At 39.8% G+C, this 72,089-nt stretch overlaps 4 protein-coding genes across 7 annotated transcripts in view; 2 read left to right on the top strand and 2 right to left on the bottom strand.

Annotated features, from left to right (window-relative positions):
• Positions 1-6,803, bottom strand: part of LOC137272620 (leucine-rich repeat-containing protein 74B-like) — a 13,286-nt gene extending 6,483 nt beyond the window's left edge. The window contains exons 1-7 of the mRNA XM_067805014.1: positions 6,590-6,803; positions 5,040-5,239; positions 3,821-3,928; positions 3,332-3,425; positions 1,857-1,906; positions 1,133-1,214; positions 615-700 (exon numbers count right to left, since the gene is read on the bottom strand). Of these exons, the coding sequence (XP_067661115.1) occupies positions 615-700; positions 1,133-1,214; positions 1,857-1,906; positions 3,332-3,425; positions 3,821-3,928; positions 5,040-5,239; positions 6,590-6,803 (834 nt within the window). The remainder of the gene's footprint in view (positions 1-614; positions 701-1,132; positions 1,215-1,856; positions 1,907-3,331; positions 3,426-3,820; positions 3,929-5,039; positions 5,240-6,589) is intronic.
• Positions 6,804-23,154: 16,351 nt separating this feature from the next.
• Positions 23,155-26,746, bottom strand: LOC137273868 (heat shock protein 68-like). Its single transcript, XM_067806762.1, has one exon. The coding sequence runs from the start codon at positions 26,552-26,554 to the stop codon at positions 24,653-24,655; it is 1,902 nt and encodes a 633-aa protein (XP_067662863.1). The 5' UTR covers positions 26,555-26,746; the 3' UTR covers positions 23,155-24,652.
• Positions 26,724-36,930, top strand: LOC137273870 (dynein axonemal assembly factor 6-like). Of its 3 annotated transcripts, none has more exons than XM_067806765.1 (7): positions 26,724-26,814; positions 30,804-30,881; positions 31,238-31,313; positions 31,978-32,074; positions 32,739-32,835; positions 34,275-34,360; positions 36,026-36,930. In XM_067806765.1, exons 2-7 carry the CDS (start codon positions 30,804-30,806, stop codon positions 36,150-36,152), a joined length of 561 nt encoding a protein of 186 aa, XP_067662866.1. In that variant the 5' UTR covers positions 26,724-26,814; the 3' UTR covers positions 36,153-36,930. The 3 variants fall into 3 exon arrangements, with proteins under 3 accessions (XP_067662866.1, XP_067662867.1, XP_067662865.1); XM_067806766.1 differs by lacking the exon at positions 26,724-26,814 and adding an exon at positions 26,864-26,939 and having other exon boundaries at positions 36,026-36,244; XM_067806764.1 differs by lacking the exon at positions 26,724-26,814 and adding an exon at positions 28,988-29,181.
• A 5,082-nt stretch (positions 36,931-42,012) lies between these two features.
• LOC137273867 (ATP-binding cassette sub-family E member 1) lies at positions 42,013-59,203 on the top strand. Of its 2 annotated transcripts, none has more exons than XM_067806760.1 (16): positions 42,013-42,198; positions 43,456-43,600; positions 44,073-44,158; positions 44,485-44,582; positions 47,158-47,275; positions 48,767-48,904; positions 49,691-49,760; positions 50,854-50,950; positions 51,126-51,337; positions 51,573-51,722; positions 52,087-52,218; positions 53,731-53,900; positions 55,316-55,458; positions 56,766-56,888; positions 57,775-57,886; positions 58,412-59,203. In XM_067806760.1, exons 2-16 carry the CDS (start codon positions 43,468-43,470, stop codon positions 58,457-58,459), a joined length of 1,830 nt encoding a protein of 609 aa, XP_067662861.1. In that variant the 5' UTR covers positions 42,013-42,198; positions 43,456-43,467; the 3' UTR covers positions 58,460-59,203. The 2 variants fall into 2 exon arrangements, with proteins under 2 accessions (XP_067662861.1, XP_067662862.1); XM_067806761.1 differs by having other exon boundaries at positions 42,050-42,202; positions 58,412-59,202.
• The last annotated feature ends 12,886 nt before the right edge of the window (positions 59,204-72,089 follow it).

Raw genomic sequence — 72,089 nt, 5'->3', positions numbered from 1 at the left:
CTTTCGGTTGGCTCATTAGGGTTACAGTTTTACTGAGACTGCATTAAAAAAAATAATACACGTTCCTCGGACACGAGTTTTTCAAAAGTGACGAGGGCGGTAGGACTTTTTTCTAATTTTTGATAGAAAAAAGTGACAAGGAAGGAACACATTTTTTAGGGTTTTTTTCCTTTCAGAAATACATCTCGGAAGGTCCACCACGTGTGAACGAGTTGCAGATTCAGTCAAACTCGTTCTTACAGACGCTCATTCTTATAGAGGACAAACTGATGATAGGGACGCGGCAAAGTTGGAATCATTTTCTTTTTAAATTCCAATAAAAAACTGTTATGCGCACAAAGAAAAGTGACGCAACGGTGCACGAGAAACATTTCACTTTTTTTATTTAGCCATATATAATGAGGACACCGCTTTCACAGTTCCGTGTTGAATGCATTAAACCGCTATTACGCCATTTCTTTAGGACGTTACTGATAAGGAAAGGAAGGTCAATCACAAATGAATGTATGGCCGAGTGCTGTTCTGGAGTATTTATCATAATAGATCTAACGTAGAACACTCTGGATGGTCTGGAGGTATAAGACAAGTGCATGTGTATAAGAACTAACGCTGACCTCCAAGCCCTTGGCTATACTGATGGCACCCTTCTGTCTCAGGTGGTTCCAACTCATGTCAAGTTCCTCCAGATGGCGATTCTTTACTGCAAGACACAACATGGAGAATGAAAGCTTGGTAACCCCATCTCTGTACTGTTACATAGAAACAATTTTGACTGTCGCAGAGCTACGGGTTGTTCCGAACAAATTCTATCTGAACAAATTCTATCTTTATCATTCGTATTCCAAAGTTAAATTCATTCAAAATAACCTGCAAAGATCCAGTAACCCATGCTTGTCGGAAGAGGCGACTAACAGCATCAGGTGGTCAGGCTTGCTGACTTGGTTGACATATGTCATCCGTTCCCAGTTGCGTACATTGGTGCTCATGCTGTTGATCATTGGATTGGATTGTTTAAACTCAGTTATTTGACAGCCGCTAGAGCTAGAATATCGCTGAGGGCGGCGTTAAACAACAAACCAACCAAAGAATCTTTAAAATATGGGTGCTGTCTTAGATATTGAATGCTACTTACCTAACGCAGCACCAATGATCTTCCCACCAACTTCTCCCAGCTCGTTGTGGGCGAGGCGGAGTCGACTAAGTGAGTTGTTTTCCTATCACAGAGCGAAGCACATTGGCACGAGGATATCACAACGGCGATGGACTGTGTGTTCTATATCTATTGATTTTATGATATGTCAACTGCTTTTGATTGATTGTTTTAAAGGGAAATACAGAATAATTAAAACGTGATGTTAAAACCTAGTTGTAATGTATGCATTTCTCTCGACCCCAACAGCCGGGACCATATTATTACCGACCCCATAAAGCCACCATATTATCGTTATTACTACAGTCTTTGAGTACTGGAAACCCAGATCGGGAGACCTAGATCCTAGCGCTGTACCACACCCGGGCCCAGATTTTCGAAGCTCTATAGTAGCACAAACATAAGTGCCATACCTTTACATTAGCTTACGACTATCCTACCGCTAAGAGAGATCCGAAAATCTTTGCACAGGTAAGTAGGAAATTAGCTATTTAGCTCCGAAATTGCACATAAACGACAAACGAACATCACGAAATAATTTCATCTGTTAGATTTCATTCGAACCCTTCCGCTTTGATTAACGGTGCTTTAATTTACTGAATTTTTTTCCGCAGTCAGTACTATACTAAAACGTGCTGGAAAAAACTAATATCTAGTCATCATTCAGATCTATTAAAAAGAAATACACTACACATCCAACTCTTACCTGTATAACATCTCCGACAGCTTTCCCGTCTACGTCTGTTAATTTATTACCTGCGGTGAATGAAACCGCTAGGTTACACATATACTCTGAAAAAAGTGGTGGAACTTCATTTTTTCCATTTACGATTAAAATATTTAGGAGATTTGTCGGAGCCAATAATTGTTGATATGACACTATTGAATGTTTTGAGAGTGCATCACCATTTGCACTAACATCCGTAGTTATTTGGAATGTAGTCGCTTTTGAAAGATGATTGGTGTATGGCGTGTAATTTGCATGTATACGATTTTCATTTTAAAACAAATGACTAGAAACAAACACTAACAAATGTGTGATGCAAGATGATTGTCAAAAGTTATATGTTCCAAGTGATTTCTCGACCTTCATGAAACAACGTCAAAATCAAGAATGGGACCCCATGCCCGTGTATGGGGCTACTGCGTTGTGCACGTGCATATTATGCGTTGTGTATAGGGGTGGTAATAGAGGGAAATGGTGGTGCGTTCATAAGATGTCTGCCCTTGAAACGTTTGTTAATGTTTACAATTCCTATCCAAATTGAAAGTTGAGGTTTCCGTTCTTCTTTTTAAAAGTACATTAGTCCGATTACAGGTGTAACTTCCGCACATGTATACTAGCCATCAAAAGTTTAGACACTAGTGTAAATCATCTATTGTAAACCAGATTTTGCAAAATATTCGACACAGTTTAAAGGTACTGTTTACACATGAACTGATGCTCTGTAACACAAAGTTGTAACCTTGAAAAGATTGTTCTCACGAGTCCGATAAATTAGGAAACGCAGTAAAAATTGGCGAATTGTTAACAAAACTTTACACCGAAACGCAGCTGTTCACATGAACGATATTTGCACATGCTTTTCAGTAATGTGATGCACGATTCTCGTGCATTTCAACTGTTGGTTCCCCAAGTTAGTGGAGAAATTCATATTCGATGTAACCATGCAACGTTATGAGCGAGTGTATGTATGTGAAACTTATAGCGAAAACTTTACGTTAGTCTAACATGATGGTATATGTTTCAGAGACTACTGACATGGGTGAAGCAGTTGGCTGACTGTGCATGTCACCCTATCAAAACGGCTTAATGTTCATACTCTCATTCATTGGTTGACCAGGTCTAGATGTTGAGATAATCCAGGCACGTGTAGTACAGCTGTATAGTTGCTTACTGTGACGTTAAAATACAACATCCACTTAACGGAAAGCTAAGAATACACAATGCCATTGCAAAGTGGTCAAATGAGACATTTGGGAGTAGGCTTTCTCAGTACAGATTCTAGTACGTTTGGTAGACTGAGGTTCATCCAGGATCTCAGATATAATACATATCTAATATTAACTCACTGTGCGTGCGTGCGTGCGTGCGTGTGTGGCACACCGTTGGTGTACTCTCACCTTCCACAATGCATACCTGAGATTATGATACACGAAACTCGAGTACTAAAGTCTCACCCGAGATGTCTATATCAGTGACGTTGTCACACCGTCGCAGGAACTCCGCTAAGAGCCGAATACCTGTTCCCGAGAGTTCATTGTTCGACAGGTCCTGAAATATGTTCATTAAAATCAGGTATTATTGTTTCATCAAATATATTTGCATAATAATGACGCTAGACTACACCGCCGAACCCTAAACACTGAATCATGAAAAAGTTGTGATTATTGGCCCTGTGTGTGTATTGATGTTCTTATCAAGAACAAGAGCTGGAACCTTTAACTAAATGATTTGACTGACAAGTGAGCGATGGACCTTCCTTGTTGTGAAAGGGATCGGTCGTACGGGTTCGAATCCCAAATTGGTAAGTGTACATTCTAGTTTTGATGTCCCTGGCGTGATACTGCAGGAAATCATCTCACTCACTCACTCACTCACTCACTCACTCACTCACTCACTCACTCACTCACTCACTCACTCACTCACTCAGCGGACTGAGTACTGACCAGCACACAGACATTGGTCCTCTTCTCCAAGACAGCGAGGACATATTCGAACTCCTTCCGTCCCACTGTGTTGCCGGAGAGGTCAAGGTGCCACATGTGTCTCTCGTACTGGACAACACAGAAATGCATTACAGTAACACAAGCAAACATGCTTCAAAGTACAGGAAATAGCCAACAAAAACTCTGCTGAACTTCCCTCCAACCACTGTGATTACCCAGCCAGTGAAAGGGGAGGTAATGCAGTCGTTTCGCTAGCACCGCTCTGTTGAAAGGACCATGTTGTCATAGCTCATAAGCATACAGTATAGGTCAATGATTCATGCTGTCCGTGCACTGCTTAATTCATTTAATGTTACGACAATGGTCAGACCGTTGTATGTAAGCATTACAAACATATTACTCTTGAATTACGGAAGGTAATGGATGTGACAAATAAGAACCTGTTACTTACATTGCAGATCCAACATTTAGCGACTTAATTCTGTCACTAAATTCAGTAAATAGGTAAAGAAATCTATTGCTCTACAGATTTGATAGGAAGAGGTTTTACTAGTTCAGAAAGAAATATGTCTCCTATTTAAATTTTAAGTGCGCCAGTTTCCATGGGCAGCAGTGAACACATTGTAACACATTATAACGTGAGTATTGGCGATACAAATGAGCGAGTGTAGGTTTACGCCGCTTTTGGCAACATCACGGCGTGGTACTCCAAAAATAGTCCTTATACATTTTATTCATGTGGGCAATCCAACCCGAATGTTTTGCTTTTAGCCACTAGGGAACCTTACCGCCCCTGTTGTGTGAATGAATGAGTGAGTGAGTGGGTATGATTTTACGCCGCACTCAGCAACATTCCAGCTATGTGACGGCGGTCTGTAAATAATCGAATCTGGGCGAGACAATCTTGTGATCAACAGCATGAGCATCGACCTACGCAACTGGGATACAGAGACGTGTGTCAGCCAAGTCAGTGCCTGATCGCCTGATCCTTTTGACAAACATGAGTTACTGGAAACCAATTCTGACCAACGAGGGATTGAACCGCCAATCTCCCGCTCTATGCGAAGAGCGCTATCCACTACACCACGGTCAAATAAACTTGGAGGAATGACAGTATACATCCATCATATTATTTCCAATATTACATGTATTTTGAAGGTTTATTTATGAAGAGCCGGGGTTATTTGGTACAAAAGTGAGCTGATGTCACGTGACGTACCAGCAACGCCATGCACAGCGCTTTCATCTCCTTCGTGGAGAGGGCAAAGTCCCGGAAGCATAAGTCTATGGAGCCCAGTTGGCCGACAACAGTACGGAGCTGCACTAATCCAAGACGCTTGCACGCCTTCCTGTAAACTCGCAGAGTCTTGGATTCCTTTACGGTCGTCACAGCCTCTTTCTTGAAGACATCGCTGTAATCTGAAGCAAACCGTGCCGTAAGTTTTGTATGCGTACGCAGAGGATATGGTGTAGCACATACCAAATACTGATATCAGCTACATCACAACTACATAGTGAAAGTCGCTCCCAAATACTATATCAAAAAGCTGGGAACCCTATACTTTTATAAAACAGTTCCTTGTCAAAGGGAGTTTGCTAAATGTGGATAATCGCTTTACAAACTCAAGTTCTTCCACGTTCTCGGAATTACTCCAACCACTACGAATGACGCACCTCTGACCTATATTCACCTTCAAAACCATATATTAACTGATTTGTGTTGTGTTGTCCGGAGGCAACTATGCTTGTCGTAAGAGGCGACTAACGGGATCGGGTGGTCAGGCTTGTTGACTTGGTTGGGACATGTCATCGGTTCCCATTTGCGCAGATCGATGTTCATGTTGTTGATCACTGGATTGTCTGGTCCAGACTCGATTATTTACAGAACGCCGCCATATAGCTGGAATATTGCTGAGTGCGGTGTAAAACTAAACTCACTCACTCACTATGTTGTCCGGACAGATGAAGAATGAACATCATCATGGTCATTAATTCACGGCTTTGTGATATCTTCATGGCGGACTAGCATCACTTCGGGATTTCCTCCCTCATCAATCTTACCGCTGTGGTGAAACTCCCACACTGCTTAAATCGTGGGAACGTTTAGAGAAAACAAGATCTGCAAGTTTTCGGTTTGGGTCATTAGGAGGATGGGCATTATGTTTTATGCCATACATTCTACTGTCTATTGATGGTCATTCAACATGGGTACAGTATTTCATCTAAAAAGCGACCTCGCGGTTATTTGAATAAGCCCAGTGTCTAAGGGATGCGCGGCATGGAGACATGGCGCATCTTAGTTCACCAAGGATATTCCATACATTCTCTAGTGAACTAACATACAACAGAGCTATATGTTCTTCAAACAGTTTACTGAAGAAACTGCTTTAATTGTGTTGTACGCTGTGTCGTAGTGGAGGCCGGAACTCAATATTCAGTGAAGGAGAGTACTCCGCTGCTATCAATATCTGAGCTATATGACGACAGGGGACTCTTGAAATTAGCATCACATACTATACATGTGTAGAGACTCGAACTCGTGTGCTCGACCTAGCGAACTCTTTGACTGTGAAATACGGTACAATGAACTGAGGTGTCTTTAAGAGACAGCTAATCTTAGTATTTATAGGCGTAGTCCCTAACATGCATTTCGAGTGTACTATGGAGCAATCGGTGGGTCAAAAGAAACAGTTCGATATATCTGTCAGTTCGTTACAACCGTATTCGTTATAAACGTTTAGTTTATATATATTTGAATGTAATAATTACCATCCTCATAGTCCGGTGAGACCGTAACTTCAGGTTTTACTACTTCCAATATGGGTTGAGTGAGAGCTCCGTGCACCGTCTTGTCCGCCATTTCAACATCTACAGTTGCCACGCTGACTGCTGAGGACACGCTCTCAACCCATTTTTCCAAATCTCGTGCTTTCTCGGACCTGAGAACGGGCTGTTCCGGAAGACTGTTCAGCACCCTTGGCATGGCACAGTATGCTCCAGCAATCAACTGGTTGTCGAAGCTTCAAGCATAGTTCCTTTCTGTAGAGAAAGATGGTACACAATGAATGATCTGACTTCAACATCACAAGACGGCTAACCAAAAATGCGCATATCTAGAAGTTACACTCGTGCCGAATAGTCGAAAATTAGGTGGAGCAAACATTATATAACTAACACTGCTTGATCAGCTCAGAATTAGACAAATTTCCGTGCAGTGAGACGCTTTCGCAAAGTTGATGACGAAACAACATCAATTTGGATACGTTATAATGATCGCCTGCAGTGCCAATTTGCCCGCCAATTGTGGATTGGTTTCTTGTTTTAACGCCGCAATCAGCAACACTCCAGTTATTTCTAAATAATCGAATCTGGACCAGACAATCCAATGATCAGCATCATGAGCATCGATCGGGACACGGCCACATGTGTCAACCAAGTCAGCGAGCCTTGCCACCCGATCCCGTTAGTCGTCTCTTACGATAATCATGGGTTCCTGAAGACCAATTCTAGTCCGGATTTTCACTGGTCTTGCCCGCCATTAATACCCCTCGTTAAGCACTGGGGGTCAGTACTACTACACTAGTAATCTCATTACCCTTGGGTCTGGATTTATGCCACTTATTTGCTTAAGATTCAAATTGTCGCCGGACATGAATTGGGAAAATAGTTGCTGAACATGTAAAAGCAACCATGTATAGTTGCCTTCCTGTAGTTTAGAAAGTATATTAATGTATGATACATCCACTATAGAAATGTAAATAGCTTTGACTTCACTTAAGCTTTCCGTAAATTCCACATTTCCTTAAATCGATATAACGAGCATTTTCCTTCATTCTTCATTCATCTTTTAATTTTTTTTCTTAATGTACACAAAAGGGTAAATTTTTTTCGGTATTTTCAAGATCGGTTATTAAGATTCTCAGAATACTGAGAAAATAACTGAAACCAGGACCACAAACTATACAATAGTTTTGAAATCTTCGAAATTAGAAAAATACATTCGAAATTTCATAGCAAATAATGAATGATTACAATAAGCCCATATGTTTTCTACGACGAAAACGAGCAAAAGTCCCACGTTGCTGAATATCAAAAATTACCAGAAGGATATAGTATATCCTGTATCTTTCAACCTTTGACAGAATTACTGTTCTTTTTCGGTTCCTTCACAAGCAAAATAGGTTTTTTCTCTTAGTTCGCAGTGCTCTTTACTTGAAAAAAGAAGAGTAACTGGGCCACGGGGATCAGATTTGTCAATTTTTTCCGAGCAGTGGACGGTTTCATGCCTATATTTCTTAGTTTGTCTGGTGCAGATTCGTTACATGCCGCCAGAATACAGCTTTCATAATACCGAGTCAAGCGTTATACGACACTCAATCACTCATTCACTCACTCAACCACTCTGCCAAACACCCACTCACTCACTCAAACCGCCAAACACTCACTCACTCACTCAACCAACCAAACACTCACTCACTCAACCACTCACTCATTCAACCAACCGAACGCTCTCTCACTCAGCCTAACACTCACCCACTCAACCAAACACTCATTCACTTACTCACTCAACCAAACACTCACTCACTCAACCACTCAGCCAAACACTCATTCATTCACTAGACGAAACACTCAACCACTCACTCACTGAACCAAACACTCACTCACTCACCCACTCACTCACTCAGTACACTGACAACAAACTGAACGCGGAATGAATCAACGGTCAACCACGGTACACTTAGTCAATGAATTACATAAAACAGTTGATGAATCACTATGTTATGTGGTTCCCCATTAGTACCCCTACGGCTGTGTTTGCTTCACTGTGTACCCAGCTGTGAAATATCCGGCAGTGATTGGCACATACACATATAAGTCCCTGCCACCAGTGGACAACAGGACTAAGCCGTGTAACTGTAGTTTGTGGTGAATAATACCTACACTAAGAAGTGTCCTACGTAAGCTGAGATTTAGCATATGCAAAGATTTGGAAGGCGCTGGAATTGGATTGCTGTCAAAAAGTCATGTTTCGAGACAAGACTTGCTCAAGTGGCTGATGTCCGCGAGGATTTCCTTACCTTTGCACGGAGGAACTTCATATAAATACATAGATTTGTAATTTGGTGATGTATCATCTCACAGTATATTGAGATTTTGGTCTTTAATTTGAAAATGGCATTCTCAACTGGATTTGACAGCAATGAATGCATGATATGGGTAGATTGTACACATAGAAGATCCAAATATCTATCTATACGTCTATATGTCATACCAAAGCTTCATATGCATACTTACAATTCTAAATGAAATATACATTGAAGTTTCAAATTTCTATTTTACAATTCTAAATGCAATTTACACTGAAGTTTCAAATAGAAATATACAACTCTTAATGAGTTGCCTGTAGTGTCTCTTTTCACTTTCACATGAGAACATTTGGATCGCCTGAAAAGTGGGTTATTGTCTGAATTGGTTAGTGAGACTCATGTGTAGGGTTGATATTCTTTACAGGTTCATTGCCAAAATTGTAATTAATGCACACTAGAGTTACAAATACATATTTACAACTCTAAATGCAGATTCACGTCAGACTTTGCAAAACACAAAGTTCGAAATATTAGACACTGAAGATTCACACAAACACTCAAGTCAGATGCACATCGCAACTTGTTGTCTGTCTGGGTTATTGTGGTATACCCAACCAGAAAATCGACATGACAATAACAGATATATCACATGGTATGAAATTCATATCAACACACTTAATAACTAACCTGATTCAGATACTAATAAAATCACATGGCATGGATGTACACAGGAAGAATAACAAACCCCAAGAATCCTGGAAATACTATAACAGCAAGAAATCCATTCCTGATGTTGTAACGTGCCAATATTCCAAGTAGTAATGCACCTATGTAACTCCCGGTGTTGATATGACCTTTCGTCCCCACCAGTGCACGTCCACTATCATGGATAATCGTTGGAAGCCTTACCGGCGCACACTAGGGTTATTAACGTGTACAATCTATTGTTTGGGAGCAAACATAATGTTCAGGTGCCCTTATATAATCGCTACGTAGGCCTTCGTGAGCGTGCCCCCGTGCTGACATTATTACAGGTGTTAGTCAAGGCAGTATTCTTTGACCGTGTATTTTACGCAATATGACGCATTTTTACAAAATTATTTTAAACAGCTATGTACACAACGAGGTAATATGGCTAGGCCAACATTGTCGTACGCGTGTCTTGTACATTTATAGGGAACACCCTTTATTCCAGACTCCTTTATATCGAAAAATGTGATTCATTAACCTCTGTAACCCGGAGAACGATGTCGTCCTCGTAAACAGGGTTTTACTTTACAATAAAACTGCAATTGTATGTATAATTCACATCTTGTTTTACCATTTATTTATTTTGCAAACATATGTTATACCTGTATATCCAAGTCAAAGCTAAAATAAATTCATTTGTAGATGCCATTTTCGTATGAAACAAGGAATTGGAATTCGATATAACACATTCACACTTTCACACGAGAACATTCGGACCGCCTGTAAAGTGAGTTATTGTCTGAATTGGTTAGTGAGACTCATGTGATATTCTTTTCAGGTTCATTGCCGGAATTTGGTTTGGGACCATACGCTTGTTTCATTTAAAAAGTGATCAGACCTATTCTCATTCTGGACGAAAGTACACAGTAGGGAACAAAAAATATGATCCCTGTTTGATGGTGGTTGAAAATGATTGACTGACAGCGTATTCTCACCGTATTGTACGGTGGTTATGCAATTACCCATCGGTTTGCCTTGCCTGTTCGGTTGTACAGAGGTCGTTGGTGGAGGCTCGAATATTGCTAACTTGCAGTGTGAACAAAACAGAAAGAGCAATGGCCATGTGTAACAGCTAAGTGGTCTTCCACCGGAGAAGGTGCCTCGAAAACATACAACTTTAAATAGTTATTTCCATGTTTGCCAGGTATACTACTGGTATACAAAAACAATCAGGACTGTATTATTCCGAGGCATGGTGACTAAACCGTCAAGTTAACAGACAGGAATAGGGACTATATATTCTGTAGATAATTAATAAATGAATCTAAGAATAGATTATAATAATAGCAATAGTAACAGATCAATTCTAATAGTTGACTTTATCTTATTCCAATACCACATCAGGAAGAACACTAACCTAAGTATTTAATGAGTTATTAACGTTAACCCAGATTACGTAACAAAGACTGTTAATAACTTATAGCTACTTATAACTGTTAACCTCCACCCTGAGGAGTAAATCACCGTGGAATACTTAACATGAGCAGTCTTAAACGGCATGGTAGCACGTGGGGCCTCGCCAGTATAGTTGAAATCGAAAGGTTGCTAGTGAGCCGAAGACTGATGTAAATGAACTCCGTCTGAAAAGGTCCAAAATTGACTTAAAATATCGCAAAGCGAAATGAGCTTGGTACACCATGCTCAACAAGGTGTCTTCATCTTCATCATGACACTAGAAGCCAGAAAGATGTTGAGATAATGTAATCCAGTGCTCAGAAAGGTGTCGTTACCTTAATCATGACTGTAGAAGTAATACAAACAAAACCGTTGATTACAGGCTTAGAACGGGGTGTGGGAGATGGGGTAGGGGTGGATGACTACTCGGTTTGTATTTTTTAATACAGAAATCTGACATTAGGAATGACACACTCGTTCATTCTATGAAATTAGAAGCCTCTACATTGTATGGTTAACTGACCTGCACTTACTCACTCACTCACTCAACCCATCCACTCACTCTCTCTCTCGCGAAAGTCTTGCTGCTTAGAGCCCTCAACGGAAATACTTTGGACCAACACACAGATCATGTTGTCAAGTGGTTTCAGGTCATCCTTACTATTGCCCAGATTCCAGAGAGTGATCCGTGCGTCACTCAGGATAATACCATGAAATTGACAAGCCATTGTTGGTGTCTCTCCCCGGAGAGGATGAGGGTCTGATGATGTACCGAGATAAAGGTCACAGAGCTTCCACCAGGAGCTACAGACATAATGCTGTGAAATAGGCTTACAGCGACATGGCAGCCTTCTTGATCGTCTGTGTCACCTCGCGAAACCCGTGAAGCATTGTGACTTGGAGAAAACGATTTGGAGGAATAATATTTGGATGCGACCTCTTTGATTGACGACATCAACTGGATCAAGTCATCAGTCATCAAGAATTGATGGATTTGTCGTAGGAATCTGAGCAGACATTCATAATTCAACTCGCCTTGCACCAAGGGAACAATCTTGCATGTGACGTTTCTAGAAGCATGGAAAGCTTATCTATGAGCAAATATTTACAAACATACACACACACACACACACACACACACACACACACACACACACACATATATATATATATATATATATATATATATATATATATATATATATATATATATATAATAGAACATGTAAAACATTTTTTCAGTCAGAAACAAATAATTCTGACTGAACATAAAAAGAGGCCCAGTGAGATTCAGAACCCTAAGGAAGAAATCTGCTTGCTTCATGTATGGCTTTAGCATTGCAGAAAAGGCTTGGGTGACGGAAAATAATAGGGTTCTGAGACTGTCAGACAGACTAACAAACTTCTCTGTTCGTTAGACAACTGGGGCATGTCTATCGGAAGATGATTGCTGAGACAAAGGTGGTAACTATCTCATTAAACAAACTGGTTTTTAATTTCAGGAAACATTACAATTTACGTTTGCATGTCACGCGAACCAAGAGGGGATGATACCTTTATCTGTGACCCATCAATAATCAGTTAATCATTGATTGGAATAACCAGTTCTTTGTTTCAAAATTACAACGATTGATGTAAAGTTCTGCCGGCTGTAGGGTTAAGTAGTAATACATACGGTATTGAGGTAAAAGAAATATTTTATCCTATCTTATCCTAGTTACTGATTTGAATTGAACGTAGTTGCGTGTATCCATCATTTTCATTCAGTCATTCATTCATTTATGAATATGATATTAAATGTTTTTCAAATTAATAAATTATTCATTCATTCATTATATTAAATTCATTCATTCATTCTGTTCTGAGAGCATTTTGGGGATTTCACTTAACACTGCTCGCCCAAACGCACTTGATGCAAACTGGTGGTGATAGCACGAATACTCCCGGAGATGTGTGTGACTGCACGTGAGATGCGAGGTAGCTTGGGGTGGTCAAGGATACACTGGTCATTTGTGCCCCATTCGTTCGTTGAGGCTATATGCTCCCATTCGCGTGTAGGCATAAGGAACGATTATACCTTGTTAGTTTTATAGGTTCAATTAGCTATTGCGGCGTTAGATTGTTGGACTTGTATTAGTGGTCAGACGTTAGACAGTGGAATCTAGCGTTTTTCACACTTCATACTTTCATCACTTTGGAGAATCGCGCTTAGTTTCTTGTAAGTCATCCAGTTTCCTCACCTGTAATAGTTATCACGTTTAGTTCCTTGTAAGTCATCCAGTTTCCTCACCTGTAATAGTTATCACGTTTAGTACCTTGTAAGTCATCCAGTTTCCTCACCTGTAATAGTTATCACGTTTAGTTCCTTGTAAGTCATCCAGTTTCCTCACCTGTAATAGTTATCACGTTTAGTTCCTTGTAAGTCATCCAGTTTCCTCACCTGTAATAGTTATCACGTTTAGTACCTTGTAACCTTGTAAGTCATCCAGTTTCCTCACCTGTAATAGTTATCACGTTTAGTACCTTGTAAGTCATCCAGTTTCCTCACCTGTAATAGTTATCACGTTTAGTTCCTTGTAAGTCATCCAGTTTCCTCACCTGTAATAGTTATCACGTTTAGTTCCTTATTTAGGTCAAAGGGAAGTTTCAAAATTTAGTTGATTAGTTTTTAAGTTTCATCAATTAGACAACTCTGCACATGTATATTTCCACTGCACATCTTGATTGATTCATTCATTCATTCATTCATTCATTTGGATGAAGCTAACATAGTTGTGTTTTGGACCTTAAGCTGGTTTGGCAACTGTTCACAGGCTAGAAACGGTTTCAAATATTTTTAGTTTCTATACTTTCTTTTCCGCTGATGCGAGAAAGGATGTTGTCGTTTTTTACGCACGCGTGTGTGTCTGTGTCTGTGTCTGTGTGTCTGTGTCTGTGTGTGCATGAGCACATAAGTAGGTGTGACCCCCGCCATCAATAAGGTTCTTCACAATTATGTTAACGTCTCAGAATCGTACAATATTGCAACATACATCAACTAGTAGACAATACCTTAATGGTCTTGTTTACCTTCAAAACATGGTACGATCAGACAAGGATTTCACGGTGTCCGCCTTCTAATTGCAGCAGTTACAAAGACTCCTCTGTGGGCGGCCGCTGTCATTGTAACACAGCGTTAGCTTGTCCATGCATTGCAACAAACGTCACTATAATAATTTCCACTAGGATGAAAGATAATATCTGTATTCACACAGAACACGACGGAAACAATACAGAGATACATAAACACTTGACGCTCTATGAGGGATCACCACACATGACCTGTTCATAATATTTAATAACTGATCGTATTTTTTTCACCTCGATACATGATATGTAAAATAAACTTGTTAGTAATTGTAACGAACAAAATATCAATCAAAATAATTATCACATGAAATTTGGATTTGACTACACATTAAAAATTATATCAAGCGCTACAGTAAACAGGCGCCGAAACCAAGCCATAATACCCGTATCAATATTCATATTATTACCTGGAAATCTGATTAGACCAGACATGTACAAAATTTATCAAATTAAACTGAAAAAGCACCGAAACACTTGAACAATCAGTTCCAAAGCAGCTGTGATACCAGTACTGAATGCATGAATGGTTATGTCGTACCTTAATGTTATATACCATGGCACTGTTCGGTGACTTGCATGAAATAAATGTTGTTGTCTTTATAACTACTACTACTACTACTACTGACTATATATATAGTGGTGTTATTACCACGAAAGAGGAAATATCGATAATTGATTGGGGATTTAAAATAACAAAGGAATTATATCGATTTATTTTGTTAATTCAATATAAATGATTTTGATACCTATCAAGGAATACTAGTAGCACAAGTTGCGCAAATCTTGTACTCCTTTGATACAATGGTAAACGTTATCTGTTCTGTAATACTTCAGTACTAATAAACATATTCAGTGGTAACCATCGCCACCTTTTCTTTGTATGATCAAGCTGTTTTACAGTCGAAACTTCAACTACTGCTACTGCTGCTGCTGCTGCCGCCACCGTCCCTATTATTACTACTACTAATACTGATAGTACTAATAGTAATAATACTAATACTACATCCCCACCACAATAACACCAGGAGTGAGAAGAAGAAGAAGAAGAAGAATATTGCTACTGCTACTGCTACTAAGATTGCTGCTACTAATATTAGATACAGATAAGAAAGGAATAATGTGTTATAAAGTTTGTAATACAGCTAACGATCATGGTACAAATTAACTTAAGTAACGTTAATTAACAAATTAATTAAAGTAAAAGTTCATACGTTACCTTCAACAAGTCAATTGCTTGTCGAGCACCTTGTATTATACTATGGGAAAGTGACGTGCTCCTTTAGACGTGAACTGAAAATACGTAGAGTCATAAACTGAATCCACTGACCATTAGGGACGGGCTGGCCAGGTAGCTGGAATCTGACCTCCAATAAGCTGTCGGTACGTCCGTGTGTTCTCTATGGGGATCGGTGTGAGCTTTGTGGAAGTCCTTGTTGACTTGTGTCTGTTTAGCGTGATTGATGACGTGCTCCGTGTGACAGTAGAGCCGTGGAATGAACAGATACAATATCGATATCAGAACCATTGTCGATGTAATTAGTACACGGTCGTCTGATTTTCTACATCCCGTAATGGTTCTACTGAATAACATGTATCCCAAATCCGCCTTTTTTCGCAACAGCCGACGGATGGGGGTGTAGCTGGAGTTTGCGGGTTCGTTGACAACTACTGATTTGCCTGACGTACTAGTCAGATTTGGTTAAAATGTGCGACCTTACTGATTTGTTGCTCATGTCCTTATAATCACTGGTTTGTCTGACATAAAAACGGCTTAGTCACCATGGCACAAAACACGATCAAAGATAACACAGATGTGGTTAAAATATGCGACTTAACCGATTTGTTGCTCGTGTTATCAATCACCGCTTTACTTGACCGAGACAAAACCGTAGCATCACTGCACCACTCATGGCTATAGAAGGAGAGATATGGTTACAGCGAGTGACCTAACAGACTGTGTTTGGTTTGGTTGATGTTTGACGCAACATGCCAGTTACATGACGGTGGTCTGTAGATAACCGAATCTGAACAAGACAGTGATCAGTATAATGCGTATCGATCTACGCACTGGCGATACGATGACATGTGTCAACCAATTCAGCGAACTTGACAACCCGAGCCCGTTAGTCGCCTCTTACGACAAGCACGGATTACGATCAATTCTATTCCGGATATATTGTTTGTCATTATAATCGACGGGGTACGTCGTTGTTCATGCTGTCAACCACTATTCTCAGGCTACATCGTGTTGTGTTTGCACACACGAACGGACACACATTGACCATCTGTAACGTTTACCACCTTAGCCATACGTTTTCATTGCAGCTGATTGAAGAATCTATCCCTCCCTCCCTGAATGGTCCAGTGATTTAAAGTGCAGCAGAGTTGTGTCCCTTTATCGTGCTCGGTTATGTTGACTGTTTGTTCCCATTTCCCTCTACGACCCGAACGAATATGTTCGCACACACTTGTATCCATACTCATATTCCCCATATATATACTGAGTCAAGAAACTTCACATTCTTTCTTCAGGGCACTGTAAAAGAACAAGAGATGGTAAGATGGTTAAATTGATATTATTTCATTGCTGAGATCTGTGTGATGTACTCGAAGCACTGACAATGCCACAATCAGTTCCATTAGGCTACACCTGGGTTCCAAAATATGGGTACACAGAATGTCAAGACACAAGAATAAAAATTCGACATATCTCAGCTCAATATTGTGTATGGCACCGCGCATTCACCACTGCCTCATCGCCTGCCTGATGCTTGCTGGGTATTCTGAGCCATTGCTCTTGCAAGGCAGCGCTATGTTTCTGCAAATTCTGAAGGTTGGTTCCTGAGACCACGAAGCCTTCTCCAAAGTGCATCCCAAACGTGCTCTGTTGGATTAAGGTCAGGGGACCTCGATGGCCAGTCCATGACGTTGATTCCAGCGTTTTGAAGGAAATTTCGTGTCAACATCACGGTATGCGGTCGAGCATTATCATGCTGGAACTATAGATCTGGGCCATGAGCCGCCATGAAAGGGGGAACAAGTTCAGGGGTGAGCACCTGGTCGCGGTAAGCAGCAGCTGTGAGGTTTCCACGGATGACCAGAAGTCGGGAACGGTTGTTCCCACAGAAAGCACCCCACACCATGCAACTTCCGCCCCCGAATCTGTCGACTTCCTGTACACATACCGTTCACGACGTCACCCCCAGACTCCATGCCCGCCGTCCGCGAATCTGATGGTAAACCTAGATTCATTGTTAAAGACGACTCAATTCCAATCTCTCTAGGTCCATCGGAGGTGACATTGGGCCCACAGCAGACGTTGACGTTGATGAAACGGCGTCGATACTGGCTCACGATATTGACGTCGAGAATGGAGACTGGCAGCCCACAACCGATTTCGAATGGTCTGTGAGGACAGTCGACCTGTGAACATCTCAGCCCTGGTTCGTGTAGCCGGCAGAATTATGTCACGTAGGTGACGTAGGATGATTTGACGGTCTTCTGCTCGTAACGGCACACGTGGATGACCCGACCGTGGGCGATCAGAAGGGGTGTCAGTTTGTTGTAGACGACCTCGCAAGTCATGCACAGTGCGACGGCTGCATCCCATTGCTCTTGCGATGTCAATACCTGATCTTCCCGCGTGCAACATGCCAACGGCATGTTCACGTTGCACATTGGACAATCGTGACATTTCATGTAAAGTACCGTTAGAACTGTGGTTTAAAAGTGTGGGGTTTTTTTCAATTCTTGTGGCCAATTCAAACACGTGCAAATGAAGAAAATTTCGATGTGAAGATCTCGTGATCGACTGCACGTGCAAAACCTGATTTGGCACTAACGTCATTTGCACGACGAATGGATGGGTTTGAGTGTGTTTTTCTAACATTTTTCTAGAGACGAAATATAGGGATACCATTCAGGATACACAGGTGTATCATCAGAGAAATATTATTCATTATTTTTTAAAATTACATTTTGTGAAGTTTCTTGACTCAGTATATGTATTCCCACACTCTAAAGCCAGTGAGGTAGCCGAGTGGTTAAAGTGCCCTCTTTCTAGAGAGCCACGCTCAAGGTCCGGATTCGATTCCTTATCTTACCCACTAAGTGTCCATTTCTAATATTAATGCTAGGATATCGCTAAAAACATCTCACTTGCTCCTGCACATTACCTCAGGACCTCGTGTATCCTTATTCGGTATATAGTATTCCCAGAAATTATTGAGAATCATGTTGCGTCATGTAACTCATTACGTTTATTAACTTCTGGCGTTTTACTTACATAAACATGTTAAAACATCATCCTTTTACAGTCTCAGTCTTGTTTTAGTACTTTGTTAGACCTCCTCGCTCAGCAATGCATGCCTGAATACGCCTACAGGCACACTACCCATCAAAGTTTGTAGGTAATCGTGTGACAGGGTATCCCAATATTGGACCACCTCGGCCTTCATATCTTCAATATTTCTCAGTCCCTTTTGGTTTATTCTGTCCTTCATGACTCCCCACACATTCTCAATTGGGTTTAGGTCTGGGCTGTAACTGGGCCAGTCTAAAACTTGAACATTTTCGCCCGACAACCACTGTTTTGCATAGCGTGCAGTGTGTTTTGGGTCATTATCATGCTGGAAAATCCAATCATCTTCATACAATGTTTGTGCTGTCGGAAGAAGGTGACCATTTAGAATGTCAACGTATTTTGTCAAGTTTCCCGTGAAAACACACAATGGCGTCACTCCGCGAGCCGATATGCCACCCCACATGTGAAACTTCGGGCTATGTTTTGGTCGCTGGTAGATAGGTTTGACAGTATCTTTGGTCCAAATTTTCACACAATTAGGGAAAAGCCAAACAGAACTTTCATCCGAAAAGAAAACATTATCCCAATCTTGATTTTCATGAGCCCGACACCAGTTTAAACGTTTTTCCTTTTGTGCATCTTTCATCAACGGCGAGGGAATTCCACGTTTTTTTCACCCAATTAAGTCTCTGTAATTCCTGCCTAACTGTTTCATTGCATACCTGAGGACTTCCTCTGCTAATCATTTCATTTCTGATGTTCTCAACACTTTTCAATTTGCCCCTACTCACAATCTGCCCAAGTCATCGGCGATCCACAACACTGAATTTCCTAGGCCGACCTGCCCCTGCTTTGTGCTCTATCCCGGTTCCTGTTTGAATATTCTTCAAAGTTCTGTATACTGTAGACAGAGGAATACCATGTCTACAAGCTAACACTTTAGCATCAGCCTCACCCCTTTCAAAATCATCTAGAATGAGCTTTCTTTTCTCTCTTGCTGTAAATTCTGCCATGTCAACACAGGAAGCCGTCTGCTCAGACAAGGGAGATAACTCTTGACGTAATGAGCTGCCTTCTAAGCCTTCAAGAGTTGTCTCCCTTATTTAGTCTGCTTAGTGCATAGTGAAAGCCCTTTTTCCAATCTTAGCATCATTAGGAAAAAAACAAAGATTTTCTCAATAATTTCTGGGAACACTGTAAACCTGTCAGTACTGATACCATCGGTTTGACCAGAAATATGGAAACAGAAAACTGGTCACCTTGCTTTACACCACCATGAATAAACTATGGGGAAAAAATAAGGGATCACAGCAAGCGAAAGTGTTCCTTAATGCTTTCCAGGTTTATTGTTTGTATCGCAAAGCTTGCGACAACAGCTGTAAATAGATAAGGGAACGTGCTTTCACGAGGTTTCTTCTTTCTGTATTGAGGTTATTTGGCAACCGTAACACGAATACTAAAATGCTGACATGTTGGTAGAGCAGTTTAGAAATACAAGCAGTTCTAAAACCTTCCGTCAAGGAATCTTACGAAGATGGTTTTATACCAATATACGTTAATGGCGACATGATGTTGTTCTACACATTTGAAAACAGTTTCCTGACAGTCTTGCATGATCGTATTGCTGGATCCCTTAATACATTATATCATATGTGTCCAGACTTCATGATTACATGTCAGGTTTGTGCAGCAGAACTTATGGCATTGGGAAAATATGACCATGAAGCAATCATTTTACCGATTCATTGTCAACCATTGCGGTCATCACGGCCTCTGGGTAAAAGGGTCCATAAATAACTTATATCAAAACATTTTGAAACCAGACACAGTTCTGAAAACTCCATATATCTAATGTGATATTGTATGGGTACCAGCTCTTCTCGGTTTGCAGGGTAATGAAACAGCAGATAATTTTGCCAAGTCAGAATATTGCTACAGGAGTTGATTATCAGTCCTTGTCAAAGAGATTTTTAAATGTGCCATTGTGAAGTCAGGTTTCATGAAATTGTAAATCTTTTGGGATTTTGAATCTAGGACACAAAACTAAATCGCCATCATAATAGAGATAGGAGAGTTTGATGATGTTGTTTTAACAACATTTCGTCTTGATCACTGTTCTCTAAATGCCCACACACTGCTGATAAGGAAGAATCACCTCTAAGTCCAGGGCGGTTGGGTAGCCATTTTACGACCTCATCAAACAGGGACAGTCTATAATTCCACAGTTAAGGTGTGCTTCCTGAACCTAAGTGTAGAAAGACGGTGTTATTAAAGATTAAAATTACAATTCATTTGTAAATATCATTTTCTTTTGAAACAAGGAATTGGAATTCATTTTAACCAGGGTCGTTTGTGGTGTCAACTTACACATTCACACGAGAAAATTCGGATCAACTGAAAAGTAGGTCAATGTTTGATAAGGTGAATGAGACTTGTGTTTCGGTATGTTTAGTCATAACATTGTCTGTTGGTGTCCCCATCAGTTACGAATTGAGCACAAGTAGTTTTGGTCTTTGTCGTCCTTATACTTTACCACCAACAACGTCACCTAACGTTACATCTCCGAGGCACGGGTGGGGGAGTGGTGGTGGTGGTCATACCAAAGACCCGGGTTCGATCCCCCGCATGGGTGCAATGGGTGAAGTTCATACTGGCGTCCACTCACTCAATACATCTCAGTCCACAAGCACACCAAAGCTGCGTGTGGTCACTGTCTATCCTGAGATACTCAGCCTGAGCCTAATGTCGGAAGTTGGAGCACTGTTAATGTTACCATCTTCATCGCTGTAACCTCTGCTCTTGTTATGCACTATCTCTGGGTTTTACTGTCATTGTGATACCTTTGTATTGATTTGTGAAGGTTGTCTTTTAGAATACAGTAGTTAATTACATCACATTTGTTTGTTGTTTATTGGGCTTGATACCTACTGATAGACACATATTAGATGATCCTGCGCACTAAACGCATTTGTGACATTAGAGGCGGTACAACGAATTGGGCGAGTACACTTGGCTGCTACAGGTAGCTTGACGATTATGCACGTGCAATACATGCTAACCGTGACATGAAATCAACACCGCATATTCCTTCGAATGACAGGACTGCAATTTCAGGCATAAGATACTGATATTCCACGCTAACCTTTAGTTAAGACGAAGACAAATAGATGCTTGGGGCATTGACAAGCATTTTAGATATTCAACAATTTTGTTTAAAAAAACCCCAGGAAAATGTCATTTGCTTCGTGAAATGGATCGGAGGTCCTTAGCATATTTGCTCAGTATATTGTGTTGATTCAATTCGTTGGGATTGTGCCTGTTCTCAAATCGAGTGTGCTATAACAATTCATGCGTGAAACGCACGGGGAAAATGAACTTCTCGATATTTATCAGACAACCTGTCTCCCTCTTGTTTCAAGTGCATCGTTCTGTGGGGCGTTCCCAAGTATGCAAACTGGGGTCTTTTGTCAGGTCGTGGATCATCTTATATGTGTTTACCAGTACTTCTCTTACAGACTAATTCCCGGTTCACTTTTCCGTTTCAACCCTAGTCTGTCGTACAGACCCTGAAGTATATATATCCAAGAAAACCCATGCAAGTCTAGAAAATGTGGCAAGTCTAGATTTTCTGAAAATGAAGAAAGTCTCAGGGCTCCATTTCATTATATTATTTTTTTTACTATGAACGTTTTGTCAGTAAAATATGTTCATTTCAGAGACTAGCTGTTAGTCTATTTCAACACGTGAAGGTAGGGTTAGAATATTGGCCTTCAGTAACCCATGCTTGTCGTAAGAGGCGATGGACGGGACCGGTGGTCAGACTTGCTTATTGGGTTGACACATATCATTGGTTCCCAATTACGCATATCGATGCTCACGCTGTTGATCACAGGATTTAAGGTGCAGACTCGATTATTTACAGATCACCGCCATATTGCTGGAATATTGCTGGAATAGTGCTGATTGCGGCATAAAACTAAACTCTTTCACTCATTCGTTTGTCGTTTCAACTTGGGAATAAACCTGCAACATTATAAATATGTAAATACATGTATACTACTGTTGTAGAACTAAGCTTGCTCGTTAGTTAGATAGCCAAGAGTTTCAATGGAAACACGGGTATTTTTATACGTCAAATAACATCGCTCAATAATAAATATAAACATAGCTCACTGCAAGTACGTTCGTGGTCATAAGTTCAACAATTTAGCGGTTTAAGTTGCGTGGAGACTTTGAGTGCAGTGTGATTAGGTTGTTGAATGAACTTACACAATTTCCTAGTAACTCCGAGGGACGGAGTGAGTTGGCTTTCACGCCGCTGTCAGCAATATTTAAGCAAAATTACCAGAAATGCACTTCACACATTGTGCAAATGTGCAAATCGAACCTAGGTCTTCGGCGTGACGAGCAAACGCGTTAACTACCAGACCCCTCGCTGTCTTAACTGTGAAAAGGCCAGTTCATGTTTGTAGAGTAAGTGAAGTTTTAAGCCGCTTTATTAAGGCAGGCACTATGCAAAATCATCTCTTCATACAAACAGTGGGTTTTTCCGCCATTTACAGCGATACTGTGGCTAGGGAAATTAGAAATGACATCTCCCATGTGTGATACCAAAAGGTTACCCATCAGCCCCGTGTCTATCACACATTCAGAAATAAACAAAAGAAACATTTGATGTCCATCAATGTTTTATTGCAAATAATAAACCATATTAACAAATAATAACAGTAACGTCATCAAAGACAACGCATTTGACACGTCATCATGTACAAGTAAAGTCACAAAGCAACTGATATGCGTATGCATAACTATTATGCAGTCAGCAGAAAGAAATCATCTCCCGGGCAAAAGAAAATATACACCCATGTTTCATGGTGACTCAAATTGAAAAAAAACTCCCAAAATACCAAAATCAAATAATGGTTATTCGATAGTCATTATTTAATCCGGCCACCACACCTGTTAGTTTGATCAGGACAACAGTCTGTAGTTTGATCCGGCCATCACACCTGTGTTTTATCCAGGTATCACACCTGTGTTTTGATCCGTCAGCTGTGCTACGACGACTATCTGGGTAAGTAAGGTTAGGCTAACTTTTCGGTCTCGTTCAAATCCAGGGAAACACCTTTACTTTCCATTGCCCGGTAGTATTAATGTCTTCATAAAAGCTTAAATAATTAACTAAAACAAAATATTCTCCTGGAAATGCATTACCAAGCATTCCGTTACGTAGCAACACACGTGGAGGCAAAAACTAGCTTCCATAAAGTCCTGGGGCATAAATTTTGCCAAAATCAATATTGCAATTTCAGAACAAGTTTCTTGTCTGAGGGTAATTAGTAAAGAAATTATGGAAGTGTATAATCGTTAGTATTTAAACAACACATATACCTGATAGCAACATTAGTCCCATAAAACAACAAAATACTTATTGATAACCGTAATAATCAACAATATACTAGTATTCATTCAAATGAACAGGCATCTATGAAAGTTCCTTTCATTTAAAGGGGAGAAGCAATATACCCATTTCAAATCAGAATAGGCTGTTCTAAGATAATGAATTGAATTTCAAACATTGCCAAAATTAACTTACGGTAATGCATAAAGAGAGACTACAATTAATACCCTGTCAAGAGAGTGCGTGGTTGTATTGAGCCAAGGGAGACAACCTATGTCGACTTGGCCCTATCTCGTTTGCTCTGTGGGGTTTTACACGTAGTCGTTTAGATCACAATGCGAGCAGTGATGTATTTTTAAACACAGGATATAGTATGGGGAGACGATGAGAGCACAGACACATCTTCAAAAGGAGCACACAACCCGCAGTCTCTCGCTGAGCAAGCATGTACCTTTTGACTAAATGCTCTTCCCAGTCTTTCATCTATACTGCTCACGTAATAAACCAGTCGATACGAAAAGAAATTGTAAAATTCGTCGTAATCATTGAGCCTCAGATGAGATGAGGGTTACATGCTGTCATTCCAGATACCTTGCCGACATTATTCAAAATATACATACACCAGTTATTATAATCCCTTGTGCAGCACCAGTGATTCTCCATATTATGCAGATCATGTCCCGAATTATTCAGAATGTCAGTCTATCAACAGCGACATAGCTGGTTATGTTGTACGACACAGCAGTGATACACAGACACTGAACATTTTAATCCACTTCTTCCACAGTCGGGCCTTGACCCTGAGCCTGACCTTGACCCCCAGACGACTGACCAGAGCCGTGAAGCTTCATCATGACAGGTTGGCACGTTTTTTGGATTTCCTTAAGCTGATAATCATATTCGTCTTTCTCAGCCAGCATATTAGCATCCAACCATTTCAGAGTCTCCTCACATTTGGCGTTGACAGTGTCTCTATCAGCTTGAGGAAGCTTGTCACCAGCGTCGCCCACGGCTTGCCTGGCACTGAAGACGTAAGCCTCGAGCTGGTTCCTGGCTGTTACGCGTTCTCGCTGTTTCTCGTCCTCTTCTCGATATTTATCGGCCTCGTTGACCATTCTGTCAATCTCCTCCTTGCTGAGTCTGCCTTTGTCATTTGTAATGGTGATCTTGCTGGACTTCCCGGTGCTCTTGTCCTGAGCGGATACGTTCATGATGCCATTGGCATCAATGTCAAACACGACGTCAATCTGGGGCACCCCACGAGGAGCGGGGGGAATTCCCGTCAGGTCGAAGCGACCTAGAAGATTATTATCCTTAGTCATAGCTCTCTCGCCTTCAAAGACTTGCACCGACACTGCCGACTGGTTATCAGAATACGTTGTGAATGTTTTTGATGTTTTGCAAGGTATGCGAGCATTTCTCTCCACCAGTTTCGTCATTACCCCTCCGGCTGTCTCAATACCAAGAGACAGTGGGGCAACATCAACCAGCAACACGTCCTTGATGGTCTCATGGGTATCGCCGGACAAGATGGCGGCCTGGACTGCAGCGCCATAAGCAACTGCTTCATCCGGGTTGATAGACTTGTTCAGATCTTTCCCGTTCATAAATTCTTGAAGCAGTTTCTGAATTTTGGGAATACGGGTCGATCCCCCGACCATTACGATATCGTCAATTTTACCCTTGTCCATTTTGGCATCGACCAGAGCTTTCTCGACAGGTTCCATGGTGCTGCGGAACAAGTCTGCGCACAGGTCCTCAAATCTAGCTCTTGTGATTTTAGAATAAAAGTCAATACCTTCATGAAGAGAGTCAATCTCTATTCCAGCCTCTGTACTGCTTGACAATGTTCTCTTGGCCCGTTCACAAGCACTGCGCAGGCGTCGGATAGCCCTGTGGTTCCCGGAAAGTTCCTTCTTGTATTTTCTCTTGAACTCGTCCTTGAAGTGGTTTACGAGTCGGTTGTCGAAATCCTCTCCACCAAGATGGGTATCCCCAGCTGTTGACCTTACTTCAAACATCGACCCTTCGTCGATGGTGAGGATGGAGACGTCGAAGGTACCGCCACCCAGATCGTACACCAATACATTCTTCTCACCTTTAAGATTCTTGTCCAAGCCATATGCCAGTGCAGCTGCGGTCGGCTCGTTGATAATTCTCAGGACGTTGAGACCGGTAATTGTCCCGGCGTCTTTCGTCGCCTGCCGCTGGGAATCGTTGAAATATGCCGGAACGGTGATAACTGCATCTGTAACCTTACTGCCCAGGTAAGCTTCGGCTGTCTCCTTCATCTTTGTTAAAACCATGGAACTGATTTCCTCGGGTGCAAACAACTTATTTTCCCCTTTAAATTCCACCTGTAACATCGGCTTATCTCCCTTTGAGACGACCTTGAAAGGCCAGTGCTTCATGTCACTCTGAACTGCTCGATCACTAAACTTCCTCCCAATCAGACGTTTTGCATCAAACACAGTATTGCTTGGATTCAAAGCAACTTGATTTTTCGCTGCATCACCTAACAGTCTCTCAGTGTCGGTGAACGCAACATAACTAGGTGTGGTCCTGTTACCTTGGTCGTTGGCGATAATTTCAACTTTACCATGTTGGAAAACGCCAACACAGGAATACGTTGTTCCCAAATCAATACCAACAGCTGGTGTCTTCGGCATGGCTGTAGCGCTCTCGACTCTTCGGAAAATGAAATCAAAGAAGTTTGCAACTGCACTTTCACGTTATCTCTCTACCAACGTCTCTCAGGTCTTGAAAGCGTGTTGTCTGAACTCGCTCGGTCAGCCAGACACATATATACACGCACACAACGCGTTCCGGAACATTCGCCTTCAATCGACGCTCTCGCTCTTGGCAGACTGCCAAGTTCTCGAACCGCCCAGCGTCGTCCTATGGAAACGCGCTCCCGCCAACCCCGCAGGTAAACAAATTGTGATGCAACATCGTGCTACACTGTATTCAAGGCGTTAAGAGAGGTGTGTGTACACACATATTGTGAATAAGAAGACGCAGTGTGGCGTCAGATAGAAAGAATTTGCCGGCTCGGTAATTTTGTACCCTTTTACTTGCAGTGGTTATTTTCTTGTGTTAGTAGAGTTCTGTTGTTATGTATCGTGTCACTGATCACTGAAATTAAGTATAGACAAGCTGCTGGTATAGTTGTTATATATGGTCAGTCGTTAACTTTTGTTGCTATTGTTGTTGCAGCTGTTGTTGCTGCTGTCGTCACTGTGGTACTGTGGCAAATGCATGCAGTCAACCATATCACTGAGCCTGACTTCCTTATATATATATATCATCGCGTCTCACGTATGACAAGCACAGGTTGCTGGGGTGTGGGTGTGGGTGTGGATTAGGATGTGGGTGTGGGTGAGACGTGGGTATTTTGGGATGGGGTGGGGATGGGTCGTTTTTAGCCTGGTCTGGGATACCTTTTGCATGTTTGTATTTTTTTTCCTGATTGGGCTAAACCCGTTCGTCAGTGCTAGTGACTGATGCCTACCATCATATTCTATTTACAGTAATACATGCATTTATAGAGCGCAGTAAGTTACGGTCAAGATGTGCTCTATGGCACAGATGGCATTCGGAGTAGAATAGGCCTTCAGTAACCCATGTCGTAAGAGGCGACTAACGGGATCGGGTGGTCAGGCTTGCTGACTTTGTTGACACATGTCATCGGTTCCCAATTGCGCAGATCGATACTCATGTTGTTGACCACTGGATCGTCTGGTCCAGACTCGATTATTTACAGACAGCCGCCATATAGCTGTAATATTGTTGAGTGCGGCGTGAAACTAAACTCACTCACACACAGATGACATTAATTATGGCGTTAATAAGTAGGTGTAGCATAGAGGTTAAAGTGTTCGCTCGTCACGGAGAAGACACGAGAGAAGTCGAATCCCCACAGTGTACATTGTGAAGCTACTTTTCTGGTATCCCCTGCCTTGATATTACTGGTATATTGATAACGGATATTCAAAACGGATTTCCTGGTCGTGATTCTTTAGGGACATCTGTGATATAAGGATTTGCTGAGTGTAGCGATAAATGACATTCACATCGTGTCGAACATATGTGACAGGGATCATAACAGGATAATGACATTTATAGCCCGGTATGTGATATTTATACATGCTTGGATACATAGGCAGATGCTGGTAAATAAACATACATTGCGTCATTGATGATTTTTAAGCAGCATGTACAGTGTGAATGACCCCTACCCCTATCCCATTATGTGTGTACAAAGTAAGTTGTCCCCGTCCAGTACAAAGTCACTGATCCTCCTCCTCTCCCCTAATTTTAAAACAAGTTTTAATATTTTTATGTGCAATAATCTATGTCACATATATTCTTCCAGTGTGACCCACAACGACATGTCAGTAACGGAGACTAAACCATATAAACACCTGATTGTGTACAACGTGTGAAGCCAATTCTGGTCTCAGCTGCCCTCATAATGCTGGAATAGTGTTAAAAGCGGCGTAACACTAAACCCACTCACTCACTCACACAAGCACAAACACAAAGCACACTGCGCATAACATCAACATATAATTGTAACGTTTGTTCTTATGGTTTGTATACTTTCCCAGTAAATATATACTGTGTGTGTTCAAGATTCGTGATGTAACCTCGTCCGAGTTGAAATTTCGAGAATGTTCCAGAATATTTCTGGTATGCCTTACAAAAAAAATGTCATTTAGAATACTTTCAAAGGCGTGTGCACACACGGAAAAGCCACATGAATGTTACAAAACTGATAACTGCACGTAAGATATAATTTCATTAGTTGAGCGGCCTTTTTCACAGATATTAATTGTACATATCTCACAAGTGATATAAATCTCAGCATACTCGCTAATGAGGACTGACTCCAGGGGAGGTGTCACTTTTTGAAGTAGTTTGATCATGATTTGTATGTTTGCGATTGGTTTGTAATGACTTATATATCAAGTTACTAACCTAACAAAAAGTTTCAATAAGTGATATATTATTTATAATAATGTAAGGAACTCAAGAACAGAAAACTGTGAAATATGATAATAGCGTAAAATGAAAGGTCCCTGTTGCTACTTTTCGTGTGCGCATGACGGAAGTAAACAAATAGAACATCTGCTGCGATAAAACCTGCGGCAACTTGCCAAATTTGTTTACCTACGCTGCAAGGTCTTGTGTCTTTCGATGGAATGCGAAATTACTAAGCAGACAATCATTTGAGAAATTGCCAAACGAAGCTCTATCGCTTGTTGATTGACGTTACGTGGGTGCAAGCACAGATGTAAGTACAATATAAACGAACGTACTAGAAAGTTCGTCTGCTAGTCTAAGCCTTGGCGTTTTGAGAACCTTGGATAAAGTTCTCATAAAAAGTAAACATTCTTGCGTAACAGAACTTTCCACCCGTAACCCCCGCTTGAAATGTATTCTATTAATTATGATTTTTCTAGGATTAGGATTTTGGTTTAGGGTTTAGATTTAACATTATGCTTACAATTAGGTTTAGGGTAGGCTTTCTTTAAAACCGTCTATTCCTAGACGTAGAATGATTTAAAACAACGGGGGCTACGGGCAGAAATCTTTCCATCTAATCACCGGAACCTAATTATTTCAGAAAAGAGTTTGTAGCTTTAGTAAGACAGTGTTACTGTAGTGCTAGTGACCGATCACCATTTGTGGCTAGTGGTGTTTGGGTATTCATGACTGACAGAGATGGAGTATTGTGTACAGTGTGATTCACCCCTCTTTTCCATGCCATTTGAATGTTATTGTCCCACCCACCCCTACCCCATACCTCCCAAGAAGAAAATGGGTGACACCCCACACACCCTTTCAAATCATCACCTCCACTAACCATGAAATATGAACGGTCCTTTAATATCCGGTCATGTCTTTGTCATTGCATGACTCATCTGTTTGATGAAATACTCAAACATAATTTACCGCAGATACAGACAGTCACTAGTACATATGATGAATAACTGTGGGTACCCTCTCTTCTCATCTATTCATCATTAAATATCAGTTCTATGTAAGTCATTCTAAAACTTAACATATTAATGAATGAGAAGATACAGTAAATGTAACTTTGAGAGGTCAGGCTAATTACCTGTGGGCTGCTGTTGTAGCTTACATTCAGAGATTACTTAGATACTGGTCACTGGTCATTGCGTTGTCACCGGAAATAGCTGCAACATTGCTAATGCCGCATTAAGCAAAAAGTTCTCACCCACTAATTCACTCATTGTGTTGTTATGTGTTATTGTTAATATGAATCCCAATAATGCATGCAGTTTTAATGTTGGTGTTTATATGACATTCACGTGTGCGTGAACCATGACACTATACAGTGGAAGCTGTCTAAACTGGCACCCATTGGGACTGAAGAAATAATTTGCATTAGACAGTGTGCAGGATTGTTGAGCTGATGCTAAATGTACAAGCCACATATTTCATTCATATTTTATGTTGGTGCTGACAACTTGCGGGACTGGACAGATGCCAGTTTTGACAACTTCCGCTGTATTTAAACAGCTCAAACAGTTTACCAGAAGAATTCAACTGTGCAAAGTTTACAAACATGTCACAATACATCATGATGTAACTTGTGACATTTTATGCCAGTTACTTGGTAAATTGTCAGTAGACATGACAGGGTAGATATGAGGGTACATTGTAATTCTATCCCTCCAAAGATCTGGTGTTGAGTTCCGTGGATTCTCACAAAATCTGGTTTGCTAGTTTTAGTGACATATGACCAAAAACCAATTTTACCACAGAAATATTTCCATTCATGGGGATTACTAGTTAGTTACTTCTGCCATGACTAAACCCTGAGTAGAACTGATTGATGTCCATATTATCAATAAGGAATGTTATAGCTAAATCAGTGATTACTTTCAGATGGATCCAATAAATGTTGCAGCCCTCGTTGATCTACTTCATCCAGAGAAACATGATTCTGACAGTGAAGATGACATGGTAGGATCATATTTATAGAACTGATCTTTTCATCCTTGAAGTCATAATGTCATCTTATTCTCATTCCTGATAATCATGAAGAGTGTGTTATAATATTTTCTGCAAATCAGAAAAGCGAATTTTTTTCGATAACTGCAGATACAACTTGCAATCCAGAACCGCTTTTTAAAAGCGTAGTTCCCGAAACTCGTATCAGTACAACATACAACATTTGAAAAAACATCAAAAAATCATTTTGGGAACTCTTATGAGCTGGACATCCAAAAGAATACATTTGCCCCATGGCATGTGAAGATTGCAGGTTTATCAACTGACGAGATTCAGACTGAAAATGTACCATTGTGTGTACATTTCAGCCCTCAAATACTATGGCAAAGATGACACCAGCTGACATCGTCCCTGAAAAGTCAGAAACAGAGGAAAAGAAACCTGGTAAGTTGATGAGTGCATTCACAAAGATGTTCCTCATTGACACGTTGAACATGATCTAGTAACATGATGGCCTGATCATTGACAAATGCACACACCAACATATTTACAAATGATTTATGTGATGTGTGTTTTTGTGATGTGGGAAGCGTGTACAACTGATTTGTATTACAAACAAAACAATACTATGGAACCACCATCTTAGAGCCTGGCAAACTTATAAATATATTTTTTTTATCATTGATGGTGGTATTTTCCCCAAATTTTCTGATGATACATTGAATGAGCAAGATTCAATATTCAGTTTGTAAACATTGTCTAAAGTATTTTGAGGGATTTATCTTGATATGTCCAGAAGCCAATTCACTCCTGCATTCAGAAAATCAAGCATTAAACTTTCATGAATCCAGTTTGATATTTGGGATCTCAAGGAAAGAATATTCCTGAGTATTTGTTGAAAACGTTTTGTTTTTTTCATTTTCACTGAATATAATGAATAATATATCAACTACTTAGTTGTTATTTTACATGTTTCCCAGTGCTGTATATGTTACCCATTATTTGTGATATGTATGGTATATATCTGGCTCATAGTAGATTCATTTCAATTCTAATCTTGGACTCACTAACTTGCACCCTTTACATTCAAAACTACTTTTTACTTCAGCAGGACCTAAGAAATCAGTTAAAGACATATGGGATGAAGAGGAGGTGCCAGAGGGGTCTGAGTTTGAATCTGTGTATGACCCTCGGCCTCAGCCTGAGTAAGATGATATTATGTTATGAATCACTAACATTTACCAGAATATTGTTTATCACCTGACAAGCAATATGCTACTTTGAAATAGATGTGTTTGTATTTCACCAAAACATGCTGCATGTACCTATCAGATAGCTAAAACAGAATTGAGGAAAAATAATCATGTGTTTTCTTTTTGTGTACACTCAAACACATTCAATACCAATATCTGTAAGTTTGTGTTGATACAGGATTACAAATGTATTGATACACTGAGATTGGATCCACAATGACATCCCTGATGTCCACTCAAACAACTTTTGGGTTGGAAAACCTGTGATAAGTTTAAAATGTGTACAAATCCTGTACTACTGATTCATATGAAGTTATTTTGTCATGAAAGCTTATAAAAACCTTGCAATTGTTTGAAAGCTTGGATTATTTGAAGTTGTTAGAATTTGAAAAATAGTCTACCATCTTTGAAATGTTGATACATGTTATCAGTTTCAGTGAAAAAAGCTATTCTTCCTCAATGTTTAACCTAATGATAATTTATCAGCAAAATATTTAGAAACAAAACTTTTTACTTGTCTCAACATTGTCCGTAACATCAATTATGTTACTTAATTAGAGATTCCCTTTATTTCTCCATGCTCACATCTGGTGATGGTCAGTTTATTATTTTTCAGTTATGATATCATTTACAAACAAGCAGTCACATCTGAAGACATGTTTTTGGGGATGGGAAACAAGACGCCATCCTCTGCTAGTTGTGAGGACATGGTGGTAAGTCAATGTTTATCAGTGTGAGTATTTCAGTCTGAAGAGTTTCATTTTACTAACATTCTCTGACAGCAGCAATGTCAGTGTAGATACATCAGACCCAGCCACAGACTTAGACACATTATTAGTAGATGATGTCAGATTTATCTCGACTGGGCATCATTATTTCCCTTCATTTTTTTTGTTAATGCCAGACTAATTTCATTTCTTGTTTTATGGATTTTTATTTATTTTTTTTATTTTTTTTCTTATTCATGAAAAAATATGGCAGGCAGATCCATCAAACAAGAAATAAAATTGGTCTGGACTAAACAACATTTGTCAACCTTGAAATAATAAAGATAAAAATGGTCAAAGTTTTTGTAAAGTGTCATTGGTAAAGATTGCTACGACAATAAAGATAGTCTAAGAACTGTTTGATAGGATTAAAACAGATTAATTACCAGCCTTTCTTCATCAGTGACAACTATATGGTTGTCTTGTTAAACCCCAATCAACTGTCAGACAAGCCAGTCCATAACAATGAATACCTGAGGATGATGTCAAACCAGGCTAAGAATATTTTACTTGTCAGAAACAAATGATCAAAACAATTCATTCATTCATTCATTTGTTTCTTTGTTCGTTCGTTCATGCATGTGTGCATTCATTCATTCATTCATTCATTTATTCATTCATTCATTCATTCTACAGACTAAATATTTGACTGTCAAAATCTGAAATCCAGCAAAAACGTCTGGCCCTGCACTTTTATTATGTCATCTTTCCCAATTCCTTAGATTGATGCTCATGATGTCAAGCACTTGATTGTCTGTTCAGATACAGTAGCTAGCCATAAGTGAGTCATTGTTAGTGAAATTCCCACAGACTTTCATTAACTATTGCAAGAATAATTCTCATAAGTTTAGTTAATGTCGAATTGCTTTCAATATTTACTTACCATCTGGGAAATCACCTCAGCTACATACACATAATTTCCAGTCTGTTTTCCAATGATTTTTACAAAAACTGCAATTTTTTAAACAACATATATAAGACATACCATTCAGGATTAACACAGCTGTCTGTGGGGTAGATCAAAAGTTGTACTTATATATGGTGCTTAATCAGGTGTCATTTGATAACTAATGAACCAAGAGATGAAAGAAAATCAGGTACACATAGCTGAGGATAATTTCCAAGATGTTTGCAAAATATCAAAATAGAATGACTTCTCAGTTTATGTAAATTATTCTTACAATAGTTAATTACAATGTAAGTCCATGGAAATTTCACTAATGATGACTCACTTCTGGTCAAGTAGTGTAGTTAAAGTATTGTTGAGTTCAACATGAAACAACTATCAACAATTGTATTGTGTTCTGAATCTCTAGGACCAGCTGGAGAGCAGACTGCCACTGCGTGAGAAACCCTGACTCAACTCTTCATTACTCTTTCTTCAGGTCAAGATAAAGCTTCCGGACACTAAAATTGCTGATGTCCAACTAGACGTGAAGGCCAAGTTTCTAGACTGCCGTACACCTAAATAGTAAGTACATGTTTCCTGTTGTACAGGTAAATCAACAAGCACAAATCTGTGAAGTTGAAATACAGGTTTTGTGGGAACATGAACAACATCCACACTCAGAAAGATATGAATTAAGGATAACGCCAGGTCATGTTTATTACTTGTTTTACAAATTTGCTTTGACTTCTGACTCATGTCAGCTGAAAGTCAAACAAACTTATATATATAGTTCTGTTTGTCTGTTGACCATTGTCATAAAATTCCCAAAGAGGAACTAAAGACATGTTTAGCTGAAGTTTCCACACTTGTTCCCTTAATGACACCAGAGTTTGTTTAAGATGTTTGAAAAACATTGTCATGATTTTGTACCATATTGAAAATGTAATTATTTATTTTGAAGGTTTGTGTTTTCAAGATGCAATGAATTTTGTGTTAAGTGCACCAGTATTTGGTTGAATGTGTATGTTCTGTTTTTTACAGTATTTGAAGTTTGACTTTGATTTGAGGTTTGTACTTGACCTTGCTTGAATCTGAAACTTCATATGGTTATTACAAAGGCTGTTCCAGTGCACTCGCATATTCGGTGAATCAAACTGTGGCCCTCATGAATTCAGTTCATTATGCATGCAGTGTTCCGGTTAACCGGTAAATTCTGGTATATGACCAGAAATATTGGATAAGGACTGGTAAACATAATGTCCGCCAGTCCCAAGGACCGGCAGTTTCAATTTGAGAGCTTACATTAAAAAATCCATCCCAAATCTTCTTTGAATAAAATGCATCAGAGTTTTAAAATAAAGTATTACTCAATTGACGCTGTTTGTTGTAAAAACAAAACTGGGTTTCCCGCTATACTATTTTTAGATCATAGTAGCCAGTGTATTCTAACGATGACAGAAGAATAAAAAAGGTAGATACAAATGAATACGTTTTTATTCTTTGTGATAGTTATAGGACCGGCAAAACTTCAGGAGGGACTGGTATATTTCATTGCTTCCAGTCCCGGGGACCGATAAATTAGAATGCTTCTGGGAACACTGGCATGGTTACCAGAACCAGATATGATTGAATATTGACATTTGTCTAATGGAGCATGTTTTACTTGTGCCCTTATGTCCCTTTTCAAAGTGAGGTATGCAAGAATGGAATATGTACTAGCTTTGCACTAGTGCAAATCATGTTAGTTTGCAATGACTGAACATGGTACAGTGGGCTGTAACTGTTAGTCAGTTACACACCCAATTTGAGTGTCATGTCAGATCACTGGTTATTATCATGACAACATAACAGTCAGCATGGGTGTTCCATATTGTGCATCAATCTCTTAAATAAATATTGTATTCATAAATAATTATTCATATTTGTTACCCAGTATTTGTGTTACATATCATATTTGCCACAGATTGTATTCATGGCAGACCTAGTTGTTATTGAGACAGTTTTATTCAGAATGTAATAATATTTGGTGGAATGATTAATAGTGCTGGGATTCATGATGTATTAAATGAGAGGATTTCAAACTTTGACAAACTTTAAACATCCTATAGATGGAGCAAGCATATGCTCTCTGGAAAACTGTTAAGTTAATACTTATATAATATCAGTTTTTGTTTAATATCAGTTTAATTTGAGTTAATTTAATTCATCTCAATTTGTTTTACACGATGTGATGATTGTTGCTTGCAGCAAGCTGGGGCTGCATCTACCACACCCTGTAGATCACAAGAACGGCAAGGCACAGTGGGAGAGTTCGTCACAGACACTAGTCGTCACATTACACATGATTAGAGAGTATGACTTTATGAACTTCTGAGGATCTCACTTGATGGAACCAAAGTGCAATACTTGATGCTGAGCCATAGCATGTCATGACTCTACTGATGAGTGTTTCAGCAACAATGCTTGTCTAGCATATGTTTCGCTGGGTATTCAGGGACGTCAACAGCTCATGTTATTTCAGGGATCAATATGACTGCATATCATTAACAGATCGCAGAGAATTGAATACATTCATTCAAATCATGCTTATTATTAACAGAGGTCGTGACAGGTCCAAAATAATGAATAATATTTTGAGGCAATTCCAGAATCTTGATAAAAGGGTAAATGTACATTATGCCAAGTCTGCAAGGGATTTGACCAAGGATGCAGTCGGTATGGCAGGTATTTGAAGAAAATGTAGGATGTATACTTTGTATAGGGTTACATCATTTGGTCACACCAGAAGCCTTTGACCAAGGTTCTGAATCTCCATTTGCCCTGATTATGACTTCAGGTAAACAGCTCCATATCCTTGCTTGTGCACTTGACTAAAGTGGTTAAAGTTGCAACTTGCATCAATTTCCTCCAACATCATACTGTGGTGCTGTCATTTAAGTGGAATATTGTTTGCTCTATGCTTGTCTATGCAAATCAGTTATCCATGAATGAGCACATTCCGTCCATTTTCATCACATTTCCAATTTCACTCCTTTTTCATTGAAAGGAATTCTGTTGATTTAAATTGGTCAAATGGTATATGGAACTGATTTTGCATTGGCCTGATGATTTTGTCAAACTTCCAAAGATATTTACATAAAAGTACTTATGAATATGTTGTCTTGTTATAAATAGGAGGGGTGCTGTAGCTTAGTAGTATAAGTGTTTGCTCATCACACCGATGACACAGGTTTTATTACCCACATGGGTACTATGTGTGAACCCTATGTGGGTACTATGTGTGAACCCTATTTCTGGTGTCCACTGACATGACATTGCTGGAATATTGCTGGAATATTGCTAAATAAACTAAACTCACTCACTCACTATTATAAATATAGGTGCAAAGATGTGATCTCTTAAACTATCAGAGGTTGATATGAGATTGGTACAATAGACAGAACTTCTGCCCTGAAAGCAAAATATTAGTTGTGTGATGTTATTCCACGAGACATTAAAAGGTACTTTTTGTTACCCTGCCTGGGACTCGGCATTAAGGGTTTACATGAGGACTGATTCAACATACAGTATCTGATTCGGTCTCGAACTTAAACTGGTACATGGTATCATGCACACGCACGCAGGCACGCAACAACCTGCAGACAATTATTTTCCATAATATAACTAGATTGTTTAATCCAGAAGTGGTTCACCATATCATCTTATACAGGGAATTGTTGATTAATCTTTTCAAAACATCCCAGGCTAGGTACATCTGCACCAGAGAGGATCAATAGGGAGACATGTTGGTAAACCATGCTATTTCCACTGACGTTGAGGCTACATAGCACAGTGTGCCCATGGCACCAGGGTGTTGCAGGAATGATGGTGTGTTGGTGAATGTCTCTTCAAGTGTTTGTTTACTTGCTTCAATAAACGTCATTAATGCAAATTCACTGTTTGCCAGGCATGCAGCTGCAACTTGTTGGGAATCACGTAAACAATCCATCGCATGCCATCCTTTATCTCTCCTCAACCTATTTTGGCTGTAAGAGGCAATTTACTGGATCATGTATTGAGACTTGCTTACTGACTTATTAGTTTTACCGGTACTCAACTTTTGATTGTCAAACAGCGACTTGGTTGACGTGCATGATAAATTGATTGCACTGGCTGTTGCTCATGATATCAATCACTAGATTGATAGGCCAGCATCATATGCAGAATTAAGGAAATCACTCAACACTCGCTCCCGCACGCGTACACCAAAAAATACAAAATGCAGCTAAATACTTATTATCGTACATATGTGTTTGTCAACTATGGTCAAAGAGGGGACCATCGTTGGTGTCCCAAGAGTTATTGAAATATTGGGTAAAACTAAAGGGGCGGTGGATACGAGCTTGACCGTTAAAATCCGCTCATCACGTTGAAGACCTGGGTTCGATTCCCACGTGGGCACAATGTGTGAAGTCCATTTCAGATGTCCCACGCCGCGATATTGGTGGAATATTGCTAAAAGCTGCGTCAAATCATACTCACCCACACGTCAAACTAAACTCATTCACTCACTCACTCACTCACTCACTCACTCACCAAAGCGGGGACAACCGAGCTCATCCACTCACTCCCAGTCTACAGTTGGGGAATAGTTAACAGCCGTGGTTAAGTCAGGTTACGAAAATGTGCATCCCGACATCATGATGTTCTGACTCAGCGAGAGCGCCAAGACGTTCCTGCGAGATAACGCTTCAGGATTGTGAACCGAGCCAGGTAACGTCTACCCACGCTGTCAGTGAACGACTCGCGTACCTCCGAAACAAGCCAGTCTGCCAACTTCCGCACGTTCCACACATTTCTCAGTTGTCAGGGCAGTGCTTGTTAGACTTGCTCCATCCAACTTCACGAGCACGTTTCTAGGCAACATTTCTAGTTGCAGGAGATTTTAATTTGAATTTATCTGTAGTGTGTGAAACAGCTACGTCGCCACGGGAAATGGAAAGTCGAAGTGATGTCATGACGAAATTGAAAATTCTTGTTTATTGGATAAAACTGTTTTAATTGTTTACGGCTGAAAGTGCAGAGGAAATCGTTTAAGGGTTTGATATGATACGTGTGTGTCAAAACAGATTATTGGTGAGTTCTTAAGAAAATTCAAACCATAGATCAGGTAAAATTGTCAGAGCTTACAGTCGTGGATAAATACGATGAAACGGCGTCATGAAAATATGTTACAATATATTTCCCATCTGTGTGTGTGTACCGTTGAGTGATTGAGTACGCCCGGCCTTGGAAAACATTCCACTCAAGAAAGCCCACCGATGAGGGCTGAGATCCAGCGTGTCACTTTAACCTCAAACAGATCCCCCCACTGTTCAAGGCTGTATGAAGTCATCGACAGAAAAACATCTTCGTTATCAACACCATATATCTGAGATGCAGCCAAGTGTAGCGATAAAATACCATTTTGTGAAGATTTACATTCGGGGTATTTTATTATCTTGGGATTCTAGCTTGCTTTCAACTACACGTTTTGGCGACCAGATCCAATTCACCCATACGTACGCACGCACACGCACACGCACACGCACACGCACACGCACACGCACCTTAATAAATTCTTAAACAAGACGTACGAAAATATCAAAATAGCGAAGTGCACCGCCTGTAGCATTGGATATGAAAGTTTACAGAGCTGCTATTTATGTATTTTATCAGCAATAACCTTCGCTTATTATCGGGTTACAATTGCTCATCAGCAAGATATGGACCCGTACTAATGGATGAAGGGACCGGGCAGATAGACCGGTAACCATGTTCACTGCACGTGAGCGTTCCCCAATGTCCATGGATTCGTGGTTTGCCATAATATCACTCACTGGATTATTATCAGGCAGTCACCATATAACTGGAATAGTGCTGCTAACTATTCTCCGTATATGATACAGAATTATTGACAAATAATTGATACAAATTATTGACAGAATAACAATAGATAAAACCTGCAAAGTCGTTGTATATGGTTGTGTATTACAACGTCCATACCAGGAGTCCAGCCACATGTCAAATTATTGACCCGACAAACCAGCGATTGATAGTGTGAGCAATGCCCCTACGCCATCGGGACATGATGCCACGAAGACAGTCACCGACCCTAAAAACTCAACGAGCAGGGCTTGCTGGTGCCAATATCACGTCTAACGAACATGGCTTGCTGTAGTTATGTCACGTCTAACGAACATGGCTTACTGTAGTTATGTCACGTCTAACGAACATGGCTTGCTGTAGTTATGTCACGTCTAACGAACATGGCTTGCTGTAGTTATGTCACGTCTAACGAACATGGCTTGCTGTAGTTATGTCACGTCTAACGAACATGGCTTGCTGTAGTTATGTCACGTCTAACGAACATGGCTTGCTGTAGTTATGTCACGTCTAACGAACATGGCTTGCTGTAGTTATGTCACGTCTAACGAACATGCTTGCTGTAGTTATGTCACGTCTAACGAACATGGCTTGCTGTAGTTATGTCACGTCTAACGAACATGGCTTGCTGTAGTTATGTCACGTCTAACGAACATGGCTTGCTGTAGTTATGTCACGTCTAACGAACATGGCTTGCTGTAGTTATGTCACGTCTAACGAACATGGCTTGCTGTAGTTATGTCACGTCTAACGAACATGGCTTGCTGTAGTTATGTCACGTCTAACGAACATGGCTTGCTGTAGTTTATGCCACGTCTAAAAAGTATGACTTACTGGTGCTTATTTCACGCCTAATGAGCAGGGCTTGCAGGGGCCTATGCCAGATCTAACGAGCATAGCATGCTGGTGTTATGTCACGTCTAACGAGCATAGCTTGCTGGTGTTATGTCACGTCTAACGAGCACAGCTTGCTGGTATTATGTCACGTTTAACGAGCACAGCTTTCTGGTGTTATGTCACGTCTAACGAGCATAGCTTGTTGGTGTTATGTCACGTCTAACGAGCATAGCTTGCTGGTGTTATGTCACGTCTAACGAGCATAGCTTGTTGGTGTTGTGTCACGTCTGATGAACATGGCTTGCTGGTGTTATGTCACGTCTAACGAAACTGGCTTGCTGGTGCCTATGTCACGTCTAATGAACATGGCTTGGTGGTGCCTGTATAACGTCTAATGAGCATAGACTTAATTTTTATTGGTTCCCAGTTCTCTCTCTCTGAATCTCCCAACCCGTCGGACGCACGCTGTTCATAAGGGCGTAGCTATTATTAAAACAAGTCCGGGCTTACACGTGATTATTGCTGAAAAAGCAAGTCCAAAATACTGTCAAAATAGAAAACTTTGCAGCCTGTCGGGCGTGCGCGAAAAGGGAGCTTGCTACGCCCCTGGTTAGGAAAGCACTTGGCTAAATTTTACGAGTGCTTCGTTCGGTTTGAAAAACGTCCAGATCTGGGAATCAAATATCGTGTTAACTTCGCTGTACCAGAATATACAAACAGAACAGTGTTGGGTGTAGGTTAAAAAGAACAAGGAATCTGACAACACTCCTAAGAGTTGTTGTTTGTTTGTTTGTTTTAACTCCACACTCATCCATAATTCCAGCTTTATTGCGACTGTCTATTCCAGCTTTATTGCGGCCGTCTGTGAATAATCGAGTCTGGAAGTGTCCAAGTGACCAACATCATGAGCGTTGATCCGTGCAATTGGGATACGGTGCCATGTGTCAACGAAGTCAGCGAGCCTGACCATCCGATCCGGTTTGTATCCTTTTACGACAAACATAGGGGTTGTTTTCTGAGACCGATTCTAATCCGGATGTTTACGGATGGGCGATGACAAATACTTTTTCACAAAAGGCAAGAAAAAAAAAACACATAGAGAAATTGAAAGCACGTGCAAATATTGGTTTGTTAGATATGGTAACATTAATATCACCTGATATAATATATTTACTGTCCATTTGAAATGTGTATATATCACCTAGAGTGTATTTTTGTGACATCGCCATCATCTTAACATTCCTGGGATTCCGAGTCAAGCATCCATCTCAAGGAGGCACGGAACTCGGATTGCTCAGTCCCCAATGGCGTGGGTCTTTCTTGCAGAAGTCAAAATTAACTTGAATCTTTACAAGCTGTCATGAGAATATTTCAAGCATGACCACTCACTGTCACAATATTTTATATTATTGTCTGCTCATTTTGTCAGCGTTCGCTTCTGGGTAACTTCCTTAAACAGAATAAAGAAATCAACCGCATGAAATATGTTCCTTAGCGGTATTCGCGCTCGTAACATGAGTTACATCCCTTAGAAGAGGGCGCACTCCCCGCCATTGCAACACCATGTGGAAATTCACGCCATTTTGACCACAATACTGTAGCATTTCCGAAGAAAAACAATTCAGATTCACAAGTGTTGAACTTAACTACAAGACTTCGCCCGGATTGGGCGTACCTGTGTATGTAAGATTTACTTTTTGTACGATACAGGGATGTGAATATGGTAGTGACTTGTATTTTATTCTTTTACCCCGGCATATGCTCATATCTGCACGTGGGTTTTCTTCTCACTGCACGTAATTTGAAATAAGCATCGAGTGTTGTAGTCAGCAGTTTATTTATCGCGTTTACTTGACTCGGACAGAGCAGGCAAAGTCGGAATGTTCCCTTTCTCTGATTATTTGATGTGAGGTTCGAACAACGAATTCCTCGACCGTCTGGTATGTAGGTGTTATGACAGATTGGATTGTGAGAAGTGTCCATGTTTCGTTTATGCTCATACCAAACTGTGACCGGGGCGAATATTTATCAAAACGTATGGATAATTTGGAAAAAAAACAGCGACGGCGAACCAACCGCATCAATGTACCATATGGCATATGGAAGATATTGACAGGAGTTAACCTAACAGTTCTGAAATGGTGAACTCCGGTTAACTCAAACTTATCAGCTTATGATTAAAACCAGTGTAGGAAAAAATATTTTGTCATGTTTGTTGAATTTTTTCACATTTTTCTTTCCAACTCGAAGTTATGGATGAGTCAACATGATGCTATTTGTGGCATCTGGAATGTGAAGTAAGCATATTTGGACTGTATGGGCTGTGCATGATAGTTTTCAGTCAGCATTGAACTTCTAGAACATAATAAACTGAATTAATTTGAAGTTATTTATTACATATGTGACCCGTGAAGGTCCCGGGGTAGAATAGGCCTTCAGCAACCCATGATTCCCTTAAAAGGCAACTGTGTAGCGTTAGTTACTAACCTAACCCTAACAGGATCGGGTGGTCAGGTTCACTGACTTGGTTGACACATGTCATCGATTCCCAATTGTGCAGATCGATGCTCATGTTGTTGATCACTGGATTGTCTGGTCCAGACTCGATTAATTACAGACCACCGCCATATAGCTGGGATATTGCTGAGTGCGGCGTAAAAATAGACTCACTCACTCACTCACTATGACACAGGTTCTTTCCAGACCAGCATACACGCTGGGGTAAATCTGGACTGTTGAACTTCTTGCACTTCACAAGGCAATTAAATATACATTATGTTCCTGTCCTTAGAGTATGCCTGTGCAGCATCAAGTTCAGCGCTATATATAAGTAACCTTATAATAAATGATGAATAACAAGTGTGATATGATTTATTTCGCAAACCCTTTCATCTTGGGGAAAACGTAGCTCATGAAATCTCTCTGGCATTTTGCAGTAACTGACCAAGATGTCAAAAAGAAAAGATAACAAAGATTCGGGGGAAGACAAACTCACACGTATAGCCATTGTCAACAATGACAAGTGCAAACCCAAGAAATGTCGGCAGGAATGTAAGAAATCATGTCCAGTGGTTCGAATGGGTAAGAGCATGTCTTTTAGAATTGCCATGATTGTTTTTGTTCATATGTGTCTATCTACACCTTTTCTGGGGCTGAAACTCGGATCGGAGTCTTCTGCCAATGTCATTAAATATTCCAAAATGGAATTCTTTATTTACTGCATTAAACTAATTTATGGCTTTGTACTTGTAGATGTTACCTGTTTTAATTATGACAGGACCAATCTCGAGAACATTCTTATGCTTATGGTAAATGTTAGTGCATAAGTCATATGCCACTCAAAAGAGTCAAAAGAACTTTCAAATGCCATATTTTTACACAAAATCCCATGACATACATATACGGTGAAGAATTTATCATCGGCTGTTTTCAATATGTCAGTGACAGAATTATAAGCCAGATCTGAACCATTTGCACAAGAAGTACATAAAACAAAATGGGATTAAAGTGGCATTTGCAGCACACCTTTCTTGATTCCACTCTTTGATTTCAGGAAAACTATGTATTGAGGTTACGCCAGCCGATAAGATAGCCTTTATTTCAGAAGAGCTGTGTATAGGATGTGGTATATGTGCAAAGGTGAGTCCACTTTCTGTGAAACTCACACATTTAACACAGGTTATGTAATCTCTTAAAATGTACTCTGTAATTTAGTTTTCACATGTTTTGATGTTGATGAATCTTTATATTTTAAAATTACATCAACATGATCAAGTATGAATTAACGATTTTGTTCACTAATGTAAAAGTGTTCACTGTCATTTTTGATTTTCCTCCTTTATTGTACTGACGTTTTGAGAACATTAATAGATCATCCTTCCTCGTAGCCTTGTAGTGAGAGAAATATTTTAATGTTGTTAAACCGAGTTGGAAATATACTTGATGTGTAAACATCTCTTTTTCAGAAATGTCCATTTGAAGCCTTGTCAATCATCAATTTACCTAGCAATTTACATAAAGAAACGACACATAGATATAGTGCCAACTCCTTTAAATTACACAGGTAAGAATACTGTGTCTTGTCCAGCAATGTCAAATGGCATGCAGATAATGGTTAGTGTCTAAGCATTAAACACAGTAAAGTTCTAACTTATTTCATGTTTATATTTATATTGTCTCATGTCCATGTCAACAAGTATTTTTATGGAATCTTATCAAGCCAATGATTAATGCACAGTCGGAATAAAAATGTTGACACTTTTGTCCCGAAAATGAGGCTCTCGTGAAAGGTAGACGAATGAATAATGTTAGCTGTATGTCTGATAGGCATCTAGTATAAAGATGTCTTAGTTTTATCAAGTATGTGCAATGTGCAATCACAGTGTGCAGGGATAAAAATGGAAAAGATGTGAGATAAAATCACACATGAGACCAAGAACATGAGATTTTTTCAAATCTAATAGGATTTAACTGCTCATGATCGTTCACAAGAAAAGGAATATACAAGAAATAGGACATTTTCATATGTATTTTTTCAACTTCATGTCATCCAAGCATGAATTGCACTGAATAACACAACATGAAATTGAATTGACAATTATAGAAATATATGTCACAGTTGAATGACTAAACAGGTTATCACACTTGACAGTTTTAGTTGATCATTAGTACGTTCAATAAGTAAGTCAACTCCAGTGTTCGAAGACACTCTTTGGAAGGCATGATGTTACAAAACACAACTTCTGAACATGCACTCTGTACAGCGTTGAACAGTGCATAAACATCACTGCACTGCAAGGTTCAGGGTATACCGTACTCCTGGCAGCACGGCTAGTTTTGTTCAGAACTGTGTAACGATGTTTGAAGTTCCATACCAGAAATTGTTACGAAGATTAAAAATAGGTAGAAGCAACAGGATTATTTTTGACAGAACAAAATAATGACAAAGCCTTTCTCAGTAAAATAGATTTAAACACTTAATTATTTATAATCGTACAAGTGAGCAGGATGCAATTTTAACTGTACTGCAGATTAATTTGAGTGCTATTTTATAACAGTTGATGCAAGAAAAATGTGATGTCCATGTTTTTAAGTTAAAATTTAACCGTTCTGGTATGTATGTTCCTACACAAGTTACGTCTGGTTTATTAAAAGATCACCAGTTTCTGAAAGAATTTAAATCCAGCTTGGGCCCATGCAGGTAGTGAAAGGACTGTAAGTGCTCATGGTCCCCAAGTGATCTACCTTCATTTGTGGATTATGTTCTGTCCATTGAATTGTTGGTAATAGTTGTTTCATTTTATAGTTACATATAGTTTTAAGTTCTCTTTCTGTGATAATCTAGTTATCTTACTACACTCTGTCAAAAGATTTGTATAATTAACTGCAGTTATCACAACTATGTAACTTTTTGTTTTTCATGATATGGCGGAAATATTGATGGTGTGACTAAGCCTTAACTTGCGGCTTAAGTCCATCACTGTTGTGATGAGGGAACAAGAGCACCATGATCATTCTATCCCCTTTCTGTTAGTGTTAGCTGTTATTTGAATTTTCATCAAGCCAATGATTATTACATGTTAAGAATTAAGATGTTGACACAATTGTCCCGAAAATGAGGTTTTGTTGAAAATTTGGAAAAATGTCATTTGGAATTTTTGTGATTTATTTTGAAAAATATATCTTGATCTCTTGACTTCACATATTACATTTCATTGTCTAGATAAGATGTGTTTTGGCGTATGTACATATAAAAAATATGTATGATACGGTAGAAAAAAAAAATAAAATGTAGCAGATACACACCACAGTAGTGGTGTACAGTCTTAGAATCATGTAAGGACGTATTTATCAGGAAAAGTATTGCTTTAGTTTGTTTATTGACCTGTTTACGTAAGAGTCGCAATGTTGTAGGGCATATGTGAATCGAAACACAAGATTACTTACATGCCATTGAATTCCATTCAGTGCTCAAAATTTTCCCAGTACTCTATTATTGCAAAATAAGGTGTACATACTCCTCATGTTGAAAAATTATCTGGAGCCCTGATATCATTATGTGACAGTACTTAAGCATTTTATTGTATTTAGACAATCAGTTCAAAATGTTAGTGGTTGTGACATAGGTCCAATAATGAAGATGTTGATCTTGAAACCTGAGACTGAGACCCTGAAGTGATTTTGTTTCATGAAAGGTCAATCCCATGAAGATCCCAGAGTAGAATTGGTCTTCAGCAAACCATGTGTATGGTAAGAGGTGACTGGTGGCATTGGATGGTCAGGCTCACTAGCGTTGTTACCACATTGTCTCCCAATAACATGGGTTGATGCTCATGCTATTGATCACTGAATGTTAAGGACTAGACTCTATTATTTACAGACAGCAGTGTTATAGCAGGAATATTTTTGAGGGATGTAAACCAACAAACAATCACATGTAAAGGTCATTCATTTTCAGTGAACAAGTTGAAAAAACGACATTAAGCATGGTACATTACCTGAAAGCAGGTAATTGTGTAGGCCAGGGATGAAGCTTGTTAGTGATTTCCCCTGTTATGTCGAAATCATCTATTCATTTCTTCTTTAATACTTAGGCCTGCCAATGGTGCGTGGTGTAGTTATTTCGTCTCTCCTTTCAGATTACCAATTCCTCGACCAGGAGAAGTACTGGGATTGGTGGGGACAAATGGAATTGGAAAGTCAACTGCTCTGAAAATCCTTGCAGGAAAACAGAAGCCAAACCTTGGCAGATATAATGTAAGGCCATTGTGTTTTATAGCTAGTCAGGGATGTGTTCAACTGCAATAGATAGCATTAGTATATAGGAGATTCCAATGTTATTTGAGTGTGTGATATGTATTACTCTAAAGAATTTGCGAAAAGGGTAAAAATCAATAATGTGAAGACTATGTTTTGGTAAGGTTTTAATACTGGTAGTAAATGTTCCTTATTATAAACATAACATCATGGTTAAGGGAATGCAGAATTGCCTCACTTATCCAGTTTTGAAACATACCATATGATAAAGCTGCAATGATTCACCCAGACCTTGATTCAATGCAATTTTCAATACTGGATGCTTTATTCAGTCGTTTTCGATTCACTTCTTTATAGAAGGAGAATCATCAGATTTCCTTTTTCTCTCAGAGTTGACTTTTTAGCATGAAATACGTCAACTTGATGTCTACTAACAATTCTCATTAGATAATTAGCCCAACCAATCGCCTTATTTTCAGCGCTTGAAACTGCTCTGATTTAGTCAGAATTTTGCTCTGGCTCTGTGGAAATAATTGAAATAGGTAGTCAAACATCAGGTCGAAATAGTGATAATGGTTACCGAAAATAAAGTGCCGGATTCAATTTTTGATCAATTGTTGCAATTGTACCACTGACAAGAGTTGAAAAGTTGACCCCCAGCTAGTTTGCAGCCAATGATTTCATGCTGTTCACATCCTTGATGATGAGTGAAGATACCATTGTAAACATGAGGCTGATCGAGCATGCTGGAGAGATAGGTGTCGAGGCTCGGTATTCACGGTTTCATAGGCTTTAGCTAGATCACAAGTAAATTACAGAAGTAAATTTGTGAAACCAGACCAACATGTATTTGCACCTATGTTAATGACAGCCATAAATGTTCAATGTCATGGCTGATTTGATGTTCCTTTTGGAGAGAGAATTTTGCAATTGTTATACTGTTTTTTACGAAAAAAAATACCGCTATGTTTACAAAAAACATACCACCCCGTTCTCAAAAAAATACAACTGTCTAAAAAAAAATACCACTCTGTTTACCAAAAATACCGCTGTTTACAATAAATACCAGTCTGCTGTATTTTGCCTTCAGTTTGGTACCACATAATGCAATCTGCAAATTCTGTTTTTTCAGATGTGTACTAATCTACTATGTTGTCATGAAAGGACAGTTTTGTTCGTTCAAAATAACAAAAATTATGGCTATTTTTTTTTGAAAGTATTAAACATCATAAGGTTTGGCTCTTGTCAGTTTTCTGCATTATGATCATATCTAATGTACTGAAACAGACTGAACCAAGAGCCTTGTATCACAATACATAGCATACCTTAGTAAGAACGTACTCTTTTACACCTACCTCTGTCATCTGACTATGATGATAAACACACTAGTAATTAACATGTTGACTGAAACGAGCAGTCTGACATACCAGCTCCAGCATGTCCAATATTTTGGCAAGATAAACTAAATCCTACCTTGACATTGTATTGCAGGAACCCCCTGACTGGACGGAAATCCTAACATATTTCCGAGGTTCTGAGTTACAGAACTACTTCACCAAGATCCTGGAGGATGATCTCAAGGCTCTCATCAAACCACAGTACGTGGACCAGATCCCCAAGGCGGTCAAGGTGGGTTCATTCACAGTACATGGCTGCGATGTGTTGCTTTTATTTTACCTACCTTTCAAGTTGTTAAATGAATTTTGCTTTCAGAGAATGTGCATTTTTTTTACCTTGTTTGCATATAAAGTTATTTGCACAAATTCACATGCACAGCTAGTTAATCTGAATGGTACACACGAATCTGGGTGGATCTTTTGCTAGAAATTTTTGTTATAAATATCAGTATCAATCTGATCTTAACTTGTATTTTGGTTTTCTATCACGTTTCTTTGATAACTGACCTAAAAGATAATGGCAGGTGACTAAAGAAAAGTTTAACCATATTTTTTTCATGGACTCATTAAAATAGGACTGGTCATTCATCCTTGGATACAATCAAATAGTATTCATTTTGAACAGTATCATGATACTGCATCATTGATTTGGGAACTTTGTTCTCTGGTGTAGAAGGCAATGTTATTGACCAACATATGTACACTTTAGAGTATTATACTTTAGTCATTATTGCCAGTATATCACCAGACATGAAATTTTAGAATGGTAATCTGCATAAATATCTCTTTTCTTTAAAAGATTGTATGATGAGTTTATCACAGTTCACTCAACGTTTGCTGTATGTGAGGGCATACTGAGTGTATAATGTGAGGAAAGTCGAGGATTAATTTATTTGCTGTTCACATTCTGATTGAACATTGAGGATAAACACTGGTATGAGACTTTCCTGGGAATGTTTGATGCTTGAGTTGCTGTGTTGGAGGACATGCAGTTAATGTTCTGTGTTGCTGCAAATAGGGGGCGGTTCAAATGCTGCTGGACAAGAAGGATGAGATGGAGAACCAGGTTGACATCTGCACACAGCTCGGTATGTAATTTGTCATACACTACATGCATCTCGCTACATAATTGTTAAAAAAACGAGATTAATCAGGGTACACATTTTTATCCTCCCGGCATGTAATGCAGGAAGGATATAGTCGACGCCTCATCTCTCCGTCTGTCCGTCCGTCTGTAATGATTTTGTTTCCGGAGCATAACTCAAGGACTACAGATTCCAGCTCAGATAATCCTTGTTTGAAATAACAGTGAATGTGTTTGGTTTAACATCATGTTTAGCAATATTTTCAGTAATTCTCGTCAGGGCGACACCAGAAAATGTCCATGACCCATCGTACACTTGTGGAGAATCCAATCTGTCTGAGTAACAATGTTTTAGACTTTAGGGAAAATTTAATCATGTTTTAGAGAGCCTGAATTCATTGATGTGGAAAATTTTAGATCTAAATTTAAATTTTAGAATTAAATGTGGTCATTGGTCATCATAGTATCAGCTGCTGGTTTACATTGCTGCTGAATTATTTAGTCAGTGTGACAACAATAGTTCCTAATGTCAACTTTTTTAACCATAGCAGGACTCAACTGTCAGTAGATGTAACAAAATTAGGAGTTCTTACTGTACATATCTGTACATATGATTCGATTCTTTTTCAGAAGAAGTCCTCCTTTAGTTACATATAGACATTAAAATGCCATTTTTAAGACCTACAATAGTTGTAAATATATTTTGATGAAAAATATTTTCAAAACAATTTTTTTTGGGTTTGAGAGCACCCGTATAGGGCCCCTCAAGGCCCCTACAGCCAAGAACTCTAGCTTTCGACCCCTTTGTTTTTGGCATAGCACGTCTCAACAGTCAGTAGATGGAATAAAGTTAGGAGTTCTTACTTTTGGCTTTTTAACAAAAGAAATCTGTGTACCTATGATTAAAATTTTCCACTTAAAGTGTATTTCATGAAAAAACATAATTCCATTTGACGTTTCTGTTTAAAGCGAATGATATGGTTGTGTATAGTGAAGTTTACACTTTACACTTGACAAATGTGAGGACACTGAATCATATTGTCTTGAAGATAACACATCAGTGTAAAAGCGTGTTGACTGTTGCCATCTGCTTTCAGACTTGATGCATGTACGGGACCGGAATGTGGAGGACTTGTCTGGTGGGGAGCTGCAGAGATTTGCTATAGCTATTGTGTGTGTGCAGAAAGCAGACATGTAAGTTTTGTGTTGCGAAACTTTTGAACTTGCCAAGTCATCTATATGGTCTGCAAGTTTCTTGAGCCTTGTTGTAAGTTACATGAAGATACAGCATCTTTTTTATAGCCAATAATCTATTAGTATGTGATAGCGTCTGTTGAATGTTGATTCTGTACGACATGTTTCTCTTCAGTTTCATGTTTGATGAGCCATCTAGCTATCTGGATGTGAAGCAGAGGTTAAAAGCTGCTCTGACCATTCGTAGCCTCATCCACCCAGACAAGTATATCATCGTGGTTGAACACGACTTGTCTGTGTTGGACTACCTGTCTGACTTCATTTGTTGCCTGTATGGTGTACCTGGAGCCTATGGTGTGGTCACTATGCCCTTCAGTGTCAGGGAAGGTTAGTATTGTCATATTGTGTTAGTCATACTTGGCTATGCTAAACGATGGTTATAATTAGAATGCCCATATTCTGGCTTTGTCAGTGTCTATCTATAGACTTGTTTTAGTAAAATGCCTTATGGTTTTACCTTGTACCTGTTTATTAGTCTCATCTTTAACCCTAACAATTGTCAGAAAAAACTACAGTCATCTTGATTCCTTTTGCTCAGGAGGACATTTTTTTGATACTTCAGGTATCAACATTTTCTTGGATGGGTTTGTTCCAACGGAAAACCTGCGATTCCGAGAAACATCCTTGACCTTCAAGGTGGCAGAAACAGCCATTGAGGAGGAGATCAAGAGGGTGTGTCGCTATGAGTACCCAGGCATGATGAAGAAACTGGGTATGTTGTACAGATTTCCTGTCTTAGTGCTGGCTGTTTCTTGTGTAGTGTATGAAATTACATAGTCGTGCATTACCAAGTACCTTCCATGTCGTGTTTGGAGTATGAGACTTGACTGTGGCTGGTTTTATGGTGTTCGTTAAACAGTCTGTGTCCACAGGTCTGGCTGATCAAATTTTTACTAGTCCTGCCAAAATCTAGTCTGTCCACCAAATATGAATAAAACACCATTTCAACACCTGTCTCAACATCAGGACAGACTAGATTTTTTTCTAACCCGGCATCCACAAAATTCACCTGTCTGGGACTTTGGGACGGGCAATCTTCCCTATACCGCAATACAGTAATGTGTACATTCTTTCAGGAACTTTCCAGCTGAATATTGAACCAGGTGCCTTCACCGACTCTGAGATCATTGTCATGTTGGGTGAGAATGGAACTGGCAAAACGACATTTATCCGAATGTTGGCAGGGAAGTTGGAACCTGACGAAGGAGGTAGGCAACAATAGAATCCATCATTATGGGTAGTGTCAGTAGGAATTGATCTCACCCTTCTTTGTAGTATCAAGTTTCCTTAATTGTCATTATCTAGCCTCATGTAAGAATGTCGAGTTTTGATTGGTCCACGTGACTCTAATAAAATACCATGTACATCCATCACGATCCACGAGTGGGAGTATAAAAGTCGTGTACTCCCGCTACAAAAGTCATATCACCCCGCTACGCCTCGGTGACGACGCGAAGTGAGAAAAGCGTGCATCGACAAGCCTTTAATATCGTGCGGTGCATCGAGGTCAAATAGTGGCGTCTCACATATGTCAACACAAGTCAATTCGATGCGTGTTGTTTTGTTTTGATTTAGTGAAAACATTCAGCTAGATAAATGCGTTATCACATCGTGTCGAGGGAAATGCGCAGTTTTATCAGTCCCGAGTAAGGTTGTATTCCCCGGGACTGATAAAACCCCATGTTTCCCTTGACACAATGTGATAACTTATATTATAAATTAATGGATGGATATTGAATAGTTCCTTAAAATATGTCATGGTATCCCATTTGTGTAGCACGATTCTCATGATATTGGTCACTGGACTGTGTGGTCCAGACTAGATTATTTACAGACAGCTGTGATACTGATGAGCATGGTTTTTAACAAGTAATCATTGAAATACAGTGGTAATTAAATAAATATGGTTTGGTTGAGATGACCGATAATCCTCTGTAAAGAAAAAAAATCCAGGAATGGGCTTTATCGTTCATTGAATTGATATTACTATGTCAAAGAACATCTGAAAATAAGCACTTGTTTTTCTCACATTATGCTGATTAGTGGCAAATAGATTGGAATTCTTCAGAAGTCTTGGAAACAGTTCAGGCTTCTTTGCAACCTTTAATCCCAACTTTGAATTGTTCCCTAAACATCAAAGTTGAGTTCCCACTGGAATATTGAGGCCTTAAACAACAACTCAGCCAAAAAATCTGAGTTCAGATATATGTACATTTGTCAGGAACTGTCGCCCAGCTTTGTTGTGATTGTTCAAAGATGCACATTGGGAATAAGATGAAGTCATTAACAGTATTTATGCAAGAGAGGAAAAAGACAACATGACTGAACTCATGAAGAGGATGTTATCAAGGTCATGTACTAAATTGAACAGGGATGAGTCACGCTATGTAAAGGGTTTTGAGATTGACTCTTTGAACAGAAACAGATATTCATTCATGGAACACAGAATCCTCACTATTTTTGACATTTATTGCAAACTCCAATACAATATTTTGTTAAGGGGAGAACACAATTTTTGTGATCATTGTGAGCAAATGACCTTAACAACATGCCATGTTTGTAACATTCTGTTGTTTGCCATAAGAACTGATCGTAATAGGTGCTCATATCAACCATATGTCTTCCTGCCTAAACCTGCTTTTATCACAGCCGCCGGTGATTTAGCAAGAATATTGGGCTGAGCCTTCTTACATGCCTTATACTGTACTCTTGCTTCCCAGGCAAGACTCCTGTCCTCAACATCAGCTACAAACCCCAGAAAATCAGCCCTAAGCACCAGGGCACAGTCCGTCAGCTGCTTCATGAGAAAATCCGAGATGCCTACATCCACCCTCAGTTTGTCACTGACGTCATGAAACCCCTGATGATTGAGAGCATCATTGACCAGGAGGTACAATTTTATCTTTAATACTGTTGTGGGACATAAGTCTAAAGTTGTTGCCTGTGATTAGGAAGGAGATCTTAGCAATGGATACAGACAGATTTATTGTGAAAATGAGTCAAAACAAAGGTACATGAGGAGTTAGCGTTTTTATCAGGAGAATCTGTATTACGTTGTCATTGTTTTGCAGATAATCCTTTGTCTACCACATGCTTTTTAAATATATAATAAACTGTCTCCATGGTCTAGTGGTTAAGGCATTCGCTTGGAGAGCAGATGTTATGGGTTCAATCCCCGGCTTCATCAAAAGACGTGCTCATCCATTCCATCACTCACTCATGCACATGACAATTTCACGTCAAGACATTATTAGATTTTGTAGCAGCATATAACAATTGACCAACTGAAATCAGCAATTGACATATATATAAGCACTAGCACTTGACATATATATAAGCACTAGCATACATTCTGCCTATGATTAGAAAGATGATCTAAGCAATTAATGCTGATAGATTTATCCCGAAACTGAGGCAGTTAATAATACAGTGAGAACCTCCTTTAGTTCCTTCCTAAACATATTGGAAGGAGATATATCAGATTTGCTTTGACAACTTTGTCCTTACGTGTTGTTAAACAGATCTTGATAACCAACCAAATGTATCACTGTTAGCCAGTTTCAGTAAGGTGAGATCACACAACCAGTCCAGAAATGTTTGTGGGTTCAAAATGGCGTTAGGCCTAGTGTTAAAGGGTTCGTTCGTCATGCCAAAGATCAGAGTTTGATTTTTACCTCATAGGTACATTGTGTTAAGCCCATCCCGGTGATATTACTGGAATATTGCTAAAAGTGGTGTAAAACCCAGCTCACTCATCAAACCACATTTGTTATCAGAGATGGGTGTCAGAAGACTGTTCGACAGTTTATTGGGTCAAGAAAAGTTTTAACTGTTTTCCCTAATAAATATTAGCACATCTGGAAAAACAGGTCATTTCAACACATTTAACCGGTGAGTTAAATGGTTAGACAGCTGTAAATTGTCTGCGTAATACCTGTCAACATGAAAATGAAAGGCAGCCGACTTTCCACATTGAAGCAAATGCACATTGATATGAATGAAATACTGTTGTTTGATGCTGCTTTTAATCCCATAAACCCCCACAATTGCCTTTACAAAACTGGCCTATTCCAGGACAACTGCCATGGTAGTATCATGGACATTTAAGATTTCAGGCACATATTTGCCAATGATTAGAAAGAAAATCTTAGCAACTATTGCTGATAGATTTATCCCGAAAATGAGGCAGATATATAATTCTTCAAAAGGGAAAAAACACTATCACAACCCTTCCTGTATTGCCTAAGATTGTCTTTGTCAGTATGTTTGTGGTTTTATTATTAACATATTTGCTGTCCTCCCCAGGTCCAGAACTTGTCTGGTGGCGAGTTGCAACGTGTGGCCTTGACCTTGTGTTTGGGAAAACCCGCTGATGTTTATTTGATTGACGAACCTTCTGCCTACCTGGATTCCGAACAGCGTCTCCACGCTGCCAAAGTCATTAAGAGGTTTGTTCTAGGAAGATGCAATATATTAAGGTTTTTACGCAATGCAGAAATGTGCCTCCTGTGTAGAAACAATGGAGATTGCATTGCGTTTTAGTTCTCTACAAGACCCGTGAAGGTCCCGGGGTAGAATAGGTCTTCAGCAACCCATGCTTGCCATAAACGGTGACTCAGCTTGTCATAAGAGGCGACTCAGCTTGTCGTAAGAGGCGACTAATGGGATCGGGTGGTCATCCTCGCCGACTTGGTTGACGCATGTCATCGGTTCCCAATTGCGCAGATTGATGCTCATGTTGTTGATCACTGGATTGTCTGGTCCAGACTCGATTATTTACAGACCGCCGCCATATAGCTGTAATATTGCCGAGTGAGGCGTAAAACTCACTCACTCACTAGTTCTCTACAACAGAACATTACTTCATTTGACCCTCATGTTATCGATGATATCAATTATCATGAACTAATATTTATTTCTTCTAAGTTTATCAATATTCAACTCCAACAATCAGTGCATGAAGTGTTGCATTTTGTCAGTGTTTGTGTATTGTATACAGTGCACTCTGTCCAATTCAGATTCTGTATTTCTCGGATTGCTGTTAAAAATCATCTGAACTTGATGATCTCAACATAAGATTTCTTTGTTGTGTTCATGAAAAAGTTTTGTATCTCAGACTCTCATGATTTCGGATTTTGGACCAAAGTGTCACCCTGAAAGGTAAATATTAGTAAAAACATTGCCTTGTAACCTGGACTGAGGAGGAAGTCTGCTTGGACAATGAACCTTAAATAAACAACCTGTTGATTGGTTTGGATATTTTGTCTTATCTACTGGCCAACAAACCTTGAATACACAACACATTGATTTGTTTGTGTATTTTGTCTTGTGGTGAATTACCTTTGATGCTATTAACACTAATTTGTAAACTATAATTGAGATGATAAAACATCAATATGGGAAGTATCTGTGTAACTAGGACTGTCTAATTCAGTATTTCACTCAGTCCTAAACCAGTCTGAATTAGACCTGGTGCACTGTATATCACAAATTAGGAATAAGTTATTTTGTAATTGATCAGTGAGTGTAACACATATTTGTTCTTCCTAATTTATGATATTAATGTTATGGTGACACCTGAAGAGAATGACACTGAAAGTAATCATATAGTCACAAAAGATGCCATGTTTTAAACAGTCTGCAGATCTTTGTCTCATCTTGTTTTGGATATGCAGTGGATCGCCATCGGAACTTCTTTTTCCAATCACCCCTAGTGAAAATTGTTGTGTAATTTTGTTTACCTTGTTTAATGCAGGTTTATTCTTCATGCCAAGAAGACTGCATTTGTTGTGGAGCACGATTTCATCATGGCTACATACCTTGCTGACCGTGTCATCGTGTTTGAAGGAAATCCGGGTTTGAGCACAAAGGCTAACAGGTCAGTGCAACTTAGATACAATGGCTTGTGCTGTTCTTAGCTTTCTCGTGTCATTTCACTTCATGGCACAACAATGATTCTCCCATTCTGAAACGGACTTAAGATAGTCTTAACGCTAAGATCACTTTGTGCAACTGGGCCCCGTTCCCTTCATTGGTATATCCTCAGCATGGCCAGGGTTGACAGATGGTATTTGTGAAAGACGTTCATCGCTTCTGACTTCCCTTCTACATCTAGCTGACATGACATGTGGGTCAGGTTATCGTTGGGTCCCTGTTTAAAATTATCCTTTAACATTCTATTGCTTGTTGTAAGAGGCAACTGGGTCAGGATATCAGTGATATTGGCATATTCATGACAGTGTAGGCTGTCCAGCGATTCCAACCACTCTGATTTTGGAGGAGTTACTGTCTTTTGGGAGGAATATACAAATGTTTTTGAATTTAGAATGTTTGAGGTAGTTTTGGTAAACAACCATTTTAATGTGTTCATTTGAGTTAACTATTAGATTATCAGATTAAGTATGCCCAGAAATTGCGTATTTCCATGCTGTCAAATGATTTTTCATAGGGGAGGCTAACCCTCCCACCACCCCTGTCAAAACCTCTCTGACACTCGCCCCAATCTTGCACCTTCATGGCTCAGGAAGCGCTTATAGCAAGTCATGGCTCTGATTTCATTTGAGTCAAGGTTAATGTCTCTGGCTGGCTGTAATGTCAAGAACTGGATGTCCAGCTTTGTGGTCATGCGGAATCATTGATGACTATGAATCAAATAGATGGCTTATCTAATGTTATCCTGATGGCTTTTTAGAGGTTCACTATTGATGCCCTTCAGCCCAAAGTACAACTCTGTAGTATTGATGTATCATGGTCTCTCGTTTCAGTCCCCAGTCCCTCCTGAATGGCATGAACAGTTTCCTGATGTCCCTGGAGATCACCTTCAGAAGGGACCCCAACAACTTCCGACCCAGGATCAACAAGCGGCAGTCAGTGAAGGTAGGTGTCTGTACCCTTGTGTGAGTTGTTGGTTAGATCTTGCTCCAGCATGAGGCTACTGTATTGATGGATGATGAGCCTCGGTGAATGGTTTCATGGGGTCTTTGTGTCCTGTAATGTCAATAACTGGACTTGCTTAATAACCAACTTGATATAGCTTGAATTACAACACAAGCTGTTGTTCATCTGGTAGGAAACAAACACGCCTGTACAGGATGTAAGACGACTGACTGGCTTTGTGACTTGGTAGATGACCTATAATTGTACCGTGACTGATGTGTGATATTTTCGATATGGTTTCATCGGGCTCCAACATTATTTTACACTATATGAATTGTTACTTATTGTGGCATGAAAGAGTAGAGTACCAGATCCTGACATATATTTACTGAACTCCTGAAAACTCTTGACGTAATTTTTAGGACTAAGTAGAATCATGTCATGAATCAGGAGTGTTTTAGCTTATGTTTTGTGTTTATGCCCTTATTTCCAATCCCACCTTACAACACTAATTGTTTTCTTCAGGATGTGGAACAGAAGAAGGGAGGGAACTACTTCTTCCTTGAGGACTGAGATGTTTAAGGGCCACATTTCCTCAAACCCAGTGGCAGCATCAAGTTGTAAAGGGAGACAACTACCTGGCTACAAAGGGAGACAACCCTTAGGGTGGCTGGTCTCAGAGGATGTCTATCCTCTGTCTAACTTATTATGCTCAACTCATAAAGTTGAATGGGGCTGAAGACTAAAGTCTGACATTCTAAGCTCTGACTCAGACACTACTTAGCTTTTAAAGAGCATTATCAAATGAGTTACAAATGTACAGAACTGATGAGTTTTGCTGTCGATCTGTTCGACTTCAAATTGATATTTCAGTAGTAACTTAAAAGAGCATTGGCTAAATATCTAGCCATGTATTTTGCTGTCGTATTAGCGTAGGTAAGCACATTATTTTGTGCTTGAAGCTGAGGTTCAAAGATTACACTACTAAATTTAGGAACAGTGTCAGAAATTTTGGATAGATCAAAAGGTATCAGTTCTCGAAGCTGTGTATATGATGTATATTGTAAAATAAAATTTATATTTGTAAATATTATGCATATTTTACCTGTTTAAGACTGGAGTAGTTGTCTGACACATTGGCAGAATCACAGCACAAATATTCAGTTACAACTGTAATAATTTCTGTCACAGAAATATTCCATTTCTCTAGGTTCATGTACATTTGAAGCAGGATCAATTTGCGTGACTTGAAAGAAATTGTTTCAAAATCTGGAATCGGGTTTGACAGGTGAAATAAACTACAGCTTTGAACTGCAGGTGTTTTTCTTATTGCCAAAGGCTTTCATACACTATGGATAATAATGCTATTTCCCTCTTTATAACAAGAAAATAATCTCTTTCTGAATGCATGGCGGTGGGGGTAGAGGAGCGGTTAAAGCATATGTGTGGCTTTAAATTACTGTATCTGCTATTTTCCCCACCCTGATATTGCTGTAATATTGCTAAAAGCAGAAGACTTCCTGTGACTTGCTCAATGTTAATAAGTTGCAGTAAAATCAACTGCGTTCTGGTAGATCAGCATGCATGATCCACCAGATGTTGAAAGGTGTTATTGAAAGATTTCAAAGGTGCTGTCACGGTGCCAGGTGCTCTGTATGAAGAAGATAAAATGTGGAGATGAGGGCAGAGCCTTAGGGTGGTCAGTTTGAAGGGACACGTAGATATGCATTCCTTCAAAACAATGTTTGGGTGCTTTCTTTTGTGTCTTCTCACAAATGTATCACATTCGACTTGCAGCGATGATAGTTCGCAACTATTTCTGTTACCACTTGTAGGAGTATTCCTCAACCGTAATTATGTTGGGAGTGTTGGGGAAGGTAGGTGGTGAACCCCCCTTTTCTCCTGAAAGTTTATTCAATGATAACTGAAACAGACGTGAAAATGAAAAGTGCTCCTCCCTTTCTCAGAAAGGTCTAACCGCCTCTGAACCTGCGTCGCGTTTCCGTCAGAAGTTGCGTGGTCACCATTGCGTGGTGAGGTCGTCTGACGAGTATGTCAGTGGCGTAGCATCACAAGGAACTAATCTTGAAATCGAAGTGAAACACCATTTCACTTCCCTATTCCTGTTAGATTTTGTAAGCGGAAGAATAGGTTCTCGACTAGTATCCACCCAAAACAATGGCTTGGATCATCAAAAATATGTTACAGTCATTAAGTGAGTGGACCCATGAAGATCCGAGTTAGAACTGACTTTCAATACTAGTAACCCATGCTTGTAAGATGACACTAACGGCATTGGGTGGTAAGGCTTGGTTGACACATGCCAGACTCGATAGTTTGCACACTGCCGACATATAATATATGGATTGCTGCTGAGAGTGGCGTTAAACCAACCAACCATTATGTCAGTGATTGGACTCAAAACGTGTCCAGTTTCCAGATCGAACAATTTATCCGGAAACCTGACCACCAGCTGCGCTGAACTAATGCATTGCAGAGATCGTTCCCTTAAGTACCATTCACACTGAAAAGAAGCTCTCGTAAAATATGTGATCGGCCGTGACTCAATGGACTGAAAATGAGCTTTGGAGCGTTTCTGCCCACCGACATTCACAGATAACATCTTCTTGTTCTGCGATATGTCATCGTCGTCATGTCTGCGTGACAATGGCTGATAAAAGTGTAACATTCCCACTGTGTGACTGTAGAAGTACGTGATACTTTGCTAATGGTGTGTCCTGTTGCTTTCCATTCGTCACCACTCGCCCGTTTCAGTTACCTTCAAGGAGAAAAGCCAGCAACCCATGCTTGCCATGAAAGGCAACTATGCTTGTCGTAAGAGGCGACTAACGAGATGGGATGGTCAGGTTCGCTGACTTGGTTGACACGTGTCATCGGTTCCCAATTCCGCAGATCGATACTCATGCTGTTGGCCACTGGATTGTCTGGTCCAGGCTCGATTTTGAGACCGTCACCATATAGCTGGACTATTGCCGAGTGCTTCGTAAAACTGAACTCACACACTCTAGGAGATCGGTTTGTTCAGGCACAACATCAGCGTTTTACGGATGATTCCATATCACGCTGCACACTTAGCGGGCGGTATATGACGATGCATTCTGATATAGTGCTATATGATGTTGCATACTGACCCGATATTACATCGTGATGCACACTAAATCGATATTATATCGTGATGCACACCGAGGTAATGTTATAGCATGATTCATACTGAGCGAATTTTACATCGTGCTGTATCCTGAGCCGATATTACATCATGGTGCACACTAAGCCAATATTACATTGTGCTGCACACTGAGCTGTTTTAACATGCTGCATACTGAGCTGTTATAGTATGGCCAGATATTATTGAGAGTTTTAGGAATTTCTAGTAGAGAAAACCTTACCCTGCTATCAAGTGCTTGGTTTCATTCAAGAGAGGCAACTCCGTTAATCTTTTTCAGTAGTTTGTGAAGAGTTATCCCCCTTTGTTTATTTGATTGTCGGTGACAGGAGACCGCTTGGTATTCTTGTTTCTAAAATGAAACGAAGGAGTTTAAAAAGCTTAAGACTGGGTATGACTGATAGTGGGACCGTGGCTGTCTGTACGGAGACATACAGAACTGAGCTGCATCCAATTGGCTGAAAAGTCGAGGAATTCCATCACCGACCATGAAACGTGAAAAAAAGGAACAGTGGTTGATCTGTTGTTTACAGCATTGAAACTTTCACTGGGGCAATGTGATTTTCTCAGATGAAAGTTCTGTTTGGCAGTTTCCTATTAAACTGAAATTCCGGACCAAACAAGCTGAAAAATGTTTGCAGTACAGTCCAAAAGTACAGTCCAAAATTTAACATATGGACTTGCGCATCTGTGATGGGGGCAACCCCTTTCTGTGTATTTGAGGGGATATGGACAGTGAGTCGTACACAGATATTCTCGAGGAACAATTATTTCCATCTGCCCATCTGCTCATCTGGAAAGTTTTGGATTTTCATTATGACATTATTAGATTGGCCAAGGTATAGCCCTGACCTAAATTCATTAAGAAATGTTTGGGGACCTATGAAGGAAACTGTCAATGAGAATTATGTGACTGATATTGCTGTGATAAAAGAAGAAGAGGTCCTCCGATATTCAGACAGCATGGACCACGACTTTCTCACGTCTTTGATCAGTAGTATGCCTCGCCGCATTGAAGCCTGCTTTGCTGCCCATGGGGACTTGACAAAATGCTATCTGTTCACCTGTCTTTAAATTAGGAGTTACGTTCTGCTAATATTTAATACGCGAGTAATGATAGAAAAAAATATAACTATACAATCTTTAAATTCACAGTAATTTCTGGTTATACCATATTACATCTTGATGCATACTGAAACACCTTTGCAGCGTGTCCTTTCTGTGGCCCTCGATCAGGGAAAAGTGTCTGTTCATGGGAAAGAAGTCAATGTGTTCCACCCACCCAGCACCTTTTTGAAATAAGCTCCATGTTTGTTCTAATTTCAATATATCCATCACTTTTCAATATTTTTGGGAAACATCTACGTTTCACATTTACCCTCTTAATTATTTGAAACGTCGCGGGCGTGATCAAAACCTAGTATAAAAACCCTGTATTGTCTCATTATGACCATTCTGTACCAGAACATTGTACACTCCTCTTGGAGTTCGCAGGACTTGAGCATAGTCCGTTTGGCTCAATGAATTCCCGTGTAACTCGAAAACTGATAAGCATAACGTACTCAATGAAACGAGTTTATTACGAGGGAAGAGTGCAGAGAAAGGCACAGCCAGGTGTTCGAGAAGCACGTGCACAAGTGTCTGTGCTGTCTCCATGCTTTCTCACACACCTGACTGGCCTTTCTCTGCACCCTCCCTCGTAACATAGTGAACTGTGTCAATATTTTAATGATAATTTGTTAAACAGCTTTTTTCATTTTAAGGAAAAATATTCTGCAATAACCTCACCTGGCTGTCCCTTTCTCGGCACTCCTCCCTCGTAAAGAATAGTGAACTGTGTCAATATGTTAATGATAGTTTGTTAAAGAGCTTTTTTATTTTAAGGAAAAATATTCGGCAAATGAGGTATATGATTCTGGTTTGATGTTCTGAGTATGATCAGCGTTTCACTGAGTACGTTATGTTTATTAGTTTTCGAGCTAGACTGCAATTCACCGGTCCGCTTTTGAGCCAAACGGACTATACTTGTTTCCACAACCTGGTGTACCCACACTGTGTGCTCCTCTGAATTGTTGCAAGGACTCTTTCACTCCATTTGCAACCCAACCCAAGTATGTAACATTTCGAGGAGATGAAATATATTAAGTGTCCTTTCCTTTTTCCATAAGTTCACTTTTCTGACCCACCGAAATGAATTATTTGTTCCAAATCTGTAAACCCAAACTGTCTGTACAGTCATTTAGACAATCATTTGACAGTGGTGTATGTTAATATAAACGCCTGCTGTTTTAGGCAACTCTCCAGCAGCAAGGGCATCACAAATTGTAGCCATATTGGAATGTGGAGAGCCACGCTTTGACAAACAATGATTCATCACCAGATAATACTGTTTTAGAAAATACTGATGCAAAGATCCAATTCAAATGATAAACAAAGACATTAAGTACATCAGGCGGCTAAACCCACACCTGATAGACGATGCATTCTAAACGTTTGAAAAGCATTAACACTGTAGAATGTCTTGCAAAACACGATACTGCCGCTAATGGATTGGTTCTGTTTGCTGAGAGCATCCATGTGTCTGATTCATTTACAATTGGATGGTTGAAAGAAACGCAGCCGTTATCGAACTCTGAGGTCAGATTAAAACCCCGTTGGTTCGATGTTTCCCAAGGTCCGATTACACTGCCGTGCTCGATGATTACACCATGATCGTTCAGAACGTTGTCTCTTTCAGCTGGAACCATGTTCAACTCCTGTCTCATGACAGTCCATTGTAGAAGCGAAATCCCCCAAAGCGCTTTTATAAAACATACTGTCTGCAAATAATCCTTGTATAGTGGCTCCATCGGTAACGGGCAACATTCACAGATACATTTAAGGTGCATGCTGTGTTTGCTTCTTTATAAGCAACAATATTCCTGTCTCTTGACGGCAGGTCGCCAGGATAGCTTTCTAACCTCTGCTTCACGTCCAGGTAGCTGGACAGTTCTCAAATATGAAACATGAAACTGAAATGAAACATGTTGTCATGAATTACCATGGGAACACTTTGAGCAATCAATGCATACACATGAGCATTAACTATTAGCATATCAGGATGCACACTGAGTTGTAATCTATCGTAAGGCATTCTGAGCTAATAATAAGCATACGATGCATCCAAACTGTCATCGCACGTTTGCAGAAGAACATCGAAACATTACATGGCTCGCAAGGAGCCCCGATAGGAACCAAAATAGATCGTTTCTTACCTACCTGAATGTACCTGTTGTAATTTCAAAACAATCGTGGTTTTCGCATTTCATTTTTCCTAGCAGACGATGAAACCGGAAGTGGACCTTGTATATCGAACTTCGTTCTCGCTGTTAATGGCCGCCGCGTGAGAAAGGTGTATAGTCATTCCAGTTGAAGACGCCTATGGGTTTTCCTATGTAAATGTTGATGTTGTATGCATTAATTCAATACCGGTTAACATTAAAAGATAAGTTATACGAAGCATTTGTAGGTTTGTAGGTAGGGTAATTTGTTTTTACTCTGCTGATAATTCTAAACTATGATAATATATCACAAAAGTAGCCCAAGACGAAAACTGTATTCCATTTTGAAAGCTGTACATGCTAATGATAAATCCTGTGTTCGTGGAGATATGTCACTGACTATTTTGATTATCCGAATGGGGACACGTGAAGGTCCCGGGGTAGAATAGGCCTTCAGCAACCCATGCTTGCCATAAACGGCGAATATGCTTGTCGTAAGAGGCGACTAACGGGATCGGGTGGTCAGACTGGCTGACTTGCTTGACACATGTCATCGATTCCCATTTGCGCAGATCGATGCTCATGTTGTTGATCACTGCCAATTTCATGCCACAATTAGGAGCTGGGATGTTTGAATATCGAGAGTTTAAGGGACTTTCAATTAACGTTTCGTGATTTCAGTTCCTATACATTTTCTCGAAATTCAGGATGTTTCGAACCACATGTAGCATTTTGAGTTTATCTTCCCATGCATGTCATTGCCTGTTATTTTGATGTCATCATCTCCGATTCTTAAAGTGCTCCAGTTTGAGATACAGAAATTTGATAATGGAAAATCCGAAAACAACCAGATTCGAAAACACTATCAAAACATTTTGAATTGTTAAACAATATCTGATGATTTTCTTAAAAAAAACAAAAAAAAAACAAAAAAACATAATTTGATTTTAGATAAAAAACGAAACTGTAACTCGATGCTTAAAAGCATCTTGCCGAATCAAGATCGTGGATATATAAATTGGGACTGTGGTCTTATCCAGCGTTTTAGAGACTGCCTTCACTCGAGCAAGAAATTTTGTTCCGATGTCATTATCTAATATTCCAGATTCCACAAGCTCACCAATCTCCTCAAATCTCCCATTACGTCTGTGAAATTAAGTGCATATTTTGGGGAGGCTCCCGCCTGCGGAATCGCTGTCTAATCGCATAATAATCAGTTGAATTTGGCAGCATTCAACCCGTGCTGAGATTTCTTTTAACCCCGCATGCTGATTTGAAGAGGTTCCACCAAAGTGAGAGCTCTCGGCTACTGTGCGTTAAGGTAGATCGGAAGTTTAATTTGAAGGTATTATCGCATTTGATTGGTTGCAGAGCCATGTTGATGGGAACTCTCCTGAGATTCAAGGGAATGACACACTGGTGGTGAGAACGTGTAGACACTTGTTTTACCCACATGAAATCTGCACGTTTTGTATGTTTAAGTATTTTTTTTTTGAGAAATATCAATAGATGGATATAAAACAGGCAAATGGACTTACGGATCATGTGGAAATGTCTGCGACAAATCAGTGCTCTATGGCGTTTCGCTAGGCTTCCCTTCAATGAATTATTTTGTCAAATTGTATAATAAATTAAAACAACGTAAACTGACGGACAAAAGAAAGTACTCAGGTTTAATTGTTTCTGCAATACCACATTTGCGTCCTAACTGGTAAAATCACTGAAGAACAGTGATTTGTATAGAACGCAACCACCATGTTTTATTTGCCAAAATGCAACGAAAACACTTGACAAAATCTCAAGAGAAAATGCCGTCGGCGCTGCAAGAAACGGGCCACAGGAATATCACACATGGGTTCTTTAAAGAGCCATATTGCAGGGACATGGGGTTGCACATGACGAACCATAATTCGGTTGTTTAATCGTTTCAGTATGACAAGCCAGCCATTTGCTCGACCCAAAACTGAACCTCCCAGATTCACAACGCCCCAAGAGGATCGCTACCTGCGGGTTAATCACCTACGCAACTTTACGCTGACGGTGACATCATAAGTGAGTGAGTGAGTTCGGTTTTACGCCGCTTTTAGCAATATTCCAGCAATATCACGGCAGGGGCACCAGAAAATGGGCTTCACACATTGTACCCATGTGGGGAATCGAACCCGGGTCTTCGGCGTGACGAGCGAACGATTTAACCACTAGGCTACCTCACCGCCCCGTGACATCATAAGCCGCCACATCATTGGGTCGTCGTCAAGTTGACAAGAGGACTTCGTGCTGCTGGCATACGGGCCTGTCGACCGCTGCGGGGAATGACGACCCTCCAGCATCGTAGGAACCGTCTGCAGTGGTCACCACTACATCGCTGTACATTGAGGGTTTTTTTTACAATATGATTTTGTTGATAAAACACTTATACTGCAGTGTGCTGCAACATACGTTTACCATTTCATCGAAAGATATTGTTACTTTTATCTTATTGAAAGAAACACAACCTGTTTAGTTTCTTTTGCTCGTCAGTTTAGATATGAAGAGGGTCAAACATTGCATATAAAAAACAGATGTTGTATCCATCTGCGATGTTTAGACAGGAGAAATGAGCGTATGACCTGTTAAAACATTTTAGACAGGGATTTTCAGATACTGTAATTGCAGGACTTGTATAAGGGAGATATCTGATCGTCCCAGAGTATAGCATCGTTGCTGTTGATCACTGGATTGTCTTCTACCTGATTTTATAGGTTCTCGCCATAGTTGCCCCAGAACAAAACCCATCGCATTTAAGTCGATTTGTTTTGGGTTGTCACTACAATACATATTGTTGCCAAGTTCTTTAGGGGGCAAATAGTTGTAAAAAAGTATCGTATCGTTCTCAATGGCTGAACATGCCTCTGTTTAACTGAAGTATTAACTGAGCTTCTTTATACCACTTCATGTCAACTGGCCAAATACTTCTACCACTTACGTCACAACCCGGGTCGGAAGGACCTGGTGTAGCATTCATCTTCAGTAACCCATGCTTGTCGTAAGAGGTGACTAACCTGACCGGTTGGTCAGGCTCGCTGACTGGGTGGTCAGGCTTGCTGACTGGGTGGTCAGACTCGCTGACTGGGTTGGCACGTGTCATCATATTCCATTTGCGTAGATCGATGTTCATGCTGTTGATTCCTGGATTGTCGGGTCCAGATCCGATTATTTACAGAATGTTCCTGGGTTCGGCATAAAACTAGAGTCACTCACTCACTCATAACCATTTGCAATGTTTACAGTCAGAGATCTCACAACCTTGAATTTGATATTGCTATTAATTCACCTTCGATTAAATCAACAGTGTCTTTTCAGTGTCTTAAAAGTTCAGTGGAAGCGTTAATCGTTAGTGCCCCCAAATGAAACATCTTTCTAAACGGCATCGTCCAAGATGTCCCCAAATGTAAGGTCTTTCTAAATTTAATCTTTCCCCATGTTCATCATTCACAACATCCAGGAGGACACCTCCACATCAATCGTCCTCCTGCTGTCCTCGATCTGTGAGGTCTTGGAGGTTCGACCCGTGAAGGTCCCGGGGTAGAATAGGCCTTCAGCAATCCATGCTTGTCATCAAAAGCGACGATGCTTGTCATAAGAGGCTACTAACGGCATCGGGTGGTCAGGCTTGCTGACTTGGTTGTCATCAGTTCCCAGTTGCGCACATCGATGCTCATGTTGTTGGACACTGGATTGTCTGGTCCAGACTTGATTATTTACAGACCGTCACCATATAGCTGGACTATTGCTGAGTGTGGTGTAAAACTAAACTCACTGACTCACTCCTAAATGGTTGTGTACTATGAGAGAATGAGTGTGCAATGTATATTGAACAAACTTGTCATCAGTTCCCAATTGTTCATGCTGTTGATCACTGGATTGTCTTGTCCAGACTCGATTATTTCCAGACCGTCGCCATATAACATATAACTGGAATATTGCTGAGTGCGGCGTAAAACTTAAGTCGCTCAATCATTCTTGGAGGTTCACTGACCCAGTGTAGATCAACCTTATTCTTTGCTTACAACAGTACAAATGGGGAAATGTATTTACTAAATGAACGAACTATATACATTTTGAGATACTTATTCAATACATTTTAAGTGTTATACACTTGAGCAAACTGCGCTAATTTCTTTGTCGTAAAATATGTAATAAAACATTTGGTGTAGAGACTGTCACCTGTGATAACGTTTTGCACTGTATTTCATTGAACAAACTTCTTTGTCTCTAACCATTTGAATCATATTTCGCGACTCGGTCACGTGATGACTTCTTATAACTAGCTCTACATGGGTGCCTGTTGCTGGAATACGTCCTACAGAGTGACGTCCCTTCTGTGTGCCAGGAGTTGTAAACGGTTCTCGGGTCTGGGAGCACATGGTAAATATTTCATGACATTAAGATTTGGTGGCACTCTCAAGGTCGGGTGTGTTGCTGACAAATGTAGAATTGAACCCCAATGCACGAATGCAGTTTCCGTTGTGAATTGTTTCATTACATTGTAGAGGAAATGGTAGAGTCGGTTTTTAATAGACTATTTAATTTGAAGCCATCAGCTAATTTAGTTCAAGGCTGCACGTTGCTGTGGTATCCCAATTGTCTATATGGATCCCCGTGCTGTATATCACTAGCTTGCCCGACCCACACTCTATTATTTAGCCATACAGATGGAATATTGCTGAGTGCCGTGCAAAACAACAAACAACAAGAGTTGCTCGAAACAGGGCTAAATATTTTTAGAAGACAATTGCCTACAATTGTTCTTTCGTCATTTTACTCTTGAGTAATTTCTTTAAAGGCTTAATCTCTTTTCAACGCTGCTGTCAATCTATGGCCAGCGCGATCAAGAAACGTTGGTGTTCCTCCTGTGATATGTCGTGTCTTTGACTCAGATGTCAGATTGATGCTGGTAAGCTAGAGGAAGTACTTGGTGACACTCACTAGGTCAATGCATTTGTCTGGGAACAACAGCTCTCCTTTATTTACTGTTAGCACGTGAAACTAGATTTACATAAATGATTGCAAGCACAAACACCATCCTATCTGGCCGTTTGGACGTCCGGTCGATTAGTGTGAAATATGGTAGGACAGAGCGTATTGAAACGCTAAAAAAATACTCCTATCGAGATTTTGCCATGGATTACCTTTGAAGCTGAGCACGGTGTTTAATTTTCAAGATGTCCTACGCGATGTACGCTTGAGCAATAACTATTTCTCAAGCCAAGACACATACGAGTGGATGGACGTTTGTCGAGTTAAGATTACTGCTGAGGGAAGATGTAAGTGATTTGTCGAGAACATTCTAGACATTTATCTCGTGAATCAATGGCCAGATGAATATTACGTCGCGACATCTACCGGAAAGTCACTCAGGTCCTCGTGATGCAGACAACATCTGCATGATTTGGTGGAAAATCGAAAATAAACATCATTCTATTTCGCAGGCATCGTGTGCGACAGATAATTACCAACTGAAAAGGCATTAATCGCTGGAAATGTCCTCTCCTCCATGAAATTGGTTTGTGGGAGAGCGCCTCTGTGGGCGACAGACGACGCCTGTCGCGGATTGAAATGTTAGTGGCACAGTCAGGTACAGTGAGGCGATTTTTGCGACAGTGGTATGGCAGGTAGATAGAAACATAATGTGCAATTAAAGTAGTCACATGAATGACAGTAGTTTGTTGTGGTAGGGGAAAGAGAGGATACTAAACGACCTTCCGTGTAATACCATTTTTATTAAACGAGTTAATGATTTTGTATCAAACGAGCGAAAGCGAGTTTGAGACTAAATTTTTATCGAGTTTAAATTGACAGAAACTGTCGCGAAATTCCCTACAGTGTGAGGACTCTCAGCTTTCCGCGAGTCAATCAAGGTCTAGTAAAATTGCGACATCGGCATTAGTGACGTTACAACTTTGAACCATTTTGACGTCATACGCCAAGCGGTATTACACTAGTGCAATATTGCCATAAAAATATTACACTGCAGTATCTTCAACGGGCGAGTAATAAGGAGTGTTATGTTTTCATTTTCATCCATATCTTTGGATACTGACGCCCTGTAAATTATCTTGGCTGGTCCACACTAACTATAGAAACTGATCTGATTTACTTCAGGTGAAGTGAAGAGCAAAACAAGCAAATAAAAGACAGTCTAATCAAATAATTACAAGCGTAAAATAAACACAGAAATATAGCTAGAAAAAGCTCTATGGTCAAAATAACGTTATTTAACCACCTCAGTAACTGAAAAGACTAATGTCCGGCTCATCAAATATATTCTTTTGAATCAAATCACAAGTAGAGTATTGAAGACCGTTGTCGTCTGCTGAATCGGATAATCTGACAGTGAACGGAAGTTGTCTTGTCAGATAAACTGAAGAATAAATGTTCTGTTCTGATCGATGCTGATTCATATTACACAATAAACGGGGTACGATTTGCGATGGTGCCATTTACCACCATAGAGGATGTAACCCTCGTCGAATCAGAACAGGACGCTTTTATCTTCAAAGTACCACGACACCTACGTTTTAAGTCATGGGAAAAAACGGTACGTTATCTGGAAAAGCGTAAATGTAAATGTAACCGAAGATATCTTTATCTCATGTCTGTATGTCTGTCCACTGTGACCCACGATTTTGTACAATATCCTGGAGACTTTTTCTCAAGTACATTTAGATAGCGAACGCTGGCATTGCACCTTACATAGCATCCCATTCTGATTCTCACCCAGGATATTCAGCCACATTATGTAATGTGTCTGTGTGTGCGTGCGTGGGTGTTTGTGTGGGTGGGTTTTTTGCGTGGGTGGGCGTTTGTGTGTGTACGTGTACGTTTGCGTTTGCGTTTGCGTTTGCGTTTGCGTTTGAGTTTGCGTGTATGTGTGCTTGTGTGTGTGCATAGAATGAGAATAATGCATTACATATGTCTAATAATTATGATATTCAGGATCCTATCAAGAATCGAGTGATATATTAAGATGAAGATGCTTCACACCGCAGTTCGCTGCACTGCCGTCCCAAACAGGTTTGTTCACTTCTTGCATTAAGATCTGAAGCCAAGTATCAGCGATCATTGCTGAAGTATCAACTGTTGTCAGATTAAATATGAAACACCAAAATATAACATTTTTTGCTCACCTCAAAACGTACTCACTCATGCATGTTTATCCAAGCTCATGTATTCGTCATTCTGCATAGTGTATTGCTGAAAAATACAACAGCCTGACTGAAACAAACAACAGCATTCAGTTTCAATTTAATTTCTAAAATCGTAAATCGCACAATGAAGACGTCACAGCATTATTGATCCAAAATGGAGATTTGTTATCTCTGCTTCTGAAGCTAAATCACTTATTTTGGTCGTTCTAGATGTTTTACGTCACTGATGACTTGATGGACGCAGTGGGGATTGTGTATTACAAATTAATGTCAAAGTTGTTTTCAATAAATCACACATCACCCAGGAAACACGACCATGATGAAACCACGCGAGCCTGGAGGACACACTGATTTCAGCACGAAGTCAATCTTCAGCTGGGTGGGTTTTATCAGGATGTATTTTTCATGAAATAATGTCCTTGACAGTTAACAGAAGCCACATAACTGATACGTCTGACTATTTGAACTGGTGTAAGGAACGTAGGGGAGGTATTGAGAAATCAGAAGATAATGTTGTCACAGTTGTTTACATACTGCTCAATTTTTGAGAGGGTTACCGCAAAATGTAA

Source organism: Haliotis asinina, chromosome 2 (genome assembly GCF_037392515.1).
Source record: "Haliotis asinina isolate JCU_RB_2024 chromosome 2, JCU_Hal_asi_v2, whole genome shotgun sequence".
In the NCBI taxonomy this organism is placed as follows: domain Eukaryota; kingdom Metazoa; phylum Mollusca; class Gastropoda; order Lepetellida; family Haliotidae; genus Haliotis; species Haliotis asinina.
Note: the sequence above shows the minus strand (reverse complement) of the source record. Positions and strands in the feature narration are given on the sequence as shown.

What these genes read in the sequence shown, in the direction of transcription:
- LOC137273870 (XM_067806765.1), top strand. Translation starts at nt 30,804, where the DNA reads ATGGATCCAATAAATGTTGCAGCCCTCGTTGATCTACTTCATCCAGAG. An exon ending in CTGACAGTGAAGATGACATG is followed by an intron (nt 30,882 to 31,237) that starts GTAGGATCATAT and finishes TGTACATTTCAG; the next exon opens with CCCTCAAATACTATGGCAAA. An exon ending in GACCCTCGGCCTCAGCCTGA is followed by an intron (nt 32,075 to 32,738) that starts GTAAGATGATAT and finishes ATTATTTTTCAG; the next exon opens with TTATGATATCATTTACAAAC.
- LOC137273868 (XM_067806762.1), bottom strand. Translation starts at nt 26,554, where the DNA reads ATGCCGAAGACACCAGCTGTTGGTATTGATTTGGGAACAACGTATTCC.
- LOC137273867 (XM_067806760.1), top strand. Translation starts at nt 43,468, where the DNA reads ATGTCAAAAAGAAAAGATAACAAAGATTCGGGGGAAGACAAACTCACA. An exon ending in AGATCCCCAAGGCGGTCAAG is followed by an intron (nt 48,905 to 49,690) that starts GTGGGTTCATTC and finishes TGCTGCAAATAG; the next exon opens with GGGGCGGTTCAAATGCTGCT. An exon ending in AGGCATGATGAAGAAACTGG is followed by an intron (nt 51,723 to 52,086) that starts GTATGTTGTACA and finishes ACATTCTTTCAG; the next exon opens with GAACTTTCCAGCTGAATATT.